Raw genomic sequence first — 61,027 nt, forward strand, 5'->3', positions numbered from 1 at the left:
GGTTCTGATTTAGTGTGTCTGGGCAGTGAACAGCACACTGAGCTGGGCAAGGCTCTGCAGCCGGGCGAGGAGCAGGACAGACAGGAACCTGGTGAGGCAGATCATTCTCAACAATAGTCTCTAATGCAGAATGAAGTGGCAGAAACAGTACATTATGGACATTATCATCATTATCTCTTGCTACCTCTAATAGGTTCTTATATCATTTTGCTCATTTTTATAGCTTGCTGGCTCAGAACCGACATTCTTTGTAATTCACTGGAAGAAATGCTTGATTTCAGCTCCTCTAGTTCTAACCATACACACAAAGGATGAAATAGGGATGTGTCTGCTGGAGTAGATCAACCCTTTCTTGAATAATTCTAGTTAAGAAATTTCTAAAGTGTGGTATTGTTTACATAAAAAAGGGATAAAGGAATATTCCTTTTACATTTCTTTTGGGCTAGCTTTTTTTTATTTTTTTCTGTTGATTAAAAAACAACAGACAGGAGAAAACTAAACAAAGCTTGGTCCTCATGAAGCTGCAAAGAGGGATTCAGCAGAAAAAAAATCTCAGAAGACTATGTAAAGTGGTTACACAAATTCCTGAACTACTATCTGTAGGATTTTCTCAGAAGATAACTGATGGTCTGCCTCTTTCAAACTGCCTTAGGACATGAAAGAAAATGATACCTCATTACAGAAATGTCATAAATTGTTCCAGCATTTTTATCATCTGAATATGAAAGCTCTTCTATGAGATGGCTAACAACAGGTTAGTCATCTGTGTTATGATAGAAATTCCTCTGGAAATGCAAAATAATTTAAAATCACCACTGTCCCACAGTGGTGCCAAGAGCCAGCATGGGGGCAGCTCTCGAGACCAGGTAATATGTGCTTCTTTCTACCTCCTTCTTCAGCAGTTTATTGCTTTTCCCATGTGTCTGCTGGCACAAGCAGTGCCCTGGGTTTCTGCAGGACCTGCGGGGGTTCACACCCCAAGGAGGAGGCTCAGGGACAGCAGGGAGATCCCAGCTTGGTGATGGAGGGAATGGAGGGAAAGGGGTGTTGTAGAGCATGGGTGAGGGGAAGCAGAAGCACTGGGGTTGCGGAGTGGGAGCCAGGCTGGAAGAAACATAAAAGAAACATAAAAGCAAAGAGGCATGGGTGTGGAGTCTGCAGGGAGGAAAGCCAAGTCTGGACACCTGGAGCACACATGGGAGCTCAGTGGGAAAACAGAATTCTGCATGAAGTGTCTGAGAGGTAGGAGGTTTGAGAAGAACGAAAAGGAATCTGCTATGCATACAGGAGAAAGCAGGGATACTGCCACCAGCAACATTCCAATATGCAAAATAAAACAAAATTTACCTAGTGAGTGTCATTACTGAAAAAGGCAGTTTCAGGTGTCACATCCACTCATGTCTCACACTGTTCAGTCTTTATTAACCTACCCACACTTATTTCTTTTTATACCCCAGTCATACTGGTATTTCTAAGCATTCTGTTGGGCCTGTCCTTATTCTACTCAATAAGTATTCTTCAAAAGTATTGTTTGCTCTGTTGTGGGAAAAGAAACTGAGAAATGGAGCTGAGTTTTCTGCCTTGTTTGCTCTGTATTCTTTTCTAGACTGCATCACTCTCTTATTTTCTTTTTTAAGTACAGCCAATTCTTTACAGTCTCCTACTCTTAGCAATTTTTCTTATGATGTTTATTGCTGACAGTGTTCTTTGCTATGTCACTCTAGTCCTATTTACAGCTGGGCTGGGCCAGTGTTGTTCCAACTGCTCTAGCTGAGGTCCTGGGTGACATGACAGACAGTCACACACCCCCTGAAATACCACGTACACATACATGTGTATGTGCTCAGTGTTTGGTTTTGGTTTTTGTATATATATATAGATAGTTTATATGTTATCTGTACATCTGACAATGCCTCTTAGACAAGAACCAAAACTTGCACTTGAGGAAGAAGACAGTAGGTTTGGGATTAACCTCATCTGCTGTGGGTGCTTGGTCTAATCTTAGACAAGAAACCTCTATTCTCAACACAGACAGCAGCACCTTTATCTGTAGGAAGTTCTGTTTCACTGGTGACACAGAAACCTTGTCCTTATCATGAAGCTTTTGTTAGCTGTGTGTAAACTGAACCCCAGCCATCAGAGGCCAGAAGCATGAGGTCCAAAGCCTTGAATTTTATTTGGACTTCTGCAGGTTGGTTTGGGGAAAAGATCTTATGTTTGTGTGGGTTCATGTTGTTTTCTGCAATGTGCTGGAATGGTCAGAGTGCCAACCCTCTCCACACTTCCTATATATTTATCAGAGATAACATCCTACTACACAGTGCTTCTTTTATTCTGGGGTTCCTGTATGCAGTGAAACAAACAGCAGCAAGGAAGCACAGATATATCTGCCAAATACTGTTTTCTTCTTCAGGTTCTGGAAAATTTTTATATTTGATGAACAAATATAGATGTGATTATTACTTTAAGACCTTTTTTTTCACTTGAGAGCTGGAAGTTTATCTAAGAATGTATTTAAGATCTGTAGCATACTCTTTTTTTCTGCATGTTTTGCAAAAAGAGGCAGTCAAAACTTCATTTTTTCCCTTTCAGTTCTCCCTATTAATGTGGATGTTGAGAATTTGATTTTATGTCTTGTTATTGACAACATATTAAGGCCACACACCAAGAGTTTGCTCTTGAATACCACATAACCAGTAGAAACACATTTTTAAACTGGTGACTTCTCATACCACTGGAATTTTCTTCCAACACTGGAACAAACTTCTGATGAAAGAGAGGCACTTATGCAGTTGATAGACAAGAGGTCACACCTGTACAAAGCAACGGACCTGTGTCCATAGATTTCTTCCAGATGCCATTAAATGCACCAGTCCATGTGTATTTTTCTTGGAGTTACTGATAAACTATTTTTCACAAATGAAAATATCTATGAATCCTGTCTGTAACTCAATCAGCTATAATTTTCAGCCTCAACAGCGGTACAATGTGATAGATAAAATCCCTTGTCAATCCAATTCCTTGATCACAGCTGACTGTCTTGGACAATGCTGTGAGGAGTAAGAAAACAAAGCATTCCTATTTCATAGTAATGCCCTGGTTCTCTAATGACAGTGAGGATTGTTGCTGAGAATCCTCTTTATAACACTGACTTCATACACTTCTATCTTAGGATATGTTTTTCAAGCGATCATTATCTAATAATGAATTCATTCAACAAGAACTTTGTCTTCACACAAAAAGATATGATGTTATACAGTTTTAAATAAAACATGGAACTGCAACCATCCATGTATTTAACTTTTGCTTGCAATGCCAGAATACACAGTTATGCTAGCTTTTCAGAGGAAGCACAAATTAAAAATGCATATTATGAAATGCATTTCATGTGAACAAATGTCAAAATGGTACATAGTTTCACCACTTGACTAAGCTATAGAATTAATTTAATATATTAAAATGAAACTACATAAATTACAACAGAGAAAACATTGGCAGAGTAGCAAATTCAGATTAATATTACCTGCTGTCCTACAGAGATTGCCTAAAAATGAAGGATTCTATATTCTTGTTTTTCTACTTCAACTTACCATCTACACCACTCACAGTTAGAGATCACATTTAGTTTAAGATATACTGGGGTGGCAGATGTAGCTCACACAAGCCTGTGGGTGAGCTGTAATGCAGAGTTGTTAAATCTTAGGAGCAACACTGCGCTTTACAACCTCTGCATCACACAGCCCAGCACCGACACTGCGGGGATGCTGCAGGGCCAGGGTGCACCAAGGTACAGCCCTCTTTAAAGGCCCTTCACTGCACTTCATTAATACAAATTACAGTGAGACAGAAAGGACAAGATAGCACAGATTACCCTGTGCCACATTAACAAAATTTCCTACAGCCGTGGATTTTTAAAGGGTAAGCAGAATCTGAAATCTGTCGTGCTTCTAAAAGATGAGAAAGGGCTGAAGCATCTGCACACATACAGCAGGTAGCTAATTTCAGTCCTTTTCCCTACATATATTCGGGAGAAACTAACATAATTATTGATAGCAGAATCCCCATTTTGAAAGCTTTTTCCAGCACAACAAAGTATGTAATAACACTATCTCATGGACATTAAATGCACATAGGACATGCAAAGAAGCTAGAGAAAACAGTTCAAGTGGGAAAGCACACTGAGTTTAGCAGCTGTTTTCCTCAGCCTGGATCCCATTCAATCCATTAAATAAGGGCATAAATAGTTAAATAATAGCACCTTCTGAAGGTGCTCAGCTTGCTCCAGGGTGACCCAGAACAGGCTATCTAGCCAATGGCCATTTACACCTCCCTCCTGATCCACTTACTGAAATGTTTTTCCCCACTGATAAAGGCTGTAAGCATGATTTTCCTTGCACCTGCTTTGGGGACTTGCCCAGCTCTGTAACCAGTTCAGCTACACAGGGGAAAGGCTATAAGAAACTTGGGTTTCATAGCCTAAATTTTTTAAGTATTCATTGGGATCAGGTAAGATCAGACCTCATTCTAAGAGAGAAAGAAAGTGAACAATGGTAAGACTGAGCAAGACATAAGTATTTTGGAAGAATAGACCTTGTCCTTACAAAGAGGAAATGATAGAGACAGAAACTGCTTTCTGCTGGAAAAAAAAACTGTACTGCATATGCAAAGCTGGAAGATGCCTAGGGGAAAAGACAAAGTTGATATCAGTGTGAGTGGCATCTTGGGGAAAACCCCAGCTGACAGAAGGAGGTTGCATAGAGGGAAGAGTGCTGGGAACTACTAGACGACTGACTGGCACATATGTGCTTTCTGGTGATTAAAATAAGCCATTTAAAAACAGACCTGCCTGAAAAGCAAAAAAGTAAATTACATTATACTGGATGGAACAGCTACCAGATGGTCCAGTTACCAGCAGCTACTAGATTTTGGTTTTGTTTTTTTAAATGCACACATGCACTCACACGAGCAAACGCTCATGGGCCAAACTGGACTGTAAAAGCCATCTGGCACTGCCTGTGTAAGTTTACTACACTGTGAAACCTCATTCTCTCTGACATTATTTGTGGTTAGAAGACTAATTCCAGTTTCAGCCAGGCAACTAGACTGCAATCTGGAGCATAAGAATCAGAGGGCAACAGAAACAAAGAGGGAGCCATAGGGTGAATTTTCAGCTGTGAAGAAGCAACTTCCAAAAGGAAAGTGAACTTTATTCTCTCAGTTCCTAAAATGAGTAATGGATAGTAACAAGAAAATTTCCTCCATTCTTTGCTAAATCAAATACTGTAAAACACACATGTACCCCTTTATACATGGCAGAGGTCCACAATCCTTTTCTAAATAGGATTTGTATTTTTTACAGTCACCTACTGCTTTAGTCACCTACTCTCCATTAGGACATCACAATATTAGATGAGTTTCTATTCTCTATTTACTCATCTATACTTCCAGTTCAATTCCATTTCCCTGCTTTGGCATATTAAGGGGTCTGTAATCAAATCCAGGTATATCCTAAAAATAAAGAAGTATCTGCCAGCATGCACAAATGCCATTTGATATGTCATCACAAGGCATTTATAAAATATGCTTATAGCACTCATCATATTAATCTCCTATGCACCCTTTTTCCTAACTTTTAAGGAAGATGTTTAACAATGAGTATTCCTAAAGAATTTCATTCTGGTAGTAACTAGGAATTATTTTATAAAACAGTCAAGGCAATAAGAAAAAGTAAAACATGTACCTATTGTTGCACTAGAGACAAAATCCTTGCCCTGAGATCTAATCTGGCAAATAACTCAATACAGTCAGAATTCAGCTTAGTTTCATTAAATACTCTTCTTGCCTATAATTTTTTGTTGTAAAGAAGGAAAAAGAAACAAAATGCAAACAACAAATTTCAGGTCTACAAATATGCACCAACAATCAGTATAGAGCTAGTTTTCTACCATATTAAAAGCTACCATATTAAAAGCTACCCATAACCCATGTGTTATGGGTACCTCCCCAGCTGAGGATGTAATACCAGTGCTGCAATACTGGTGCTAGACCAATGCCCAGAGCCCAAGCTGAGGTTCAACACACAGTACAAACACAGCCCAAAGTAAATGCTTGGCCCCTATTTACCTTCCATCTCCAAAATTCACTCACAAAGCTGTGAATTGTGTGAACATGAAATATCTCTGATCTTCAGCGCATCCTAACAAAGCTTAAAGCACTGCAACCAATGCACAAGGTACTAACACTGCCATGTGGCTCACCTGTGAGGGTGGAGAGGCTCAGCCTTGTTGAATTCATCTACATGGACTTGTCTTTGCTGTATTTCACAAAGAAAATTCTAATAGCCTAAATTGTGGCTGAGCACATTTACACAGGCACTGGATATAGCTCAGTTTGTTTCCAGTATTCTGACATGGCAGTTTAGAACTCTGAATAAGGAGTTTATAAAATTTATGAGTCTTCAATATAAGAAGAAAAATGCTTGTGAAGGAGGTAGTAGAAGCTTCAAGCTCCCCCCTGTAGGCCTACCAACTCTTTGCAACCAATTCAACCCAAAATGTTCCCAGGAGAGTAGCACGTCAGATAAAATGTAATAGGACGCCAATTATCACTATATAACTCATTCTTAAATTAATTCAGGTTACAGATAATGCTCTGGTCACAAAAGATGACACCTGCAGTGCTTCTTAGCCATTTTCTCCTCAGAAACACTCTAGAAAAGTAAAGCAAATAACGAATGTGAAAGCTAGGATAGCTCACTGGCATTTCCATAAACTCCTTTCCTCTCCTTCCCATCTTAAAAGCATTGTTTTCATGCTTGAAAACATCTGCTGAGGAGGCTGATCCACAGAGCTCCAACCCAATTCTCTCCAGAGGTCACGGTGGGCTCAGTCCCACATCTGATTATTGTCTATATTTTAGAACTGAGATATCAGCTATATATAATAGACTAACTTTACAAAGCAGAAATATCAATATTTTGATTACAGCAATTTGATTATAGTCAGGCTGTAGGTATTTCATTTTACAGCAGTGGAAGTACTAAGCTTTCATTATGATAATTCTGTGGAATTTAGAGAGAAAGATCCATTCCCCAAGGACCTGTGAATCTCTTCACCAAATGTTAGAGGCAGCCTCTGAATTCTAAAACTTGAAACCCACTAAATCTTCACATGCACTTATGATGCCTTTAATGGAATTTCACTGATGGAGGATAGCTCTTCAAAACTTCTTGTTGTAGGACCAGAAGATGACAAAGGTATTCTTTGCTTGAACTCTTGAGAAGCTGTGTACAAAAATGTTCATTGGGTCAGACTGGAATTTCTCAGCCCTCTCCCAGTCCCACCACTAACAAAAAGTGGGCTGGAGGTCTCACTTCCTCAACTTGTAATAATCCCTCTCATTTAAAAAATACAGTTTGCAGCAAATTTGGTGTAATTTAAGGATTTCTGGTTCATTTGTGCTCATTTTCTGATCACATAAACTAAGAGACATTCCTTTGGATTTTTAAGTTTTTGACAAAACTAATCCTTGGGGTGCACTGATATCTTTTAGGCAAGCCCCAAAAGATCAGACCTGAGCACACTTTCCCAAGGAGGACACAATCAGATGTGCCATAGCACAGAATGTTCTATTCCTGTGGTCCTGGAATCCCTGGTTACTCAATACACAACTTCCTATTTAAAAGCAAATGCTCCCACTAAAAGAAAATACTTTTATCCACAGCTGACCTACCCTTCTGCAGGCACCTGCCTCGTCTTTTCTACTTGCAGCTATATGCATTTTCTGGAGGGAAAAGAAAGAGTTAAAAGAAAAGCAGCCTAATCTCCACTCACACATTTGTCAACTTCCCCAAAATAGCTGCAGAATTTAAGCATAGTATGCCATTTTCCTCCCTGACAGGTTAATCCATTTATTATTCATCCATTTAATGAAAATACCATGTCTCCATGCTAAGAACAAAACAAAACCTCCAACAACACTGGTTCTCTTCAAATCATATTAATAATCTTGCACAATTTGATTTGTCTTTGAATTCAGCTTCATTTTTAACTCCAATTTAGAAGCAGGAAACCTATTTCTTCAGATTTCATATTGCTGCCTCTAGCCACATTTATGGAATGTTTTCTGCAAAATTATCAGCATTTCATTACCTGCTTCTGCAATAGCCATGTATCTACTGTGAAAAGGTCACCCAAAAGTTAATGAACCTCATGCTTATCCAAGCTGCTCTTCTCCGGTGGGACAGAAATTTTCATGAAACTCTGCAAGGCTCATCTTGCAAAGTTTCCTGAATTTACTCTAAAAAAAGAATATTAGTAAGTCACGGAGAAAATCTGTCTCCTTTTCACAGGCTCCATTAAGCTTTCTACAAAAACATGGGGCTTGAGTTCTCAAAGGCATTACTCCTAAAGGGAAGCTACAGCAGTGTTTTGAACCAGTCACAGAACTATTGTGACCATGTACTACACAGAACAATCATACTCCTTTTCAGGATTTAATTCTTTTGCAGGATTCCCTGTCTTACCTGGAAGCACCTTTAATACAAAAATGTGGGGTTTTTTACAGATTAATCCTATCAGAAAAGTGGATTCATGATCCATTCAGGTAGTGTGCCTAGATCTTTCTAGCCCAGCTCCGGCCAAGCAGCATGGTTCCCTATGTTTCATTAATGAAGGGAAGAAACAGGAATGGCCCCATGAACAATATTTGGTTATCTCTCTGGTATTTCTTTCTCCAGTACTGATGACTGTTGCCATGGTCTCTGCCTTCCAGTTCCTTCAGGTAGCCTCCACTCCAGCAGCTCTCACTTGAAGACCACACCAAAAGTTTGCTTTCATCAAGAGGTGACGTGAGAGAAGTGCAGCACAACCTATTATTTGTGAGCCTCTTTTATTATGCCTCACTAGCCTTTATTAGGTCCTAACACCAGAGAAAAACCTGTGGCCATTTACTGCCTGTTTAGTTGGAGCTCACAACACTCTGAAACATTTTTGTGGAGCCTGACACTGTCTCAAAAGTGAAACACTGCTGTGACTTAGATTTTTAATCCAATATAGTGCTTAGACAGAATATGTGTCTGAAAAAAATTGCTGGGAAAAAAAGATGATGAAAGGATGATGATGATGAGAATGATGATTATTAAATTTTTGGAAGACAATTTCTTGTACCGAGGATGACATTTAAAAGAAATTAAGAAGAAAAAACATAAAAGTCAAAGACAGTTGTTTTGGAATAGTTCTGCTTTGCATTACAGGCAAATTGCTCCAATAAGAAGAGGGATGTTTTGTCTTTTACTCTCAGAGGAAATGATTACAGCACTAAATGTCTGTAAGGAACTACAAATAGAACAAGACTTGTGTTTAAGGATTGTTAACTCAACTGAATGCAGATTCTGCTAGACTCTGTGGAGTCTGGATTTCATTCACTGATATCCAGAGTTTCCAGTTCAAGTGAACTGTGATTTCCACCTGCATTGGCCACTCAATGTCATTTGACATTGACAAGTTCAAACAATGTCATTTGCAAATGAAACTATGTTGTCTAATGCTTTCATCTCACAATTAGGAGTTGGTGTTTCCCAGCTAGATGAGGTTATGGAATTGAAAAATGTGTGTTCTAATAAAAAGCCAAATTAACAGCAAGGGAAAAATGTAATAGGGATAGATAGATAGATAGATAGATAGATAGATAGATAGATAGATAGATAGATAGATAGATAGATAGATAGATAGATAGATAGATATACATAGATAGATAGATATAGATAGATAGATAGATAGATATAGATAGATAGATAGATAGATAGATAGATAGATAGATAGATAGATAGATAGATAGATAATTTTTAAGGGGGGAGGATGGAGACAGCTGAGTAAGTTTGTAAAAACTATAAAAGCTTCTGGTAATGACTAGAAAAAGACTAGGCAAATCCAAAATATCTATCGGTCAAAAAATCCATGATGTTTCTCATTGGCCCAGAAATAGTAACCTTGTCTATTATATGTCCTGCCATTGCATCTCTCAGTTATTGGTTATTCTTAGATCTGAATAAAAGAAAAAAAAATCCTTTCTCTATCTTGTATTTGAAATGTCCATATTTCAGCCTAGTACAAAACAAGAAATTAATTTGGAGTGGAAAAATTGTTCCTTCTCCAGCTGCATTACCAAATCCCAGTCTCAGCCCTCATGGAGGTCTCCCTGGGGCTTCAGCCAGGGTCACCTATTTCATGGTTTTCCCGATAGTAATATGGGATAGCAGCTCCCAGAACAACTGAAGGGTAAGTGTTGTCTGAAGCACAACTTGGAAATGACAGGCACTCACAGACGTCTTAGGGCCAGGACACAGAGGCACAGCAGGGCTTGGCCAGGTTCAAGGTTTGAGGCACTGCAGAGGACCATGTGCATGATCACAACAACTCAGGCTGGAAGGGACCTCAGACCAACCTCCTTATCAAAGCTGGGTCAGCTGTGAGATCAGACCAGGGATTTAGTTACTTGGGTCTTGAAAACCTCTGAGGACAGGGACTGTAGAACCACTCTATCCAAAATGTTGGATATTTTAAACAACATGTTTAAAATACATGTTGTTCAAGTGGTGCCTCATAACAGCAGTTATGCCAGGGCTGAATATCCCACTGGTTTTAAGTCAACAACCCTTCCTGCTTATCTGTCTTGACAGGAGTTGTCACCATGGCATCCAAGCACCTGAAACAACTACCCAAGGAACAATACTGAAATTGCAAGGCAGCTCCCAGCACAGCTATGAGAACTCAAGGACAACACAATACCCAGTGCATTTGCAGGCTGCCAGGAGCTAACAGGATGCTCTTATTTCTCCCTAAACATGGGTGACCCTGCTCCTGCAGGAAACCTCCAGCTGCCTGCCTGTGGTGAAAGCCAGCAGTGCTTCCCAGGCTGCCAGCAGATGCTCATTACTCATCACAAGCAGCAGAAATGTAGGTGGAGCAATGAGACAGGTCATAAACAAAGCAGGTGAGGCTCTGAATAAAAGCAACTCTCTTTGAGAAGTTACACTAGAAAATGTAAGGAACTCCATTTTTCCTCATCTGCTGCTGTAACTACAAACTGCATAAAGCTCTCCCCTCAGTCTTTAACTGAACAAAAATAATGTTTTATATTCTGCTTTTGACCACCAGACAGAATGAATCCATGCAGGTTCATTTGTTCAAGTAGACTGCATGCCTTAAGCATAATTATTTAACTGTACCGTAACATAATTTCCTAATAATCTTCATCAAATTTCCTCAAGCTGCCAGAATACAGACTGTATTTAAGTAGCAAACTCTAGGTATTAATAGTCAAGAGTAATTGGCAGTGAAACAACGAAAAACCTATTTTTTCTTGATACTGCCAATAGACAAGTAATCACAGTATTTTAGCTTGCTTATGTATCTCAGGCAGAAAGGCTAAGATCAAAATACCTGTTGTGAGAAGACTTATACATATGTCTCTCCCACTTTCAAAGAGAAATTCAAATATTACACAAAGTTAAAGCAAAAAAAAATCAGTATTCAATAATTTTCATATTTTTCAACTATGACTGCTGTAACATTTTGGTATGCAAGAGAGGTCTCAGAATGGGGCAGGGAGAGGGAATGTCAGTACTGAAAGAACCTCAGAGCTGCTTTGCAACACTACACTTACACAGCAGAGAGCTCAAGGACTTGCTGACCTTGGGTACAGTTACTGGCCAATTGTTCCTCAAGGAAAGGACATTACATTGCTTGGACCTAATAAGTGAGGCAAACACTTATCAACAGGCATGGAAAATACCTGCTTCTTTTTTGCTCATTCCATTACCTGTTTACAAGATTAATTTGAAATATGAATAAGTAACATTAAGTCTGGATGTTTGAACATGAAGTTTATGAGGTCTGAGTACTGGCATATTAATTAATGTCTGTGGTTCATGATAAAAGACGATACACACAACTTGATTTATATGGCTGAGTTTTGAATTGTGGGAGTTTCTGTCTGTAATTGAGAGCTGGGAATGGGAAAGGAACAACTATGACTTACAAAGCAACAGGCTTTCTAAGTCTGCTTTTAGAAATACTTTGATGACTAAGTAAGCGCTCAGATGTTAAGAGAGATTTGGAATGAGATCTCGCCCCGCCGCCAGCCAGAGCCGAGGCAGCTCTGAACGGAGCTGGGGCTGGGGGGGCACAACGTCCCAAAGTTCGCACCGAAAGCAGAGATTGCCACCTCCTGGCCGAACCCAGGGACACGCACACACATCCAGGCTCGGTCGAAATTGTGTGTGGGGACCTTATAAATGCCTCAACCACAGAGGCAAGCTTCAAACCAGAGCTCTCAAATACCAAATATAATCATTGATGGATAATCCTGAGGAAATCAAGCTACATCAGAGCAGTGCCTCGCACTTTTACAGGGGACCAGGCAGCATTATGTTGTGCTAATTCCTTTCCATACTGTCAACAGAGAACAAATGCTCAAGGAAGTACTTGCTTTGTTTTCTTGCTGAAGCAAAACAGTCTATTCCAACAAGACATGCATTGTACACACTACTAGAAATATGTAAAATATAAACCCTAAAATATAAATGTTGGTATTCTGTTCCCTTTTTTATTTTCCCTTTCTCCCCCACCTCGATTTTGGATTTTTTCATTCAGGGTTGAATTGAAAGCAAAATGTCACATTTTTCCAACCTGAAAACACAGCCTGATGTGCTCAGGGGCAACTGCAAGAGGCCACTGGACACTGGATCTGGCTCATTTGGCTCTGAGAACAGAACCAAACCACAAAAGTTAAAGCACTGGAGAGAGATTACTTTCATATTGCCCCAAAGGACCTTGTGTGGACTAGCACCATGTCATCAGCACCCAAGCTCTGCGTTAAACCCCAGTGCAGGAACCATGGTGAACTCCAGCTGTCCTAAGGAGTCCCTCCCTTTCTCCCCTTGCTCAGGAGCAGCTGGAGAGCTGCCCTGCAGGAAGGGTCTGGGGGTGCTGCTGGCCAACAGCACCTCAGTGGGAGCCAGCAGTGGCCCTGGGGCAAACCCCACCCTGGGGTGCATCAAACACAGCACAACAGCCAGGAAAAACAGGTCACTGTCCTGCTGGGTGACACACAGGTCACTGTCCTGCTGGGTGACACACAGCTCACTGTCCTGCTGGGTGACACAACAGGTCACTGTCCTGCTGGGTGACACAGGTCACTGTCCTGCTGGGTGACACAGGTCACTGTCCTGCTGTGCTCAGCCCTGGGGTGGCCTCACCTGAGCACTGTGTGCTGTGCTGGGCCCCACAAGTCAAGAAGGATGTTCAGGTCTCTGAATGCATCCAGAGGAGGGTAACAAAGCTGGTGACAGGGCTGGAAGGAATGTCCTGAAGGAGTGGCTGAGGACTCGGGGCTTGTCTAGTTTGGAGAAAAGGAGGCTGAAGGGTGACCTCATTGCTCTCTGCAGCTTCCTGAGGAGGGGAGATGGAGGGGGAGATGCCAGTCTCTTCTCCCTGGTATCCAGTGATGTGTGGGAATGGCTCAAAGCTGGGCCAGGAGAGGTTCACACTGGACATTAGCCAGCATTTCTTTACCAAGAAGGTGACCAAACACTGGAACGAGCTTCCCAGTGTGGTGGTCAATGCCAAAAGCCTGTCAGGGTTTAAACAGCCTTTGGACAGTGCCCTAAACAACATGTTTAAAAACTTTTGTTCAGCCCTGAACTGGTAAGACAATTGGAGAAGAGGTTTTTTGTTGGTCCCTTCCAACTGCAGTATTCTATTCTAGTCTAGTCTATTTTATTCAAAACTGTGTGTTAAGCAAAACCAGGAGCTCCCAAATTGCCAGAAAATAATTTATTATTGTGAAAAAATGTTGCTGCAATAAGGCTCAAAGTGAAAAGAGCTTTTCTGTGCTGCAGGCACAAGCACATGTACTGAACCTGCTGGTCTCTCACTGCTAACTTGTATTCATGACTTCTAAGCAAGTTACTTGCTTTGTAAGAACATTATTTCTTACAGGTATGTATTGGCCATTCAGTCAACTACTCTCTTGCACCCTCCTTCCTAGCCAACAGATTATTTCCCACTAAAAAAGCTGTTGAAGTTTGTCTCAGAGCTGCCATTTTGCAGCAAGTGGCCCACAAATCCCAAACTGGCTATTACATGTGTTGTTGATGAAGGCAAAAGAATTGTGCCTGCTTCAGACTCCTGCCAAAATTTGTAAGTCACACACCAACACACAAACAAAGTGATTTGTTGTAAAGGTGAATTTACGGCTGAGGAAAGTTGGAGGAGCTCAGTGGATTACTGCCTATCTCTTCTTACAGAGAACATGGGAACATTTTCCTCAACAACAAATTTAAGTTTTCTGGATATTGGAGGGGATGTGCCCCTTTGTATAAATGTTGGAGAGCTTCTTTCACTGAAGACAAGGTTCAAACATATGTAGCTATTGAGTTACACAGGTGTACTCAATGGAAGACTTTGACAAAGCATCTTGGAGAAGACACAAGGAGAAAAAACTAAGAAAACTGTCATCCTTCAAAAAAAATGTGGAGACTATTGCTATTGATTGGAAGAAACGGAATTATATGGTCCTTGTTTGGGAAATAAAGACACTAGATTGAAAAAAAACATCAACAGAACTAAGCCTGTACATCAGCAGAAGAAATAAATATTGGCAATAAATAGACCTGCAAATACTTTTGTAGAGACAGTAGCATGCCTGAACTGTCTAAAGTTTGTTACTTTAAGTCAAAATGCAGGAACTGTGAAAAGAGGGTTAAATGAGAAAGCACAAGGAAATAAACAATTGGAAAGTTTTAATGAGTTTTGCAGTCCTTTAAAAAACATGAAAGACCGCTGAAGATTTACAAATGAACAAAGGCAAGATAGAAAAGGAAATCAGGTGCATGTTAGCGGAGATAAGAGCAGCATGCAGCCAAATAGCAAATACTTAAAGAAAATTTTCACCTCATTATGTTTAAACCTCCAAGAGAAACTTTGCTCTTTTACACTCTCACAATATGAAGGCTAAAAGTAAAATTATGCTTTGAGACTTTAAATAGATCATGACTCCCTAGCAATTTTAATTAGGATGCTTCTGTTTATACAAATGTGTCTTTGGGGAACTCATATGAAGAATAGAATAAGCCTAGATGAATAAATGGAATAATTTTGATATCCATAACTTAGGTTTCCTTTGTCTGCCCAGGAGCAAAAGGATACAAAAATGCATAAAATTAATCTTTTTAAATTAGCAAAATCCCTGTTCATTTAATACATTATTTGCATTTTCCTAGTTTGCTCATATGCTAGTGCAAATAGACATCTTAAAATAGCATTGCAAGTACACACAGAGCAGTATCTCAACAGAATGTAATTGTGAAAAGCAAATTCTACCTGCAGTTAAACAGGAGTTTAAAAAAAAATACAGGGTGTGGGAAGGAAGGAAGTGTCGGAAGGAAGTGTCAGAAGGAAGGAAGGAAGTGTCAGAAGGAAGGAAGTGTCAGAAGGAAGTGTCGGAAGGAAGGAAGGAAGGAAGGAAGGAAGGAAGGAAGGAAGGAAGGAAGGAAGGAAGGAAGGAAGGAAGGAAGGAAGGAAGGAAGGAAGGAAGGAAGGAAGGAAGGAAGGAAGGAAGGAAGGAAGGAAGGAAGGAAGGAAGGAAGGAAGGAAGTGTCAGAAGGAAGGAAGGAAGTGTCAGAAGGAAGGAAGTGTCGGAAGGAAGTGTCGGAAGGAAGTGTCGGAAGGAAGTGTCGGAAGGAAGTGTCGGAAGGAAGGAAGGAAGTGTCGGAAGGAAGGAAGTGTCGGAAGGAAGGAAGGAAGGAAGGAAGGAAGGAAGGAAGGAAGGAAGGAAGGAAGGAAGGAAGGAAGGAAGGAAGGAAGGAAGGAAGGAAGGAAGGAAGGAAGGAAGGAAGGAAGTGTCGGAAGGAAGGAAGTGTCGGAAGGAAGGAAGGAAGTGTCGGAAGGAAGGAAGTGTCGGAAGGAAGTGTCGGAAGGAAGTGTCGGAAGGAAGTGTCGGAAGGAAGTGTCGGAAGTGTCGGAAGTGTCGGAAGTGTCGGAAGGAAGGAAGGAAGGAAGGAAGGAAGGAAGGAAGGAAGGAAGGAAGGAAGGAAATTCGTAGACAGCAGGCTATCTTTGCTATTTTGTGACAGGATGAGAATCTTGAGATGAGCTTTATAGAGGAAACAGATATTGGAGCCCCTCCCTTCCCTATTCACTCTGCCTGGTTTAATAGCAGAGGGGTAATCTATAATATACAATCCCAGGAGAATCTAGAAACACTTTCACCTGTCCCAGAGTTTTGGATTACTTGTCTAATAAATTATTTTAATCCTTCCCTCAGGCAAAGTGAGAAATTTGGCATATGGCAAATCTGTCCTTCCTCCTCTGCTACATAAAGGTAAAATCCCACTCTGATTTACATGCAGTGCTCTACCACCACAACTAATGAAATTGTGTCAGGAAAAGTCAAGGCATAATCTAGTGATACAGATGTTTTTCAGGAATGGTAGATTTCACAAACTTTCACTGTTACCAATTTCTATTGAGTTCTGAAAATTCATGTATCTTTCTCCTGACTCCCTTTCTCTTTCAAGATACTTTATTGCAGGCTTGTAAAGTTCTGTTATGGTGCATAGGATTTTAGTATATGGGGAGTGATCATATTTTTTATAATCTTGTCTCTTCAGACTCTTCAACAAGAGGTAAATCACAATTTTGGCTAAAACAAGAATGTACAGAAAGACATTTTAATATAAAATAAAATAAAATAAAATAAAATAAAATAAAATAAAATAAAATAATAAAATAAAATAAAATAAAATAAAATAAAATAAAATAAAATAAAATAAAATAAAATAAAATAAAATAAAATAATAAAATCCAAATTTTGCCAGGAAGATTTTTGTATCAGTTCTTCTTAAATAAAACTGATATTACAATCACTCAGTAAACAAAGTTGAAAAAAATACCTTCCAAGCTCATACCAGGAGAGGCACAAAACCAGGATATAGAGAGTTGTTCTATTCATATGAATAGGCAAATTTTGAAACAATCTAACAGACTGATTTGGAGGCAGCAGTCCTAAGAAGCTCCTTTCCTCTTTAGCTTTCTCAATGGCTACACAGCTTCATGTTCTTGCTCCTTTTTACTTTAGAAATCAAGAAAGGAAGACTAAAGTATTCTTGTCTAATGTGGGCAATTACTCATTCTGTCTCTGTGGAGGAAGAGTTGGAAGCTAGTGCTTTTTTCATTAATGGACAGAAGTAAATGCAATCAAAACTCTGGAAAATTTCAGACTGTTTTCTCACAAGAGAAATCAAACAGTCCTGGGAAAGGAATTCGGACTTATGGAGAGTCAAAGAAACAAATTTTCATCTATTCTCAACACCCAGAATGAGAAAACTGTCACCAATTTAGATCATTTCCTTTGATGCCAGCTGCCCTGGCAGGACTAGAATATTTTTTTATCAGTGATAAACACTGCAAAACATCCCACTGTGTGTATCACCTGAGGGTAACAGAGCAGTCTGAGTTCCAGGGAGAGCTGTCCTCATTTCTCAGGTTGGACACCTTAGCTACCAGCCTCTGAACCTGGCACACGTTTTCAGCAAGCCAAAAACCACCTTGTCCCCCTGCAGCATGCAGAAGCATTCCTTTCCCTCCACCAAAGCACCTACATTTCTAACTCCAAAATAAATCTACTGAAGTGCAATGCTGCACTCCTAAGAATTCCTTTTACTAAACAAGCTCTATGACATTAACAAAGCCAGTCAGGTGATGATCACTAACACACAGCAATAAAGATGACAGGAAAAAATCTATAAAGGACCTGTTTGTGATATCCAAGGCACAGAAAAAGCTGCACACAGAGCACTCCTGCCTCTCCTCTCAGAAGAGGCTACAGCCAAGCCAGCTGGATCCCGCAGCTCTGTGACAGCAGAGCTGTTTCAGCCACCCATCTCCCTTCCAGCCAGCATATCCATAAAACAGGAAAAAAAGGCTCTTGCAAAGTTGTCTTCCTTTACAGCCTCACTAGCTCCTTTTTACTGAGCAAAAATGTATTTTTACTAATCCCATTGCTGAAGAAAACACGACACTTCTCCATTTCAGGAAGGTTTAAAACCTTGCTAAGAGCAAATAAAAGCTAAAATCCCAAGACATTCAGGAGAATAAATTTTTAAAATGCTCTCTTCCTACTGTACAATCAAAATTGGGATGTTGGGATGTGTGAATGTTGGGGCTTAGCACTGGTAATACTGTTAATACTTTTTCTTGACTTTCCATTCTCCTCTGGTTAAACAAATTAAATAGGAAACCTTGCATTTCTCACACTCCCCAGCGTGAGTCTGGGATTGTTTCCCCTTGTCTGACTCCTATATCAGTTCCTATTCAGAAAGCAGCTGGTCTCTGAATAGATTCAGAGCTGGTTATCTCCACACACAATATATCATAGTCGATCCAGGCTTCAATTATTTTTTTTCCCCAGGAAACAATTATTTCACTATTTGTCAGTCTTTCTCCAACCCCTGCCCCATAACTTTTGAAACGGTTGGCCAATTTTAATGAAACCTGGCAAAAAAGCACAAATCTTAAAGACATTAAATTCATATCATCTTTGTGCAAATCAATAGGTGAGGAGGAAAGATTTTGAGCAAGCATTATTATTTCTGCTGTTTCACTGAAGATTTTTTTTCCTCACGTTTTCCACATTCTTCAGAACAAGTCCCAAGAGCTGTCCTTGAAGTGCAATAGCTTGGGGGCACTCCTCTGGGAAGGCAGTAAATCTGAACTCCCATTCAGACACTCCACCTGGATTTACAGTGGTGTCAGCCGCAGGTGGGCAACACACTCCTTTCTCTCTGCCCCTGAGACAGAGAGACAAGCAAGGATGCCAGGCCTGTGCTGGGGTATCTGCAGCAGACTGGCAATGGGGGCACCCTGACTGCACCTGAGCCGCTGCCCCAAGTTGCAGCCAGAGCCAGCAGGGTGGGGTTTCACTACAGCACCTTCTCACTGGCCCCTTCCACACACCCACCTTCCCAGTGACCTCAGACAGCGTTCTCTTCGTGCTCAGCAGCACCAGGAACCGAGCATGGCAGGCAATCAACAGCAAAAAAATGACCCAGCTCCTTCCCTGCCTCCACCCCACCTCTCCTCAAGGAATGCTCTTGAAATGTGACTCAACATTCCTATTCCTCCAGACCTTTGGCACCTCCAACACAAGAGAACAAGACAAAAGCCCAAATTATTATTTTTTATTTTTGTTATTTTCCTAAATAACACTTTAAAAATTTTCCACAGAAAATACTATTTTTGCACTAGATACAATAACTCTCATTTTTGCTTGAGGATTACAACCAAGGTTGCAGAAATGATGGCATGAGCAATTTTGAGCACCCTATTATTTAGTAGAGTCCTGCTTTGATCCATCTCCCTGCTGACTTCAATGGAACTATACCAGGTATAAATTAAAGCAAAATTCAGTCCATCAGCTCTACTTTAAGCTTCATGCATTCCATTTAAGCAATGCTTCCACCTTGATTTCACCTTGCTGTAGTCAGCAAAGAATGCTGATATAAAATGTGTCATACTTTTGTGTATCCACTCACTCTGCTTTCATGTTTGAGCTGTACCATTTTACCTTACCATTAAAATTACATTCAGGCAAAAGTGAAAGAGTGTAGAAAGAATGTATAATCTCTTGTGCTCTCTGGAGAACAAGCTTCCATTAAATTTTCTCTGTCTCCCTATACACAAATAGCAAAAACATGTATTTTCCAGTCAAAAACAAACACCAAAGTAAAAACTCTATTAAAAGGAGAACAGTAACTCCTTCTAACATTTTTCTCCAGAATGGAGAAATAAAGTGGTATTTCTCCAGCATGCAGGAACCTACATTTCAAAAAAGGAAAAGAAAAGGCAAGGGAAAAAAAAGGAAAAAAAAAAAAAGATATGCTGAGATCATCAATCACATTAGCAGGAATTAGAAGTCTGACTCCCTAGATGCCAATAACAATCCAAACAATATTACATCCATTAGTCATTGTTTGCTTGTGAAGAGGTAAGAAAGCTGTAATGTGCCTGTCCCTTCTCTCATTGCCATGAAAGTGAACAACACAACCTTGTATCACCAGTCACAGCCACGGCCACACAGATGGGCTTTCCTCTCACAGGCAGGTCAAGGTTCCATCTGCCCCTGAAGATTCCTTTCTTGGTTACAACAACAACAACAAAAACACCCACAAAAAATCATGTAACACTGTGTATTAAAGTTATTTGTGACAGTAATATTTTTTTGCTCTCAAATGTCACCCTCTAAACAGGCTCTATTCATCTCACAAAACTTGGGCATCCAGAAACTCAATTTCTTGGCATTGACAGAGACATAAAATAAGAAAAATTGAGAAGAGGCATAGCTGTACCTTCAAAATAATGTACTTTAAAAAACATTATGTGTGAGTTTGGTGTCACACTGAAGTTCTGAAATTGGAAAAAATAATCCTAACTTTTCAGATAAAGTTATATGCAGATCTGTAACTTTAAATGCTTCTACCATGTTAAGCTGCATAAAATAAAATGAGTTAATGTCTCTGTATATCAATAAAAAGTATTAAAAAATGCAGGTTGATAAAATGTGAGTTAGAAGACTTCTCAACTTTTTCTCAAATTATAACCAGGCAATCTTCCCAGCAACCAGTTATATTAGCTACTGAACATGAAACTTCAGTATTTTTACAAAGCACTTCAGTCTATCTATTTAACTTGCCAATTTGACAAGCCACCAAATGTCCATCTCTGCTGAGCTTAAGCATCACTGACAACAATTATCCTGCTCTCCCTGCTGGGAGAACCAGGATCTCATGGTAGTTTTAGTTTTGCTCAAGGAACCTCTTTAGAAGTGACCAAAAAGTTTTAGAAGTGTCAGTGCAACGTCATGGCAGCCTATTCCAAATAAAAGATTTCCTTTCATCACTTTAAAATGTGTTGTCTAGTCACTGTTTTCATTTCTGCACTTGCCAAAGGCTTGCCTGTGGAAAACACTTAGGACAGGCAGCCTTCCATTGAAGTAAAATACATTTGCTGCTCTACAGATAATTCACTTAAGCCACAAGCTTCACTTATGCCACAAGCTTCACATTTTACACAGGGCCTACTAGCCAGCCAAATAAAAGATATATATACCTGTTTCAACAAATAAAAACACGACTGACACCTGGAAGGAAACATGGTTACAAAGCCAGAAAGAGCACTTCAGGCATGCACCATTAAACAACAGTTTATCTAAATGCTTTTATTTACATACCAAAAAAAAGGATGGCAGAATCATGTCCTCCATTTCTGGCAGTCCAATAACATTTTATCTACTGCAGCTATTCCCATGTAAGGATATGGACATCACTGCAGTCACATCCCAGCTGAAGGTACAGTCCGTGCCTTGGCTACATTTCGGTCTTGCAACTACAGCATTTCATGCTGCAGCTCAGCTGAGCCACATATGCTGTTATTGATGAAGCATAAAACCTCAGCAAGGCTGGCACCATTTCTCTGCTGCTCCAAAACACAGTGCACTAGATTGTGATTACTAGCGCTGCTCCTAGGCATAATTTTGCCTTTTTTTTAGAAAAATTCCATAACAGTAAGCACCAGAAAATCTGAGGCTTTCTCTAACTAGAGACAATCATAAAAGTATACTGTTTATGCACAGGGAGAAACAAAAATGAAATATGCATCAGGCAATGCACATTCATACAACAAATGAATTCAGCATCCACAGTTCTGGGGTTTATCGTGCCATAATAAACAACATACCAATAAGCTACACACTAAAAGATAATAAACCTCAGAGATGGATGGTAACACAGATGGTGCAAGGCACAGACATGTTACCACATATGTAGAAGAAGAAGTGAGCAATTCATCCAGGACAGATCTCTTGTTGCTGTCGGGCAGCTTAGAGCTTTTACTATCCAAGAATCTGCTCAGGCATTTCAGTTATTCCTGTTGAAAAGTCATGATTTTTACTACAGAACTCAAAATGTTACTAAAGAGCTCCCCTTTCTGCATAGCCTTGTCTGTAAAAGGTGACAGTGGTTAAAGAGGAACATCACCTTTGTAGGCTCAGTACTGACAGCAGTACTTTATCTTTGGAGACCACAGAATTTTGCAATAGAGTTCATCATAGAGGAAGGGCATCTCCTATCACTACCAAATTTGTTCAGATTAATCCTTGACTCCCATGCAAAGTGAAGGACTTTTACCTTCTTTTTTTACTTTCTTAATCCAGCTGTCAACTGGATTTCAGTTACTTCATAAATTTAGATTCATTATCAGCATACTCATCATGAACGAAGTTTTGAGGAAAAAAACACACAAAGTGTTTCACTGAAAAACAGAAACCAGAAAACATCAACTAACCTGTCAAGTTCAGTTACCACTTTTATCAATTATGGTATAAACTGACCTCAAGAGAGTTTAAATCTATGAACACTCTGAATCAGCTGGGCACTTTGGCCACTCTGAATTTGACACTTGTAGTAGGCATCCACAGAATAACATTTCTGCAACATTGTCTTAAAAATAGTGAGCTATTGTCAGTGCTTTATTTTTATTTAAGCTACTACAAGCAACAGTATTTCCAAATTCACCATAGTATTTTATTCCTATTTCTGCTTCAGGTGAAAATCATGCCATTTGTGCCCCTAGTTAGACAAAAATGAGACAAAACATGAGACAAAAATATGTTAATCTGAAATCACAAGTTGCATGGCTTGCTGATGTGACAGCAATGGCTGAAATGGCTCTGCCCAGCCCTGGAGAAGTTCTCATATTCAGGGACAAAAAGCAAGCGTAGAGCCAGAAAGAAAAAAATATCTTCCCAGTCCCCTACAGAGCAGGGATTCTGAGCCACAAGCACCTTCCCTGAATTTTGTGAATTGTTCTTTCAAATACTTGTCCAGCCTGAAGTCATGTAACAATTTGTTCCCACAATATCATATACATTTCATTTCTGTTTGCCTCATATCTAAGTATTTTCTCAGCAATTTAAATATTGCTTGAAGTTTAGGAACTGCATCTGGAACTACACTTTACTTAGAAGACATGATGAAACTTACTGAGACTTTATATATTAAATATATGCCAAAATATTTAAAAGTTAGACTGTCCTAAAAGAGAATGCAAAAGCAACTTTAGTTATGACCAGTTGGTAGACACATATAGCAGGGGCTACAGGTTAAATTGTATCACACAGCACCAGGTCCAGATGCCTCAAACAATTCCAGGGACGGCGGCTCCACCACCTTGCTGGGCAACCCATGGCAACGCCTGACCACCCAAAATATGAAAAATATGAAAAGTGAAAAATGTTTTCTAATATCTAGTATTAGATATTAGAAAACATATCTAATATCTAATAACTTATCTAATATTCCTTGCCTCAGCACATTGGACAGTTGTCACCGTAACACTGTCACATGAAAAACAACTGCTAAGAAGGTAACCAGGAAACAAGAAATGGGTTGAAACCATTTTTTTCACAAGAGCACGTCAGAATACACTGATGTGTAAAGGTGGCGAGTTTCAATTCAAGTATTTTAAGCATCATCTTCCAGCCGCCTTCTCCAGGGGTGCGGCGACAGCGGCTCCTGAGGCCGGACGGGGCGGGAGCGGAGGCAGCGCCTGCTACACTCCCAGTGCCCCGGAACAGCCCGCAGTCGTCCCAAGCAGCACCCGGACCCGGACCCGGACCCGGACCCGGTCCCGATGATCCCGATGGTCCCGCCCCGCCGCCGGTGACCCCGCGCGGCCCCGCCCCGCCCCGCGCCGGCCCCGCCCCGCCCCTGAGGGAGGAAGCGCGCGGCGCCGCCCGCACGGTGATGGCGGCGGGCGCAGGAAGGGGCGGGCCGCAGGGCGGGGCCGGGGCTCGCCGCCGGGAGTGCGGCAGCGGCGAGGGGCGGCCGGGGAGAGCCGCGCGCCCGCGGTGCCCGCAGCGCCCAGCGGCGGCCGCGCCACGCGGGGGGCCGTGGGCGCGGGGGGAGGAGGCCGAGCGGCGCCGCGGCCGCTCCTCTCCCCCCTCAGCCCGGCGGGTCGGGGTCGCACCGGCCCGGGGGCCGCGAGCGGCTCCGCCTCCTCCGCCCCTGGGCAGGGCCCGCGGCGGCTGCGCGCGGCCCCGCCAGTGCTCGTCCCGCGCCGATGGCGCCGCTCTCGGCGGCGGCGCCCCCGCCTCCCCCCGCGCCGCTTCCTCCCGCCGTCCCCTTCCGCTTCCGGGGTCACCGCCGCCGCTGCTCGCTGAGCAGCCCCGTCCCGGGGCCCGGCCGGCACCGCCGGCAGCAGCCGCCGCCCCGCCGCCCCCATGGCCACCAACCCCCAGCCCCCGCCGCCCCCGCCGCCGCCCCCTCAGCAGCCGCCGCCGCTGCCGGGGGCCGGGGCCGGCGCGGGGGGCGGCGCGGCCGAGCCCGAGCTGGTCTCCATGATCGTTAACCACCTCAAGAGCCAGGGGCTCTTCGACCAGTTCCGCCGCGACTGCTTGGCCGACGTGGACACCAAGGTGCGGGCGGGCGGGACCGGAGGCTCGGGGGGGTCCCAGCGCCCCGGGCTGTGGACGGTCGGGGACGGGCCCGGTCCGGGACAGCGCGCTCGGCGGGGCGGAGCGGCCGCTGGGCCCGCGTGGGGCTCCGGCTCCGCTCGCGGCCGGGGGAGAGCCGGAGCCCCGTGTTGCGCGGGGAGCGCGGCTGGCCGGCCGGGCACGCACGGTCACACACAGCCGGTTCGCGCGGGCTCCGGCCGGGCAGCGTTTAACGCGCTGAATCCGCAGGGCAGCGGCTGCGCCCGCACAGCACCGGGGGTCCGACCGGGGCTCCCGCTGTACCAGCCTGGCCTCCGGGAGGATAACCAGCCGCTTTCATGATGCTACCTGTCCAACATCTCTGCTGTTGCTTTCTAGCCTGCCTACCAGAATTTGAGACAGCGCGTTGACAACTTTGTTTCCAACCACTTGGCAACTCATACCTGGAGCCCTCATCTCAACAAGAACCAGCTGAGAAATAACATTAGACAGCAGGTTCTCAAGTAAGTTACAGCTCTGGGATTTCTCTGAACATGCCCGTGTGCTGTGATAGGTGACAGATGGTCTGGGTCAATGTAAAGTGGGTTGCTTTCTTCAGAGACGCTTCTGAAGAAGTTGGGTTGTTTTCCACTCTCAGTGTTTAAAAAGTTACTACTGGGGTTAGTAACTCTCCATCAGTATTAGTCAGAATGAGACTGCAGATGTTCTCTGATCTGATCCAAGCTTATGCAGGGAGGGGACCTCAATTTTGACTTGAGATGTAACTCTAGCTAAAGGCTACCTTTACTTTTTCTTTTAAGGGCGATGTTAATAAAATTGCAGTTATCATTTTTAGAGCTAAGGAGAAACATTCCACAGACTAAACTCTGCAAAGTATAAAGCTAAGGTCATGACATCGAAAAATGGATTTAAATCTGACTGGACATAGAAGAGGTTTTAAGAACTGGTGTTATGTTTAAAGTATGTCAGACAGTTTAACCTGTATTACATTATTTCACAAAGGTTCCTGCAGTCTTTCTTCTCAAATTTTACACTCACAAGAGACATTAAGAAATTTTTTCCAGGTACCATGAGTTTGGCCATTAAATTGGGTCAAACCCTGGATTTGGGGACAAACCTAATCACTTGTGCTGTGGTGGTACCATTGGTAACTTGTACTGAGGCCTGTTTGGTTTGTAGGGAGGAGAGCAACTGTTCTTTGTTGTTAAAGAAGAAATGACAACAAGAGATAGCATGTGTCCAACAGAAGACTACAAGGGGTATAAAGAGATAAGCTTTATAGCTGTGGGTTTTCTTTTCTGTTTTATTTTACTGAAGATTAAATGTGTTCTATACAGCTGCAGAACTTGCCGCCTTATACTGGGCAGAGAGTAACTTAGGGTAGTGACCAGTAGTTTAGTAGTTATTTATGCCTCATGCCGTCTATAGTTAATCTCTTTTTTGCTATGGTAATTGGTGATACAAGGCTTCTTCTAAATTTTTTCCAAAATATGTTTTTTGCAGTTAGATAACACTTTTAAGTGTGACCACTAATCATATAGCAACAGGCTGCTTGTTGGATTAGTTCCGTGTGCTTGCATTGTTTTTTTTCTCTAGCACGTTTTTTCTTACGAGTAAGGCACAGGCTAAATACATAGCTGTGAGAATGCTCAGAAAACATTAGTGCTTCATTGGAGCACATCTAAATGATCATATTTCATTAATATATTATTTAAAACTAATTTTTCATACTAATTTATGTAACTTTGTTCCAGGTCTGGAATGTTGGAATCGGGAATTGACAGAATTATTTCTCAGGTTGTGGACCCAAAGATCAACCACACATTCAGACCTCAGGTGGAAAAAGCTGTCCATGAATTTTTAGCCACATTGAATCACAAAGAGGAGGCAGGCCCCAGTACGTCTCCAAGTGAGGAGAAAGCAGATGCTTCTGTTACAGTACAAGGTATTCTGCTATTTCTGAGTAGTCTGTTAACAAAAGAATGGGGTTTGGGAGTGCAGAATCGTTGACTAGGTTTTCTGTTGCCATAACATTGTTAGTATCAGTATTAGCAAGCTAAGCTCCAGGCAGCATGCCAGAACACTTGTCTCTTACTCTATGTGTAAAGGTAGAAAGCACAAAAGATGTCACACTGTTATGACCATGTCACTCTTTCACTTCTGCTTGAGATTGTGGGATCAGTTTATTGTGGGGAGAAGAGTTGGTCTCAGTATTAGAGAATCAGATAAGACCTAGACTGTAACAGAAGAATGATGCAACTTTTTTGTCTGTCAGTAGAGAGAATTCTTTAAGAGGTAGTTAACAGCAGTTGCTGTTGTCATAAAATTTGGATGGCTAAGGTCCTCATATTACCTGTATTAATTTCTGAACACTCCTGCAGATAATTGTCTATTCTTTCCTGTTCTGAGAGGCTCTGCAGCCATGCATCTATTTGTAACCTTTATTTAAATCCACGCCTTTTTCCTGTGAAGCCCCCTTCCTTTAAAATGGGTTAACAAGTCAACTGCAGTAGGTAGTACTAGTCTAGTTGTCCAAGTTCAGAGCTGGTTCTAAAATGATAGAAGAGTGCTAAGGTATTTCTGATAATCCTGTTGTTATATAGTCCATATGCTGAGTCAATTTTCCATTACATTTATGGAGATATTAGAGGTGTGAGCTACTGCCTTTCTCTTGCAGTGTATATACATGTATATTCATAGAATATATATTATATACGTAGTATTTTAGCCACAGTCATCATCCTACTTGGGATGTTGGTGAAGTTGAACAAGGGCTGTGCTCAGATGTCCCTCCCATTGACAATCCTCACTTTCTCTAGGCAGAGCTCAGGAACTGTGGTGTGTCACAGAGCAAAATGGGTCTCTAGTAATTGTACGGTGTTTGCTGCAGGAATGCAACATCTTGGAGATTTTTGTTCAGTTCTTTTTTTTTAGCCAAAATCTCTCAAGGCAGAATTAGTCAAATATTTTAGTTAGGTATATGTATTTTGTAGAGAGTGCTTATTCTGTTTCTTTTCACGTGTTTAACCCTCTATCAGAACAGAATTACGGAAACAACGGTGAAGTAAAATTCGTTTCTTTCTTACTATTCAAGGTGTCTCTGCTACAACTTCAAGTGCTAATGTAGCTAGTGATGCAATGTCCATTTTGGAAACAATAACTTCTCTTAATCAAGAAGCAAGTGCTGCCAGGGCTTCCACAGAGACCTCCAATCCCAAGAACAATGACAAAGTTGCAAAAAAACTCTCATCTCAGCAGAGTGTGGATGGTAGTACTGATAAAGAGAGAAATGCAGAGGACTTGCCAGACAAAGCAATTTGTGACCTTTCTGGAGAAGGGGCTGAAACACTTGCAAAGTGTGAAGATTTAAATGAGCTTCCCTGCCAAAGTGAAGAAACAAAAAATTCAGCAAAGGATGCTAATACATTTACAAGTAAAGATATTCCACAGGAAAGTGAAGATGTGAAGAGTAAATTATTGGATAAATCTGACAGGAAATCAGAGAGCAGTGAAAAAAGTGAAAGAAGAAAAGAAAAGAAGGAAAAGCTAGACAAGAAATCTGATCATTCAAAGAAAAGTGATGATACTACAAAGTCAAAAGAAGAAAAGCAAGCAAAAGAGTCGGAACCAGTGAAACACTTAGTTCCAGAAAAAAATAGCAATAAACACAAAACAACTGAAAGCACTAAAGAAGGTATGGTATGGGCAATGCTCTTCCTCAAAATAGGGATGAGGAGTGAGGTTTTTCAGTTAAATCAGGAGTTGAATCACTATATTTGGAATGTAAGTTTTCTGCTAGTTCTGGCAAAGTGGTCTGCTAATGACAATTGGATTTGATCCCTCTCTTAACTGAGGTAGCCGAATTAGGAGTCAGATGACCTTTGATTTCTCAGCTATGTGATTGGTCATCTTAATTTGGCAAGTTCTCTCAACAATTTCAGTCCTCATTTAAAGTTTATAGTTCTGCCTCAGTGATTTTTGTTTTGAATAAACTAGAGTTAGCCTGGTTATGTCGTTTCAGTGTTATAATTTTGTTTTCTTATTTCTAATTCTTAGCATAGTTTTGTTTTCAGTGACAGAATTGATGTTTTGGTAGGAAAAGTTTAACAGACTCAGTGTGCTGCCTTACAGCCCTTTGTTTTTACTTTTTCCTTTGCAAGAAAACATGTTAATCGATTCAGATGTGGATGTACTCAGTGACATCACGGTCAGCTCTGTCCACACCAGTGACCTTTCTTCCTTTGAAGAGGAGAGCGAAGAGGAGCCTGTAATTTCTGACAGTACTGAAGAGGGGGAGATCACATCAGGTGGTAATACAATTACATTGTTAACTGGCAATAAGTATGTAATGGTTTTGTTGAGTGCACCATGTTGTAAATGTGAGGGTTTGCGATATTGTACCTACCTATGGGAGAGGCTTTGAATGTGAACTGGATGATATTTGTGCAGTTGCAAAAGATGAGTAGTGGGTTTACTTTTTTTAATATTTTTATTCATATAATATAGTATATTGTAAACATTGTAAATCTTTTTTATGCTACAGTATTACATAGGTGACAAAAGCACTTAATAGTGAATGTCACTGTTCTGTGGGCTTTCTTCCTGTCCCATCTGCCATGAACTTGGAGTAACACCTGGAGTGCTTTGTGGTTGTAGCTGACTTTGTAGCTGACATATTGGGTTTAGAGCTTTAGGGTTCAGGAGCTTTGCCACAGTAGAAAGAACAGGAATGGATCTAGTTCTAAAAGTTCAGAAACACCAAGTCATTTCACTGATTGCGTTGCCTTTTTGTGTTCTCCCTGTGTAGTACAGACTTTTTCATTTCTGTAGTTAATAAAACTTTCCACCTTATAATGCAGAATGCCTTAGTCCCTGAATGAGTTCTCTCAAGTATGCTCACAGCTTACCTTTTCTGCTTCTAGCTTATATTCTAAAAATCTAATTTAGAAGCACTGAATCACTTGTGTATTCTCTGGCTTTGGTCTTACTTTGAAACATGACAGATTGTGTTAGTTATGACTAAATATTTATGAAATGAAGGCAAGCCTTAAGTACATTTGATGAATACAAATAATTTGTACAGTATTGCACTATATCTAGTAATACTGATAAAACTGGAATATATTTATTTATTTTTATTTGATTAATACTTAGATGTGTGTAACCAACAGTGTGGTTTTTGTATGTATTTCAGTAGGCCAGCTAGTTTTTATGTGCTGAAATACTGTACTGGTATTTTTGGTGTGGGGAGAGCTAGAATTTAATACACAGCAGAAATTATATTGACTTCTCATGCATAGCTAGCTACTAAATACTATGTGCAAAGGGGCAGTGGGATTAGAGGCAAGAGGGGTAAGCCCAGTTGTTGTGTCCTGGTTTATTAATGGGCTTGTGTTGTGCAATTTTTTGGCTGAATGATATACACAAACACATCAATGCACTTTGTTTTTTTCATAATCTGGTGATATTTTGATACTAAAAGAATTTAATTTGACTGTTCATGGTTTTAGAGTAAATAACGGTTGATAAGTTTTGAGTAGTTTTGCCTTCTCAAAAGTTATGCTGAAAGCACTGGCCTAATTTATCAATATACTCTACCCTGACCAACCTTTGTTTAGATGAAGAGGAGAAAAACAACCAAAGTAAGACGAAGCCGCAGGAGCTGAGCGATGGGAGAGCCAAGCCCATGCGCCACGCGTACGTGCGCAAGCCGTTCCTCTACTCCAAGTACTTCAGTGACTCTGACGATGAGCGAACCGTGGAGCAGCGCCGGCAGTCCATTGTGAGTGCCCCTGTGCTACTGCTCACATCCCTGCCCCAAAACTTTTTAGAGCAGAAATTCCACTGCTGGTTTGGTGATGGTTTGTGCAAGGGGGAATCTTCAGTTTCTTCTCCCTTCAGGGATTTTTCTTTTAATCCTTATACTACAGCTGCCCTTTATTCAGGTTTCTGTCAATATGGCACAATCTGGTTATAGTTAGAAGGCTTCTGGCAGTGAAAACAATGATAGTTTTCTATCTCCTTCCCCTCCACACAAAATACTGCAACAATATGGATGAAAAAAGTAGCATATCTACCTGCAGCCTGCCTTCATCACGGTTTTTTGGTAGATCAGGCTTGTGGTAGAGTACTGCAGGCTACTTCATTACCCCAGCACTTAACAAATGTAGTCCTTGCTGACCGTGAAATCAGTAGTTTGTAGCAAGTCTGCAGTCGCTGAGAATGGAAACAGATTTAAGCATGTGCACTCTGTTCTGTGGCAGAAGGGCCAGCAGACAGAAGAAGGAGCAGCAGTTCTTTTAGATTTCTCTGTTGGCCAGATGCATATATTTATACCTATAATAAATATGTATATATTGTATGTACATACAGAGAAAAAATACATTCTTTGAGAAGGTTGCATAGCTTCAGTCTGCAGTGTTGAGCAGCAAGGAAATTCTGGAACTCAGCTAATTTACCGTCACAAAAATATTAGAGGATTCCATTAACTTTTATATGATTTCTAAGGTGTATTTATGTTTTACTTTTCCGTAAGCTACAGTGTTCTGTTTTCTGGGGGGTTTGGACTTCTATTTGTAGTCAAAGAATGATCTTTAACCTAATGATAAATCATTTACCTTGGTTCTGTATCTCTAGGCCAAAGAAAAAGAGGAGAGACTCCTCAGAAGACGAATTAACAGAGAGAGACTTGAAGAAAAACGTAAACAGAAGGCTGCAGAAAAGACAAAATCCCTAAAACCTGGAAATCAGAATGTTAAAGGTATGAGAGGAAAAGCTGTGAGTGGCCCACACCACCCTGCTCTCGCTTACCCTCCGTAGAATAAAACATTCAGCTTTGAATAGTGGTCATATAGGGCTATTGTCATTTCCTTCCCTTAATAACCCAACATCTCAACAGTGATGTAACAGAAAAAATTATAATTCAAAGAATTAATACAGAATTTCTTCTTCACTTTTTCATATATCCGTTGCACTACTTAGGCTTAATTAACACCTAACTGCTATTCTCTGCTATGCCTTAGTACTCTCTGTACTGCTTTCTGTCATGTTTATAGCTGAAACTCTAATATAATGATGTGTATGTGTTTCACCATTTGTGTATTATTTTAGGAAAAAGTGGCTTGCAATTAGAAGAACCTTCATCAAAAAGTCTAGAGTCAAAAACAGCTGGTACCAGCATTAAGGATGTGCTTAAAGAACAGAAATTTTTGGAAAAAAAAGTGGCCCTGAGCAGAAAAAGAAAAAGACATTCAAGGTATTTACATATTTGCTCAAAAGGACTTAATGTTTTGAACATTAATTTTTGCAGATTGGAAAGGTTCTTTTCTACTTTCTACTTAGCCTTATCCATTTAAACAGTTTTTTCTTTAAATATCTGCATAATATTGTTGCTAATAAGCATGAAATTCTAGCAGAAAAATTACAACTTATTAAATATGTTGCAGCTCAGTAGCTGTCTTTGTGGTTTTTCACAGAATGGTAATAAAGACATGAGAATGGAGAGCTCTTACATGTTTGTGAGTCTAATAGGCAAGTCAAGTTGGCTTCATCTTTAGATAGATGTTTCATGTAGATACGTACCTTTGTACATAACTGTCTACATATACGTAGATAGGGGGCAAGGAGGACTTTTACCCATATTAGGACAACAACAGTACTAATGTCATCCTAATACTGCTTAAAAGCACTGGTATTCAGGGTATTTTTGAAGCTGATATGTATAATTTTATAAGAGAAAAAAGCCTGGGTGCATTAGTCAGAAGTTTAATGATCATGCTCTGTTTCTGTATTTTTAGTGGCATTTCTCTTGCATTCAGCTTTGAATGCAGAAAGTTTGCAAAGCAGTGTTAGGCTGGTACCGATTGTTCTTTGTTAAATTGTCCAAATACCTGTTTCAGGCATGCTGAAGATAGCTGCAGAAAGAAAAATGAGCCATCTGAAGAAGATTCTAAAGAAATACAAAAGACAAATGAGGTATGTGTCTCCTAGGTATAAATCTTCCAGTCTTCCCTTTAATTCTGATGGTACTCTTTCATATGTCCACATCAAACTGCATATAGTTGCATTCGCTCTCACTCATAAGTTTTTCCCTGCCTGTTCCTTCAGTTGTATTAGTGATCTGACATCACTGTAGTAATGTTTTCTGAATTGCAATAGCCACTGAAATGTGGTCTGTGTACTCAGTGCTGATGCATGTTGTAGTAGAATCTGAGATGCAGTTTGAGCCCTAATCTGTGAAGCATGCTGGGTTTTTAAAAAGAGCAGTGTCTCTTATATGCAAAGACTTGAGCTTGGTCTGTTTTAACTTCTCACTGGAAAGTGAAAGGAAAACTGACTGTGCTCCACCACAAAAGGAAAGAAAATTTTTATGGTGAGAATTTTATGAATAAAATTGTTTAAACTAAAAAAGGTGGTGTGGAAGTTCAAGTAGAAGCCTACATGTATCTTTAAGTTTTGATGTGTTGTTCAGTTTCAGATTTTTAGCTACAGTTTTGTTTTACCAGACTGCATAATAGCTATTTAAGGTAGCCTACAGAGTACTTGAAATTGTGATTGTCTATTCAAAAACCTTTTAAAGTCATTTTAGAAAAATTACCTTATGAAGAAAAAATAATAAAGTTCAGACAGCTTAAGGATAACTTCTGCTTTCAATTTTTCCGCTATAGCAGATAGCCGAAAGAAAAACGGCAATTTTCATTTCCTGGCTATAATGAATTTTTATTACAATATTAAGTGTATTCCCTAGTGTATTAAGGTTTTTTTCAAAAATTTGTGCTTGTCAGTTCTGTTCAGGCACATTAGTGAGGGAACTGTGTAATGTGTACTTATATATACTCTTTAAAAATCTCTTTTGTAGACCTTTGAAAAAAATTCTTCCAAAGAATTGAAGCACAATCATGGAAAAAATGAAGTCTGTAAACAACTTAGAAGACTTTCGGAATGGGGGCATTTGGCTGAGGAAAGCAAAAGTGATTCTAAAGCAGAAAAAGAACATAAAAGAAAAACTTCCACTTCTCTTCATGCTGATGGAGCTCAGCAGGACAGCGAAACAAGGGATCCAAAAAAACAACTGGATAAAGCAGAAGTCAATACTGAAGAACCGCAGAAGCAGAAATCCATATCTAAGAATGAAAAACATCCCAAAAAAGATACTGACACAGAAATTCAACATATGAGAAATTCTGCCAAAAAAGAAGCCAAGTCTTACAGAGATAAAAATGAAAAGGAAAGAACTGCTTTAGAAGATAAACTTCCTTTAAAGCACAAATATAAAGGAGATGGTATTCACAAGTCAGGTGAAGATGTTGAACTTCATTCATTTGAGCGAAGTTTGAAAGGAGAGGATGGTGGCCAGAAACATAATCAACAAGTAAAGGTTTCCTCAGATGACAAAAGTGAAAGAAAAAGCAAACACCGAAGTGAACGGAAAGTGTCAGTAACAGGGAAAGATGGAAAAAACCCTTCTGAATCAACCTTAAAAGCTGAAGAATTGCTGCGGAAGGAAAACAAAAAAGACAGACATCTCTCAACAGACAAACCAAGAGCAGAATGCAAGACCAAAAGGTCCTTGAGTGATTCTAAGCCACAGAAGGATTCCCTAAGTGCCTCAAAACAACCTGGTTCAGCATCACACAGAAGGAGTGAAAGCTACTCAGAGGATAAACGTGAAATAGAATCAACTAACTCTGATAGTAATGTAAAACTTGAAGATGGTGTTCATAAAGATAGACGAAGATCTAAGAGCCTTGCAGAAGACAAGATTTTGTTAAAGTCCAAGTCAAAGAGTCATAGTAAACAGTTCAAAGCATCTGAAACAGAATTACAAGAATTAACAAAACAAGACACTGGACAGAAGCTAGACAAAGATAAGAGCATGGAAGACAATGATTCAGATAAACAGCAGAAATCCAGGAATGAAGATAAAGGTTTGGAGGAGAGTGGTGCTGAGTTTCAGCTTGCAAGTGGCCCACAGTCAACTCAGGGATCACAAAAAGACTTTAGTCACAGAGTTAAGTTACATTCTGGAGAAAAAGGGGCTGTAAAAGAGAAATACAGAAGTGATAAAGACTTAAGTAATTCCAAACTAGAAAGAAGGTTCTCTGCTGAAGGTCATAAAAGCAGAAACTTAAAGCACAGCAACAAGGAAATAAAGAAGAAAGAAGAGAGCATCAAATTGGAAGATAAAGATACTAAAGAAATGGATAGTGGGCATGAAAGATTATCTAATGTCACAATGGCAGTGGATAAAAAACAAAGCAAGAAAGTCTCCTGTGAAAATAGGAAAGGCAGTATATCAAACCAAGATTTACTTAAGGAGGGAAAGCAGTCAGCTAGCACAACTGAAAGCAGCCAGGTTCCAGCCCCTCAAAAGGCAACTATGAATAATGATGACTTGCATGCTGGTCATGAGGAAGAGCTTGTTGAACTTGATTTGAAAAAAACAAAAGCACAGGAAGCATCTAATATTGATGGAAAAAACATTCAAAACTCTCTCCATGCTACAGATGCCAAGTGTGCAGTAAAACAAAAAGTATCTCGTTCTATTTCAAATAAGGAGTTAAAACACAGTTTGGCAGATCCTGTAGCTTGTGAATCACAGTTTCTGCCTGCAGCTGAAAAAACTGTTGAACAAGATACTTCTAATAAACAAGTTGGTGCCTTAGACTCTTTGTCCAAAAAAGCTTCCATGGCTCAAGGTCCCAGTAAACAAGGGGCTTACAAAACAAGTACTGTGTATGAAACAAGTGGTAGAATCTTAAAGAATGCATCCAGTAAGGATCAGGCTTCAAAAGATAGCAGAAGACCAAAGAATTTAAAAACTGTGATAAATTCTAATTCAGATGATGTTCCTTTAGCAATTAATTCTTCAAGAGAAGATGCTGCTGATGCAAAATCCATAGATATGGATATGTCAGATTCTACAGATTCTTTAGGTACCGTGTCTAAAGAATGCCACAATTCAGAGGGGACTTCCTTATTGGAAGATGCTTTCCTTATGAAGAATGATACAGCACAGGTTGTATACATGGAGCAAGATCGTGCAGTGCCAAGCTCTGTCATGAAAGATGGTGATAATACCATCGTGGCAAACAGTACGGGAAAAGTGAATGAGGTGTCCCGGCCTGATGAGCAGGCAAGGGAAGACAGTACAGCTGGGGTGTGTAGGCAAGAAGATTACAATGAAGCAGCAAAGTCAGATGGCTCTCAAAAAAGGAAGTTAAAAAGAAAAGAGGGAAACTTGATGTCTGGCAAAACTGAAGATCATGGAGGTGTAGCAACAAAAGAACTTACAAGAAGAAAAGGAAGAGAGTGCTTGAATATAGATCCTTCCACAAAGGGAGAAAGAAGCACAATGATGGATAGTGTGGAAAAGAATAAGGTGCATGACACTGATAATATGATCCAGTCTTCCTCCGTTTTAATGCCTGAAGGAGTTCCTGAGGAAAGTTTCAAAGGCTCTGTTATAGCCAATGGGCAAGAAGGGACTATTGTGGTTGGCATGGACAAAAATGAAAGCAATGCTGTAGGTACCAGTGCAGGAAGTAGTAAGCATAATTTGTTGTATAGCAGCCTACAAAAAACTCCTGCCAGTGCAATAGGAACTAGCACAGAAAAGATCACTGAGAGCACTGCAATGGCAACCAGTACAGGAGGAGAAGGAGCTGAGGGTACATCACATTCTGGAAAGGACAGTGATGCTACAACCACTTGCTCAGAAGAAGGTGAGGTGACAGTAATCTGCACAAGCATAGAAGCTGATGAAGGTTTCACAACAGGGATATGGGTAAAACGTAGTGAGGACTGCAGTTCTGTCACAGGAGCGGATATTGGTGACTGTACTGTTGCAGCAGCCGAAGAAGGTGGTGGCAGTGTTGTCACTGAAGGATTAGCAGAAAGTGAAAGCTTCCTAACAAGTACAGAAGGAGAAGCAAATGGTGACTGTACCATGGTTGATGCAGAAGAAGGTGGTAAGGATTTAGTGAACCCAAGTGGAGTGGAAATCGAAGACAGTGTAAATAGTGCTGGGACAGAAGAAAAAGATGATGCTGTGACTAGTGCAGGCTCTGAAGAAAAGCCAAAGACTTCAACTTGTGTAGATACAGGCAAATTGGAAAGCTCTGTGTCCTGCTTAGGTGAAATGGAGAGCGATGGAGCTGTAACTAGTGCAGGGACAGAAACAGGTGAAGGGTCAACCAGTGGTGATAATTCAGGTGAATTTAGGGGCAATGTTACAGCTGGCCAAGTAAAAGAACATGAAAGTACTGTGACTTGCACGGGTGCAGAAGAAAGAGGTCATAACTTCATTGTGTGCTCTGTGACTGGTACAGATACCCAAGGAGAAAGTACCGTAACTGGTGCATGTGTTGCAGTGGTCACAGACAACAGTGCCACAGCTGGAACTAGCGGTGACAAATCTGAGGATATTGTAAATGGTGAAAGTGCAGTGACCAGCACAGGCATAACCCCAGAAGATGATGCTGAAATTTCAGCCGTCTGCACAGGGATAGAAGACAGCAATGAGGGATTTGTAGTTTGTTTAGAAACTGAAAAATGTGAAAGTCTAATGGACAGTACAAGGGCAAAGGAAGAAACCAGTATCACTACAGTCAGTGTAGGTCTGTGTGATGATGAAGGTTTTGTGACTAGTACAGGCTCAAAAGAAGAGGATGAAGAAGGTGAGGACATCGTGAGCAGTACAGGAAGAGGAAATGAAGAAAATGAACATGCTTCTACTTGTACAGGAGTGGAAAGTGAAAGTGCACTGATTTGTATCAGTGCAGAAGAAGGTGAAAGTTCCATTATCTGCATAGTTGCTGAACAAATGGAAGCTGAGTCAGGAGTGGCTGGCACAGATACAAACAAGCTTACTGTCGACAGCATGACAAGTGCAGAGAAAGAAGCTAATTGTGGCGCAGACGGCAGAAGTGATAAAGGCATTGTTGAAAGCAGTGTGACCAGTGCAAGTGCTGCAGATGAGGGTGCCTTAGCTGCACAGACAGGAAAGCATGAAGGTACTTTGCTTCCCTCAGATGCTGGGGAATGTGAGGGTCCCATGACTAGTGCTATGGCCATGCAAGATAAGACACAGTTTGGTGCTGAAGATAAACATGAGAATGCCATGACTTCCTTTGACAGCAGAGGACTTGATGCCTCTATAAGTAGTGCAGTTCCAAAGGATGAGGCTTCTCTTACTCCTGCTGACAGAGAAGTAAAGGTAAAAGGTGATGTAATCTCTACCAGCACAGTGGAAGATGCTCCTTTACATTCAGCCACAGATGCTGAAGAGGGTCCACTTGCTGTTGCAAGAGTAAATGAAAGTGGGGAAAACTCTATGATCTTAATAGACTCTGAAGACACAGTGCCTATGCCCAGCACAGCTGCAGAGTTTAAAGAGTGTGTGAATACTTCCAGCAGTAAGCAGGAGAAAGATGAGTGTGCTATGATTTCCACCAGTATTGTGGAGGAATTTGAGGCTCCTATGTCAAGTGCAGCTATTGAATATGATTGTCAGATCCCCTCAATGAAAACAGAAGAAATAAATGAGAATACCATGGTTTCCGTAGATATGGAGGTGTATGAGGTTCCCATGCCTAGTGAATCCAGCACAGGAGGAGATGATAATGGTGATGATGGAAGTCACCCAACTGCTAGTGGGAAGGAAGAAAAGGATGAGTGTGCCATGATCTCCACAAGTGTTGTGGAAGAACAAGTAATCCTAATGTCAAGTGAAGTCACAGAAGAGGTGATTCAACATATCTCAGACACAGAGTCAAAGAATGAAACATTAATGATCTCTACAAGTTCAGCAGAATGTTTTGAAGCTCCTATGTCTAGTGTAGCTGTGCGAGATGAAAATAAACTCACTGCTTCAGAAACAGAAGGAAGATATGAAGCTGCTATGATCACTACAAGCATGACAGAAGAATGTGAGATAGTCTTGATCAGTGCGGCACCACAAGCTGAAAGTCAGCTCATCGTAGCAGGAGATGAAGGTGCCATTCTCTCTCCAAATGCATCAGAGGAATGTAGGGTAGTGGAGACCACTGCAACTGTAGATGAACAGTTTGGACTAACTGCTTTCAATGCAGATGGGAAAAACAAAGGTTCTGTGATAATTGTGGGAGAATGTGGAGCTCCTGTGCTAAGAGTTGCAACTGACGGTGAAGATCAACACACTGCTTCAAATGTAGAAGGTAAGGAGGAGGGGGCAGTGATCACTCTGAGCACAATGGAAGAATGTGATAGTCTCTTCACTTTCACAGTCATTGAAGAAAATCAACTTCCTGCTGAGAGCACAGAAGTGAAAGACAAAAGTGAAGAAATTTTTGATACTGCTAACCAGATTGAATGCATGCTTTCAACTACAGGCCCAGAAAAAAGCGAGAATTCTTTGCTTGTTATTGGGAGAGAGAACGAGACACATGAGAGTGGGGTGAGGACAGAATCAGCAGCATCTCAGGCCACAGTAGACAGTGAAATCACAGAAGCAGATGAAAATGCAGTGAACCTTATAAGTGTAGATGAGGCCCTTTGTGTGGAGATTAGTACAGAGACTGCTGAGAGCCCTTCCCCAGAGGCAGGTGGGGATGATGAGCAAGCAGAAGATGTTTTGCACGAGGACGACACATTGGAACTCTCCAGTACGATTTCAGAAGCAGTGAAAGAGAGTGAAGCTGTAAAGAATGTAAACTATCAATTAAATTCAAACGTACTTCTAGAAAGTGACTCACCTGACGTAAGGACTTCCCTGCCTAAGACACAGGCTCTTTCCTTAGTTTCTGCAAATGAAGTGACTGTGAGCACCAACCATGGTGAAGTAACAACAGAAGCAAAACTAGGGAAGAAAAGGGACCTCACTTCGTTGCCTGTAGAAAAGCTATGTGACAGTGATGACAAAACCACCTTGGTCAAAACAGGTGATACTGGCACTGAAGTTGCTGTTCAGAAAAGTAATGCAACCTTTAATTCAGGTGAGCATTTATTTTTGTTTTTAATTCTTCAGTTCATAAGTTGTCATAAATGAATGAACATTATAGTTAGGAATAACTTATACTGTTCAAATATACCTCACTTCTTTGTTAATACACTTAAGCTGTTAATACACTTAAGAATTGGTGACAAATAAATAAGCATGTGATTCTGAGCAAACAAGGCTAACTGAGCACAATTACCTGAGCTGTGTTGGAGAACAAATATTAGAGTGCAAGAAATTACTAAAATACATTGACTTAAAGTTGTCAGCCAATATATAAAGTTATTTGCAAGGGGTAATTATTATGAAGGTACACATGGGTTTTGTTATTAATGTGTTATGAAATTCAAAAAGTTTTTTAGGAAAGAGGATGCATGTCATTTTGACATATGTTCATCATTTTAGAAAGGTAACTTCATAATAATTTTGAAGATTGAGATTGGCCACCCTTAGTCATAACTGCAGATTTTCTCTGGGTTATTATTTAGAGATCATGTTCAGATTCACTATATTACACTTAATTTTGTCTTATGAATGTACTTGAAATGGTTCTGCTTTGTGTTACAAAGGAATCAGCCAGTTATCCTAAATAAGTATTTTAATTTAGCAATAGATGTCTATTTTAAATAGAAAATTATATGAGTATATGGCATGAAGGATATCATACTCTGTATCCAGATCTATTTTTCTACACTAGCATTTGAAGTGAATCTGCATGATTGCTGGTTCCTAAAATACAGTGTAATGAACATCCTACTATTTTTAACCTTGCATGTATTTAACCCTCTGAAGTAGCTGAAGCACCAATTTTTTTGAACAATGATGAGGTACATAGATGCTGTAATGAAGTCAAAGTTGTGACTTCATTATAAATTTTAAACTGTAGAAAAATCTGTTTATGCCACAGAAAGTGGAATGATGCTGGTCAAGTACTATTTTTTAAATCTTTTCCTTCTCGTGTCTGTCTTTGCTATAATTTAAAAAAATATAATGTGGATTTAGGTCCAGTTTATTAAAGGCTGGCTTTATTCTCCAGTCTTATTGACATTTGGGTTAAGAGAGCAGTCTCTGCAGATTTTGGGATTTTAGGAATTTTTCTAGGAAAGATGCTGGTGTAGTAAGCTTGAAAAATGTTGCTATTTATGCAAGAGTCAAATGAGCCATGAAAGTGTAAAATATTACACAGTAAAGTATTCCTATCTCAGTGCTTGCCTCAATCCTTGTTGTCCATTGATGTAGCTTTTATAAATGGTAATGGTACTTATTCTGTGGATTGCAACCATAATTTAATCATTTTGCATGCATCATTGGTGAATTATCATGTTGTAACTATTTCTCTTTGTTTAAAAGAGCTGTCCAAACAGGGTTCTGAAATAGGTTTTAAAGAAATGTTGTGAAACTCATGTGACTGCTGTTGCCATGGCCTGTTTTTAAGGTGTTACAAGCATACAGTTGATCCCCTGGGGAATGAAATGGGAAAGGGTTTATGATTTTCTGAAACTGTGTTGATGCTAACCGGAGCTACTGAGTTTTCAGTCTCTGTAGAAATTGAACATTTTCAGTGGTTGTGGTTGTAGAGCTGACAGATTTAGACCTAATTGTCACTTAAAACAAAATATGTCATTAGTGTTAACTCTTAGCTGTGCATTTATTAATACAGAGGTAGTTTGCTGTTTGGAATTTGATCTAAAAAATCTGTTGTTGGCTTCTTTTTGAAGGAAAAGCAAAAAGTAAAAACCAAAGTTAGAATTCATAAATAAGCAAGAAAAAAAAGCCAAAGTCAGAATTCATAAGTAAGCTGTGGTAAATCCTGATACCTGGTATTTTCCAAGCCTTTTGTATTTAAGGAGAACATAGCAGTACTTGTGTTCTTGCAGATGCCAGATTTGGGTTTTATTGAGCTGGTTTGCTGTAAACAGACTGGCTATTGTTTCTCTTGTCCACAGGAAGGGTTTAAATTTATGTGCCATATTCATGAGGTAGTACTCAGAAATATCATTCTACTGTAGCATGAGATAAATGCATAATGTATTCTGATCAATTTAACATATTTCTATTTCATTAGGCAATAATGCAGCCTTACCAAAGTCAACAGAAGAACTAGAAAGTACCTTGAGAACTGACAAGGTATTTGTTATTTTGAAAATTTTTACTGCACTGTTTCTTGCTTATTCGTACATCTTGCAAGGGTTTCTTCCTGTACCTTTTGATTTTTGTGCAGCAAAAATGGAGATTTAAAAATTTAAACTGAAGAACTTTCAAAAAGTAATTTTTCAGATTATTCGGCTGTAGTTTTCTAAGCAGCTGGCTTTTAAATTGTGGGCTGTCCATGTTATTCTGTGTTAGGAATAATTCCCTCCTTCAGCCATACTCCTTCTGTGATTGAGACATTGAAGCTTATTTTTTTAAAATTGGTCATACTGTGTGCATGTTGCTTGATAGGGCCTGCAAAATAGTCACCCACACCCCAGCTCTTAGGGCTGGCAAGTTATTCCTTTGAACCAGTAAACAAACCTACACTGCTGTGCATTGTGTTGCAGCACTTCCTGGCCAGTCCTCAGAGTCACACATCTGTGTGTGTGAGCAGCACTTGCTGCTGCTGTGTTCTGATAACCACAGCCCCTTATCTGCTCTCCCAGAAGGGTGGGGCACCCTGCATCATCCAGGGTGTTTGGGCTCATGGTCACCTATAGCCTGTGTAAAACCAAAGCTGGCTCTGTGTGTCTGGGCTGTGTTCCATAGCAGGCTGGATTCCACATGGTTTAATTCTTCATTCAGAGGCAGGAGTGCATTCATGTATCCTGCCGTGCTGTGAGAATAAGTTTTTGAGGGATAACACGGTTCAGAGATTCAAGCATCTATGAAAGGGTGGACTTCAGGAGAGTGGAAGTCAGCTTCAGTCTGGTGGGAGTTAATTCCACCTGCAAACAGCTGCACTGTTGATAATTCCACCTGCAAACAGCTGCACTGTTTACCAGCATAACATGGTTCTGGAGTCAGTATAGCCATAATGTAGTGCTGTAGCTGGGTTTACAATGTTCAGATCAGACTTAATACACTTAGCTCCATGTAGCATTATTTCTGCTATGGTAACTTTGAGCTGATCTGCAACTTCTTTTTTTTTTTTTTTTTTTTTTAAAGCAAACATAAAAAAATCTGCCTGAAACACAACTTGAAGGGAGATCATTGTACCTTGTTATACATAGCAGATCCTTTTTTTCCATGTACAGATGAACATTTCTAGGCTATTGCTTTTATTTGGAACTCTGAGTAGGTGTTGCCCGTTGAATTCCTGAAATCTGCCTTTTTAAGCTAATCTCTGATGCTAATGTTAACTCTAAGGTCAAATCTAAATACTGTACTGTTGAACTTAGCTCTTACTGTTCCTTCTTAATATATGTGCTGATGTCTTTAAAAGAAAGCTTTTGAAGACTTTTATAATTCATGACAAGACAATGTTCATTGTGACACGCAGGAGCAGAGTGAGACATACTTGTTCTGAATATCTGCAATATTTGTTTCTTTTCATTTTGTGCTTAGTCACAACAGCCTGAAAGTGCAAGAAGTGAAGAAGGATCTGTGGATCTTCAGACTAAAGAATTGCAAAAAGGTGATTTTTATGCTTGATAGCAACTTAGTTTCATGCTGAAGGGACTAATACTTATGATGGGAGGATTACAGATTTGTTATATATGGCATATAAAGGAATTGAAGGAAGCCTTCATAAGTCTTTATCTCTATCTAGAAGTTCAGGGGGCCTTCAGTTATAAGTAGGTAATCATCTAGTTAGAAACCTCAGTTAGTCACCTTGGATCTGTGCTCAGTGATTACTTTTCCATGTATTTAAACTAATCTTCAGAAGGACCAAAACTGAAAAAGAATCCATTCCTCCCAAACCCAATTTATGCATTGCAGTTGTTTGGCTTTCCTGTTAAAGCAGAAACAAACGCCTGCTTTGTGCCCATCTTGATGGATTTTGTGCTCCAGATGTGTTACAAAGATGTTCACAGCACTGCCAGATGAGAGCTAATCCTCAGTTATTGGAATAGCAAGCAGAACTAAAATGAGTCCCAAGAGGTACCAGTGTGACTGCTGCTTATATTGTCCAGGGAGGTTAAAGATGCATTTCCTCTGACAGAAAGTTGCAGCTGAAGGCCTACATGCTATGAAGGGACACACTGTTAAGCTCACTGCTAAACTTTTAGACATGGAAAGCAAAAACAGCAATAAGGTGAGATATGAGCATTGGTATAAAACTTTTGAATTCTTTTTTTATTCTCACAGTAGGTCAGATGCATATACCTGGTTATAGGGTGGTCAGATGCATATACCTGGTTATAGGGTGGTGTATATGCATCTGAGTGATAAGAGACATGCTCTGCTCACAAGAAAGCAAATGTAAACCCTGAGAATTGGTTAGAAGAATGTAGACATCAGAATGACAGATCTAAAATTTTAACAGATTTTTCTGTACTGTGAGGTTTCTTTGAAGTGCCTTTAAAACTCTGCCACTTCCCATCACTCAGTCACCCAGCCAGACAGTACTTAAAATTTTAAATGTGCAGATTGAGCTAGCTGAGATAATCTTGTTTCTTGTAAAATGTTTAACAAAAGTCCATTTGTTGTGTAAATCATGTTGGATGTGACATACTGAAGACTAATGCTTTGTAGATCTTGGTAGAGAGGTTTTTTCTCCCCCACAATAATCTCTCTTATATGTATATATGCATGCATATATACATACAGCTCAACATACGTAAAAGGAAGTTGTTTAAAAGACAAATGTGTGTCCTGTCATGAGTATGAACAGCAGACACAGTAGTTTAGTAGTCCAAGATTCTTTGGAATGTAAACAAATCATTGCTGTTTGAGTGGGTAGGAACTAGCTCTTAATTTGACACTGCTTTAAAAATTGAAAGATGTGCAGCTCAGCAGTATAGCTATGGAAGAATTGTTGCTAAAACATGGAGATATAAGAAACAAGCTACAAAATATATAAAACTTTATATTAAAAAAATGTGGTTTTATTTGATTTTAGGTTTATATTTTTAAGGAAAAGTTGCTTGGAATGTTTCAGCAGCTTTTTTTAATCAAGGTATTAATTTGGTGCTTTTATGAATCAGATTTTAAGAACACTTGATAGAGCAGCTTCTTTATAATTCTCTTTGTGTATTGAAAGTTATGGAATTCTTTCAAAACTCCAGATCACTCATCAACTGTCATAATTATTTTCCCTATTTTTGTGATATGGAAGGCTGAGGCTGTACTTCATCAGAGTATAGTGGAGTTTAGCAACTGGACAATTTCATTATGTGCATTCTGTCAGCTACAGGTATTACTAGTACAATTAAGCAAACTTTAGTTCTCTGAAATTATAATGTAGCTTAATCACGTTCTACTTCATCCCATGATCCAGAGTCTAGGATTGTGATGGATGAAATTCTGATTAAGATGGTGGAATTATATTTGAAATTTCAGTCACCATAAATTTGAAATATGACAGCCCCTTAATTACCTGTATTTCAACCATAAGGTGATTCTCAGTTATCCTGTGTTGAGGAATTCATATTCTTGTTTTGTTTTGTGGGTATATTGTTAAAGAGAAGATTGGATGTCTTTTACTTCTGACATAGAAAGTTTTATGTAGTTTCAGATTCTCTGGAATCCTTTCAGGGAGGTGAAGTAGAGGATACTGTGATACTTTGCATTTGCTCAGCTTTTCTAATTGTGATAAATTATTTTTAGTAGATATCCCGCAGAGGAATATTCCTTTGGAAAGAGAAACTTCTCATGTAAGTACTTTTTTTTTAAATTTATTTTATAAATCTGTACTGTATTTCTCTTACTTGAATTTACTTTTATTTATATTAAGTATTCTCTAAAGGAAAATATTATTTTTGTATATGCAGAGATTATGTTTATTGAGACTCTGCAGCTGCATAGGTTGATGTCTAATTATTCTTTCAAATCTGCCAGTAAATAAATCTTGCATTGTTATTCTGTAGTCTGTGACTATTTCGAGGCTGTTAACTGGCAGAAAAGAGAAGCTTGACTGATCTCCATGAGACTAGAGAAAAAAAAATAGGGATTATTCTTGGAGGTTTATATCACAATTAGAAACCTATTTTAATGCAGTCTGCTGTCTTTCACAAGATTTTATAAGAGGCATAACTCTTGCATTGCAAATGTAAAGTGTATATTTTGGAGCAAAACTAAGGCATTTAATACAGATAGCAGGCTGAAATTGTGTTTGTGGTTAATTAAACTCAGGTAGTAAATATATTTATTACTATATTGAAATGCTGGTTGGCCACATTTCTGATGCTAATGAGATAATTCTATTGTTCCTGTGGTAGGAGAATGTTCTTTAAACCCAGAAATATTCTTTGTGATTTACTGTGATGAAGTACTTTTAAAACATGTACTAGGGTGCTTAATTCTGATCTTGATAGAGACTTTTTTCAATAAAAATATCAGTCAAAAATTTTGAAAATACAGCAGGTTTGAAGTTTTTTGATCATTTTGTTCTATAGTAGGAATGTTACTTGAGTCCTTTGTAACAGCTGCTTTCTGTTTTAATGTATGTTGTGCTTGGAAGTAGCCAGTAGGGAAAAGTTTCTCCCTTCTGTGTTTATAAATTTCACTGAGAAAAAAAGAAGTTATCCTTCTTTGTGTTTTGTGTGTAGGTGGAAAACTCGGCTACCCAGATAACAGAAGAGCATAGATCTGGAGGAATTCAACTTAAATCTCCAGAAAAAATGGATGAAAAAAAGTGTAAGTGATACAGAAGTACAGGAATTTCTGCAAAGCTTTTCTGTGAGAAAACCTTGTTCTACTGTGTCTAGGCCATAAAATGGTATTTTTGAGAAAATAGTAGAGATGGGTAAATTCCAAACTCCAAAGCAATTTATACTCCCAAAATAATTTCTAATATTTCAGTTATTTGATAAAAATATTGCAACAAATGTAATTACTGCACAGAAGAGCATTATAGTCATTTTCTCAATCATAGGTGAAGAAACATTTTTTGTTCAGTCTATAAAATAATTACTAATTTTATCGTTCTAAAATAAAAGATAAGGAAGCTGATCATTAGGAAAATCTAAACTTTGTGGGAATGGATGCTTCCTTTTCTTAGGTGGAAAGAAATAAATTTTAGTGTAGCCTTTTATTTGTCTGCAAGCAAAAAGTGAGAAGGAGTGTAGTCCATTGAATGGCATAAACATTTCTAAATTTCATTTAGATGCAGCTAGCATCAAAATAAGTTAGGCATTTTGTTGATACAGTATTTACAAGACTGACAATGTAATACCTCTTCAAGCTCTGGATTCAACTTCTTATGTCTTTTCAGCATCAGAAAAATTTAGAAAAAAGTTAGTATCATTAATAATAGCATTTTTTCATAAGAGCTTTTATTCCTCTTCTAAGAATTGTGATCTGATGAAGTGAGTGATTAAAAGTCATGTATTCATTAGTGTCCCACATAGCATTAACTGCTTTCCCTGTCTCTGGGTGAGTTGAAGTTGAGGTTGGTGTTGTATTTCTTGATGTGTTACTTACCACATTTCAATTTTGAGCTTATCTTTAAAAACAAACAAGCAAACAAAACAATCCACACCTGTAATATATAAGAAACATGTAATTCTCTTCTGTTATTGTGTTGTCTTCCCATTTCAAAGAGTGATTAGAGTAACTTTCTGTTCATATTTTTGGTAGTAAGAGACTATTTTTCAGACTTTTGAATTTCAGTAATAGTGAGCTGGTATGTAGGTGACACAAAAACATGACAAATGCAGAAGACACTTTTTTAACACTTCAATTGTTACTTGTTTTTGCAGGCAACAAGCAGATTTCTCAGGATGTGCTAAAAGATGATGAACAAAGTCAGTGTTCCAAAATGAAACCTGGTAACATTAAGGTATTTTCAAGAACTCTTATGTTCTGCAATTGTAAATAAGATGAAAATCTTAACCATAATTTCTTCAGCAGTTTATTTTTGGAGATGTTTCCATAATTAAGCTACTTTTGCATTGTATTGAGTACAAAAGAACTGATTAGCAAATGAAACTTTTCAGTAAGGGAGACAATTAAAAAACAAAAAAGGCAAGTGTCTGTGTGGACTCTTTGAGGTGTGGAAGTGTGAGAGGACTGGGTTGCACAGAGGTTGGGAGCTGGGGATCTCATGGAGCATTGTTGGATGCCAGTGCTCCAGTCAGTTCAGTGTCTGCATGGGTGTACTGATCTGAGCTCTTCAAGAGAGGGTGCATTGCACTTTTCCTGAGTTCTGCTAAATCAAAACAGGAATTAGGACAAGATAGATGCTCTTTTTAGGAGTATATGCAGTATATTTGGGACTGCCTCACCCACTGATTTGTGATGAAGCTTCTCAACATTAAAGCTTTTAAGAGACAGTACAAAACCTTGATGAGTAAAATAACTGCTCATGTATTGGTGTGGGGTGTTTCTTTTAGTGTAACTGGCCATGATTTTTAATGTGTAGTAAAGCATCTTTCCTCTCTTGTTTCAAAATAATGTAGGACGTTATTTCAGGTGATGCAGCAGAAGTGTCCAAAGAAATTGATGTAACACAAACACCTCCTAGAAGTACTGTGGAAGGAAAAGGTAATTAAACTGCCCATTATGGAAGATTTTCTGAACCCATATTGAATGCTTATTTCTTTTCATTTGAATGATTTTTGAGAGAAAGTGGGAACTTGATCCCAGCAAATATACTTGCATATATTCTCCGGTTGATTTCTGCTCTATTACTGCTAGCAAATAATGCATTAATTTTAGTTTCTTTAATGATGAGAAAAGTTTTGATGCTTTTGCTGTTTACCACCCACTGGCTCCATTATTGCTTCAGTATGTATCTTGGGTAGGAAAGCCAATGGGAAATAAACAGGTAGGTAGGAAAATAGAACAACCAGCATTATGTGATAAGAACATCTACCTCTGACTACAAGCAAGGGCTGTCCTACGTAAAAATCCATGACATAACCATCAGATCAGTTTTGTTTGTTTCTGTAGAGTAAACAACCAGAGAAGAGTGCAAGTTGCACTGTTGTAATTGACTAAATTGCACTAAAATAAATAATAAAATGTGGTGTGTCCACATAATTAATGTGGCTTTGTTACTTCGGTCTGTTTTTGTGGGAGCACTCTGAGAATGTTCCCTGATGTTAGTTTGGCCTATTAATAGTTTTGTTTCTCATTGAGCAAGTTGACGAGTCTGAATCTGTTCTGCAATGTGCTTTTGTATCCTCAGCTTCCTGTTTCATGGAACATGTGAGAAAAGGGAATAAGGGCTTGTATTTGTCCTACCATTTTATAGAATGTCACAAGTGTGAGCTTTTGTTCTTACCTTAAAATAGAAGACCTCCCTAACTCATCTGGCATTAGTGGGAAGCATTTTGGCAGATCAATACACTGTTGCTACAAGGCAAGCAGTGTTGATTTCTGATGGGTGTTTTTAGGAAATTTTAGGCTAAAGAATGAAATAACATTTTCAGTGTTGAGGTTGTGGCTTTTATTAGTTCTTTTGCCTAATGAAACAAAGGTATACAATTTCTTTCTTTTTTTTCTTATGTGTGAAGATGAACCTAACTTTGAACGGGAAATGTCTGAAAAGAAAAAGCACAGTCCAGAATCAAATGAAAATTCTCCAGAGGTGAGTGATCTTATTCATGTTAACTCACTGAGATAGTGCAGGTTCCCAGTACTCTTTGTGGTACAAAACTATTTTGTTGACAGCCATATTAAAATTGTCTTCAAAAAGTACTAAGGACTTATGTAGCTCTGTCACAAAGTACAAACTCACAGACCATAAAACATCAATGTCTCAATATGGAAATAGGACTAACTCCCTTCCTAGGCTTAATAGTGCTTACAAAATGTCTAGAAAGCAATTATATAGAGTTGTATTGTATTGAAATCATATTTTTTGAAAACTTGGTAATTGATGTGGACAGTTTAGTCATAAGCAAATAAAACTTGCCTTTTAAAATACTATCAACAGTTTTTAAAGTCTTTATCTCCTAGGCATGTACTTGAGATAATCTGCAGTATGGGTTATAAACAAATGTCTGATCCCTCGAGATTAAAATTGATGTTGGCCCCTAGAAATAGACACTGATCTCAGAAAGGTGTTGGCTTTCATCATTTGGGGATTTTTTGCCTCAAATTTGGAAGAAGAAGAAAATTTAAAGAATATGTTTTTATATTTGTTCACTCAAGGCTTGAGTCTCTAAGAACCATTCTGGGGGAGATATTGCTAAACCTCAGTAAATACTGAATGGGGCATTTAAACTTTCCTTGTGTATAAGAGAAAGTCCTATTGGGGATTTTGCATCTGACTTTGTTACTTAAAAGTTCTCTTTCAAAGCTTAAAACTTCAAAGGAAGGGGCCCTTTTTTGCTAAAGATCCTGTTTATACAAAGAATTCAGCAATCTGTGTATTGGGATAATTAGAATATTAATTGTTTGAAGCACTTGCTCAACATACAGGATGCAGCCTGTGCTATATGGCACTGGGAAAAGGGGCTCATGGGATGTAAAGTCTGGAGTTCTTGTATGGGGTAAGCCAACAGCATTTGTGACACTAAGAGATTTTGGGGCTAGGGGAACAGAAGGTACTGCATTCTCAGACATGCTTTGTGCCTCAGTCAAACCACTGAGAATTTTGTATAACTGGGAGTTGTCTTGTTTCTTTTCACATATATTAGTGGATTTCTTAACAGCAGTGTCTCTTGCTATTAAACTTGCCTCATCTGTTTTTTTAATTGAAAAATACTACTTCTGCCACTGTCACATTATGAATTCAGTTAGCAGTCTTTGTATTGTATTGTATTCAGTTACAGGAAGCAAAATATTTTTGTCCTTTACTTTTAATAGGAAAATCAGCCTGTAGTAGTGAAACGCAAAAGGGGCCGGCCTCGTAAATACCCTCTTGAAGCAGTACAGCCTGGTGGTAAGTAGCTCATAGTACCTGCGTGGGAAAACAAGGATAATAGTGATATTCAAGTTCTGAACTCATATTTCTTCCCTCAGGTGGGGAGTCAAAAGCTGATATGAGCACTGGGAATGTAAGTGCCTTTATTTTGTTTGGGTGCATTTAAACACAGTATTTCAAGAGCCATTTATCTGTTTAACAGTTAACAGCATTTCAGAAACATCATATGGAAAACTTGATATTTGAGTTCAGTCTAAGCAAACAAAACTTATTAATAGTATCTCTTAATGTAGATGACCTTTGTAAGCAAAATATAGTGTTAATTCAGAATGTAGCAAATTACCTACCAGCTTCACACTTAGTTCACTTAATACAAGTGTTATTCTAGCTAGCAATATATACCTGAGTGCAGGGTGAGTTTTTGGTGGTGTGCATATGTGACTTTTAGTTCGTGCTGGGAGTAATTTTGGCCTGAAGAGCAAGGGTGACTTTATTTCAAAAATGAGAGTTTTTTCCCTCTACTGAATATATCATAATAATAGCACATAGAATCTTTTCATAGCTGTAAAATAAAATATTATGTAAAGCAGTTGTATTACACATCATGTGAGAGATGGAGACATAGTGATGAGTAACCTAGGGGCTCATGAAACATGTCTGTTTTCTAAAGTTCAGTGGTAGTTTTATTTCCTAAGCCCTGTGAAGGATATTCACAGCTAGGAAGGTGGTCTGTTGGTATTGTTTCTGCAATCCAGTTGGATTACAGCACAGGACAGTGGTGGGTCAGGCATGTTTGTGGAGTGCAGCCAGTTAGATTTATTCTGGTTAAAGGCTTCTGTCTAGGAAATGCCTCTATTTCAGAATCAATGGTATTGCATAGAAAAAGGTGGATTTTAAAAATGGAGTTGTGTTGAAACAGGTTTTCCTACTGCTTGCCTGGTGAGGCAGCAGCTGGCATGGCTGTTGGAAATCTTGAGAATTTACCTAGTTTATGGATAAAAGGAATTATTGTCTCTGCTTGTTCTGTCCTCATATTTCAGGCAGTCCTTTGAGTCCTGTCCCTTCTTACAGGTTGACTGGAATTCTGTTTCAGAATTCCTAGTCTTTCCTGGTTGATTTTTTTTTTTTCAATGTTAATTCAATGAAATGTAATTTGAAGTGGTGTGGATTTTGATATTTGGTTTTTCTGTTTTGGTGTTGTGGATTTGTTTTTGTTTGGTTGATTTTTTAGGGTGTTTTTTTGTCCAAATAATGATTAAATTTAATTTTTAAGTCACCCCCAGAAATGAGTGTACCTTGGCACCCTCAGTACTGGAACAGAATCATCTTGTTCTGGTTCAAGTGTTCAGAGGTCTGGTATTTCCTAGTGATGAGTGAGGGGTTGGTGTGAGCTGCAGGCTGGCTCAGGGAGGAGTGTCTCACCTGAGACAGGAGGGCAGGACAGTTTCCCCAGGGCTGCTTTGGGGGCACGTTGCTACTTTAGGGGAACCATAGGCATCCTGGTGTGGTCATTCAGTGGGGAAAGCACTGAAGTTTTTGGGCAGTCATAGGATATTGTGTAATTATATATAGCTTTTCCTGCATACTGAGTAAATAAACAATTTCTGGTGACTTATAGTTCTAAAGTGACTGTACTAACTTCTTTGTTGATAATTAAATACTTGGAAATGTGTTTGACTGAAACTGCTTTTATCTTTTGTGTCCTTTATTGCAATGACTTTAGTGTCAGGTTACTAAAAGTGCTGTGATTTGTTTATGGGCTGATTTGTTTCAGCTATTTATCAAAATGAAAAAATGCCTCCTACTCTTAAACTACAGTACAAACTTTGTGTGCTCATTAGTGTTCATGTTTTCTAGATTTACAGATCCATTCTACATTGAATGTGAGCAACTTTCTGTGATAATGTAATGCAATGCTGAATTTTCCTGATTTTTTTTTTATTAAAAAACCCATTTTTTTAATTTCAGCCGCAGTCTCCTACCTCTGCAAGTAGAGGGAAAACACCTCAAACAGGTAAGCAAATTATACCTGCTTCAACTTGTAAAATGAAAGGTGGAAGAAATGGAAGAGGATTTTTACAAAAATCACATGAGTCCTTCATCCTGACATCATCTCTGGCAGTCAGTGTGTTATTCGTGAATGAAAGCCTCTGAAGAAAGAGATGAAATGAAGACTTATCCCTAATTGCTACCAAGTGTTTAGCTCCAAAAAAGAGCAGCTTGATAAGAACTTATCTCAAAGATGTAGCAGCACTGCTCAGTGCTGAATAATGCATTGCAGAATATACCAAATGATTGAGTAGGCTAAGTAGATGGCAGAGCTTCAGAGGAAGGTAGGTGCCCCATCAGACTGGCTCTTAGTGATTGTTTTCCATTTCTGCATGTTACCTTTCATACACTGACTGTCAATCACACTTCCTACAATACCTTTCAAATTTTATTCTGCTAATTGTTGATCTGTGGATATGTATCTAAAGATCTTAGGGGTATCTTGAGAGGATATTTCTTTCCCTTTTCACAATTGCTGTAAGATCTTTGGAACATGGTTGCTTAGCTTAACTCAAAAATGTATTTTAAGTGCTTCAAACTAAAATACGATTAAGTGAAATACCTTTCTATTTCTCTTTTCTAATTTTTCTTGTGTATAGAGTCTGAACTGCACTGGTTGTTTAAATGTGTCTTTTTAATTATGGCCATTCATAAAAAAAACTTTTTAAAGCCATTTTAGGAAGCAGGTGAACTGAAAAGTAGATTAAAATGGTTTGTAAGCAAATGCAAACAGGCAGAAAATCTGAGAAACCAAACCTTCAAAACAAACCTTCTGGAATTTCCAAAAGCTTAGGTTTCTACAGATATACTAATCTGGCTGCACTGAGCATATGGGCTGTTTCCTATTTTCTCCACATTTGTTAAAATGTCAGCTTTAATCCATATGCTTCAGAATTGTCTCTGGAGGGTTAGCTCATTGTGTGGTACTTGACTTCCATGAACTGCCAAGAGAACAGACAAGAATGTGAGAATGAAATGAAAGTGCATTCTGCTTTGCTTTTTATTCAAAAGCACAGACACCTAACTGTGTACTTGAAGTTTGAGTGCGTTATGCAACATGTCTATTTTCCAGGTAACAGGCTGTTGCTATTACAGCAATGTTCAGAGGAATATAAAGGGGAATGCACTGTTAAAATTTTCATCCTGTATTAGCATTCATGGGCATTAAGGGGTTGAGAACACCTGGTGATGAAAAGGAAACCAAGTTGAATCCCCCTGTGCAGTTCACCTACTCTGGTATTTTCTGGGTGTTCTGCATAAGGATTTGCAGTAGGGACAGACCCACATGTGGAGTGGAATGCAGAGTTTTATTTTTGGTCACTACAGCACATGCAATTAAGAGACACATGTTTTCTGAAGGTATCATCCTCCCATAACACTAACACTGAACTTGAAACTAATTACTTAACACTAATTAACAGTTGCTGCTCTAAAATTAGTATGATTTTAGATACTGTGTCTTAATATTTTTATACTTATCTTTAGGCGAAATGCTACATTTTGGTATCTTACAGAGGGTAATCTGTTAAAGGCATGTCATGGACCTAGATGGGATTATTCTTCAGTCAAAAACCCCTTTGCTACAGATTTGCCCAAGTGAACCAGAATTATGAAGTATCTCTTTTGAACACAATAGAACTAATACTGATAATGCTGATTGTATTATGCATGTGCTTATGTTGTGTGTAGACCTTAATACAGTGGACAGTCCAATATTCTATTTCGGTTATGTTTTGAACACTTAACTATATTTCTGTTTTACTTCATTTGCATTTGTATAAAAGTTTTCCCCATAACCTTACAAAGGAGTGCCAAAAAGCTTGTGAGTTTCAGAATATGTTTCTGCTCTTTGAGATCTATTTTAGGTCCTTTGCATTGTCATTCTTTTGTTTTCTCACTCTAATTGGTGAGGGGTTTAGAGTTTGTGTCCTCTCTTATTTAGCTTTCAGAAATTAGACAGCAATTTTATGGCAGGGGAAAAATACATAAAAACTTGCTTTTATTTAGGTTTCTCCTTTTTACTGCTAAGGATTTTTATCCTTGCAGTGTTGGAGATAATTCCATTTGACAGAGTTTAAAAGCTTTGTAAAATAATCTCTCTCATCACAGAGTTAGGATAGAAATAGTAACCATAGAGAGAAGCCAAGTTGAGACATGGGATGTAAAGTTAAAAATCTGTTTTAACATGTATAGGTTAGCCTGTAAAAATTACTGAGTTTGAAGTAAGAAGTGTTTCAGCAGAGAAAGTCATGTAATTCCCATGAAAAAAAGTTCTTAAATAGTATCTTTTTGAGCTTCATCTTAGTCATCTTGGTATGAGAATAGTTAAGCACTAGAACAGGTCACCTGAAGGAACCATGTTCTTGGAGACTTTAAAAGTTGGACTGAACAAGATCTTGTGCAAGATTTGATCAGTTAATTCTTTGAACAGGAGATTGGACTAGGTGACCTCTAGAGGCCCCTTCTAAGCCAAATTTTTCTATGATTCTGTGATTGGTTGACAGTAGTTAAAGGGGGTAAGTATCTTCTGCTTTTCCATTAAAACAAAACAGCATATGCAACAAAGCAATAAATACTGTCAGTCATATAAAGCCTTAGTACTTAACAATTTAATCATTGTCCCAGTCTCTGTATGTAACAAAGTACAAGAAAGCTATTTTCTAAATTAGAAAGAGACTTGAAATATTTTTAGGGCAACAGTGATGTTTACACAAAGTTGAGAGAGTATGAAAGAACTCCTTTTAAATTGATTGGTAAAAGATTTGAAGTTCAGGATCAAGTTTTATTCTTTCCTTTCTTTTTAGGTGCAGACATATCTAATAAGAAAGAAACAAAAAATGTAAGTGTGATTTGTAAATTTACAAGCAGTATATAATGAAAAATGTCTGTCTTCTGTGTAAAGTAAATAGTTCTTGACTTCCATGGTTCCATTTTGTCTCTTCAGGAAGATGAAGCTGAGAAGGCAGAACTGGTTGTGCGTAAAAGGGGAAGAAAGCCCAGGCGCTCTCTGGTTCAATCTGAGGAAACGGGTAAAAGCATGAGAGGCTGTGCCACTCCTAACAGAATCAGAAAATACTGCTGTGCCTTTCTGTTTACTAATAGCAACAAGATAAGCTTTATTCAATTTTCCTTTCTTGAGGAAAAATCATTGAGTTACAGCTAGTGTAAATATTATGTAAATATGTGTAAATTGCTGTAATCTCATGTCAGAATTGCTACATCCCAGATGCTTCTATAAAACCTCATGAATTTTCTATGAATTCTGGCTATGAGCTGTGTAAGTAAACTGTGGTGAATGTGTTAGCAAGATTAAGTCAAACAAGTGTGAATTAAAAATGTTGAAATATGAAGGAAATGGAAAATTACTTACTGAAAATGGGACTTGTGACTAGAATACCTTTTCTAAATTAAGTGTTCATATCCTTTTGGAGGCCTTTTGGAAAATTATAGCATATGTGTAAAATTTTAAATGGACAGAAACACTGGAGCCAGAGAAGAAACGTCGGAAATTGACTTCTTCTGAAGATGAGCTAAAAGAGCAAGAGGAAGGTGAGGAAGAGGATGGTGAGGAAGATGATGATGCGCATTCTGGGGCCACAACTAGATCAGCCACAAGATTAGAGGCTCAAAGGTAACTGTGTAGACACTCCAATAACAAGCTTTTTTTCTACCTTATTTTTAGGTGGTGTGGGGTTTGTTGCAGGGAAGACTTGTGACTTCCTCTTTTTGCCTTTTTCTGATTATTTGTTTTAAATGGATAAGAGCTTCCCAAATATTTTTCATTCTAATTCTAGTACCACTCTTCAAGGAACGAAGGGACAAAAGGTGAGGTTAAGGGAAATTGTCAGGGTCTCAAAAGGCATACTTGAGTATGTAGCAAGGTAAGAATTGATCCTATTGGCATTCTTCATCCTAGTGATGCCTCAGAATTTAAGTCTAAGGACACTTGGTTCTGATGGGTAAAGTGGGACATCAGAGTTGACTGTGCACTTCACCATTTGGTGTTGGAACAAGTTGAAAATAAAATTATCCCTGTTGGTTTCTTTAAGTACGCTGTCCAAGTTAAATACATCAATCTGCAGTACTGGACGACTTCATTTCTAGTATGGTGATCTGCAAGCTTGGAAAGCAATCTTGCTGTGAATGACAAGTGTGGGTAGCAAGAGTTCTGTTTTCAGGAAGCCATTCCTCATCTGCCTTAGCACTGGTCTGCCTTTTGAAGGCATACTGAATTCTAGCAGAGCTCATCCTCTTGATCTTATTGTGGAAACAATGAAACAGCAGCTCTGGGAAGTTTTGATGTGTGTTGCTGTCTTTCAGAAGAGAATTGAAGTGCAGGCATTTTTTTTTATGTTGGTGGTGGGATTACTTTCAATTGACTGTATCTACTTCCCTCTTAAGGATATTATGTTTTATTGTATATATTATATGTTAGCCACAGTGCTCTTAAACTGATAATTTCAGAACTGAATCTGAAATTAGTTACATGATTCTTCATTTACATAAAAACTGTGAAGGTTTACCACTACTGCTTAGTAAACAACAGTTTTGTTTTGGTAAAGCCACAGGGACTTCCTTTAGTGTCACATAATTGTTAACTCTAAAATTGTAATAAAGGATTAGGTATTTGTGGGTTTATTCTGCTTGCTTGTGGAAACATCTGCTTTTTTTATAAATTCGGGGTTGTGTCTCAGATTTCCAATGCTACCTTTCTGACACTGATTGCAACAAAGCATTTCTGCCTTAAGGTGCTGTGTACAGTATGCATTTTATAAATAGCATCTGGGAATAAGTCTGTGGAAGAGGATGCTTCTTCATATTCAGCATTGCTGGATTTCTCTGACTTAAGTCACCTGTTTTCTTAACTATTAAATTAATCACCAATAACCAGATTTTCAGGTTTCTGAACTTGTGGATACCAAGACTTACATGAGTGAATTCAGACTATAGTATGTTCTTTTAAACATAGACACTTATGTACAAAAATTATTGCAAGATTTGGTATGGATTGGTTTGGTTTTGGTTTTCTTTGTAAATACCAAATACTGACAGTAAAGCAATCTTTTGATTCTACATTTGATACCAAAATACCCAGCCTGGCTTCACAGTGTGTCTTGAAGCAGGCAAATATGGTTTTCTCACTGTTTCTTTTGGCAACTTTGATTTACTTGTTGCAAATACTGTGCAGTCTTGATTATCTGCACTTGGAATGCAAGAAGAAATTGACTTGGTAAAAGTATTTGGTTATATATAAATTCATCATGCTTTTGTGTTACAGAAAAAAGGCCAGCAAGCCAACCACACGTGCAGCTTCTAAAGGCAGCAGTCCAAGTTCAGTTTCTCCTAGAAAACGACAGAAACTAGCAGCTAAAAAAAGATCTCCAAGTGATACAAAAATTAATAAATCTCCTCCATTGACACAGTAAGTATTAAAGTTGAATTCACTTTGAGGATTTGTTCTGGAAGCCAGTACAGTGATCCTTTCCTTATATGTAACATACTGCTTCAAAATCTGAACAGCAGACTAGTTTTGTTCTGTTCTCATGTGAATTATAAAAGCTTTTAAAGGATTTTCTTCTGTTTACATTTTTTCTTTTTCTTCCTTTATTTGACATTTGGAAGACTAGATTTTTTTCTTATATCCTTGGAAACCTCTTGGGAGAATCTGAAAATGCTGTTTATGTAGTATTTTAACTTCAGCTGTGATTCTTTCCTGGATGGGGAGTAAGAGCATCGGTGGTTCAGATTAAAGCTAAATATGATGACTTGATTCTAATGCTTTAAAGATCTAAGATCAGCTGATAAAAAGAGGAGAAACTGAGAGCCCTTATAACCAAGTTTTGAATATATTTCCCTTTCCCTCCTTTCCTGTTATACTTTTTAATTTGCAAAGCTGAGATCATAGTGCAGAATCCCAAGGGAGTAAGTAACAGACGTGGTGCACAGTTGCTCTGCATCTTGTAGTTTACCTGTAAAATGTGTTGTATGCCAAACAAGTGTAGCTGTCATCCTTTCTGAAATGTGTCAGTGTCTTCAGGCTGAGCCTGGAGAACTTGTGCATTGTGCACTGATGACTGTCACAGTACACCTCAGCTCCATTATTTTGTGTGGTTATGAATGGCCAAGAGTTTAAACCCATTTACAGTTAGTTACAGCTGAAATATGGTGACTATATAGATGAGTGTGAATGCACGGGGTATGTGAAGTCTGCCCCTTACTCCCTCTTGTGTATGCTGGGCTTGAGACACTGTTGCTGCTCTTCTTTGTGAGACAGGGGACAGGATATTGAAGTCCATTATGTTCTGTTATAAATCCACAAATCTTTCCAGAGAAAGAGAAGGAAGAATAAAATCCTAGCCCCAAATTGTACATGTGGAGCACTCTCCAACATACAGAATCAGTACTCCATTTCTTACTAAGAAGTGGGTTTTAGTAGTAAGCTTTTATATAATATATTAGAGATGGACAGTTTAGTTCAGCTCTGAATAGAATTGTGCCTGACCACTCTTCATTGTGGAAATAATTATTATGTTTTTCAGGTTAAAGGTGCAGTCTGCCAAGCGTAAAAGGGAGGACAGCCCAACAGTGGTACGGAGAAAAGGCCAGCAGAAGGCAGAGGAGGCACCACTAAAGAAAGCAAAGCGATAATCTTTACCAGCCAGTACTGTTCTTGGAAGAGTCAAAAGGAAAACAAACATCTGTGCTTCTATTTTTTTTAAAGCAAAGGGATTTGCACGTGCTTGTTTCAGAGCTCTAAGTTAAACAATGCAGTACTTTTAAGTTACATTTTAAACAGCTTTATAAACTATTGTTTATACAAAATATTATGTACATTTATTTCAGATGAAAAATAAGTTTACTTTGTATCTGAATGAAAAACAAAGTAGTTATATATTTTATCACTGACTTGGAAAGTTGGAGTTTCCCAATGTGACATGCTAATGCAGATGCTTCCAGCCCATAAGGCACCCATGTGCCTACTAATACTTTGTACATAAACTTGTAAAAATAGGTTGTATTTTACTCTGTGTATGAATCTGATCAATGATGGACATTTTATTTATTATATGGAAAGCATTGGTCTGTAAACTTTAGTATATATCTTAGGGTTTTTTAATTATATATTTTACATTCTATGCAGATGTCAGTAGGAAACTTCCCCTCCGCTCCCCCAGGGCTGTCTAAAATCTGAAGTTCTCTAAAATATGCTCAGACAGTTGGTAAAATATTTTTCTCGCATGCATTAAAGTAGTTTAGCATAGTGAAAGGGACTTGGCTCCTTTCTGTTCACATTTGTGGCAAAGTACAGCATTTAAAATGTAATCTTACTAGATTATATTTTCACTTGGAAATTTACTACCAACTTCGAGAAATAAATAGTACTAGGTTAGATTTATTCACAGTCAACCAATACCACCCTAAAATGAAAGTTTTATTTTGCAACTAAACACGTGTTCTTTCAGTATTTATCTTTCAACAAAGAGGGACCCATTGAAATCAAATGTCACTTCTCCTAACTATAGAGCTTCAGCATTTTATGTTACATTTTATACACAGGTATTAAAAATAGAAGCTGGTATTATTGCCAGAATCTTTTTTTAATGTATATTAACTCTGGTAAGAGCAAATGTTCAAGTGAAGTTGTATATAAAGTTAAACTTTTCTTATGATCAAATGTGTCTCTTGTTATGATGTGATGAATTGCCAAACAATCTGAGATTATTTTAAGTGTTTTGTTGATATTCTGGTTTATAATTAAAAAATATTTTGGGGGTTGGAATTTTACTTTTTTTTTTCTTTATTTCTCTTTTTTTTGTGAGGTTTTTTTTTTTCGAACTTGTAAGGCAAATGTTTTGGTCAGATATTCTGCTAGGTTTCTTACTGAGATTTTTGTATAAAATATAAAATGTTTGCCAAAAATCTGAGTTGCCATATTTTATTTTCCTTTAATTGTTTTACTGGGGAACAGCTTGTCTTTACACATGTGTCTGGTTGGAGTCATGTCTATAAACTTTACCTGGTTAGTGTCTTTAAAAAATGTTCACAGGTGCTTACATGTTAGATATGTAAACATACGTAAACTGTTTGCCTGCCTTAGGACACTATAAGAGTGCTCACATAATACTTTTTAGGTAAATTAGTCTGAAAGAGGAAAATACCTTGGCTCTGAAAATTAATTCCTTTTACTTTCTACCTTAACTCTGCTGCCATACATGCCTTGCTAGCATACTGATTGATATAGTCCTTTATGTTACTAACACTGATGCGTATGCACAGCTGTAGGATAAGTTGAATCTTTCCTTTTTTCCATTTTTTCCCCTTTGCCCCCTGCAGCATGCATGGACTGAAATTGTATATTTTGTCTCAGCCTTTGTTCTGTAAGACTGAGCTGCTGGTTTTTCCATGGGTGCTTTCCAGTCTTTAGGTGGGATTTGGAGTCCTTGCCTGCACCTTTCCATTTGTTTCCTTACACCTGGATTCAGTAGTGAGGTTGCTCAGGGGGT

The 61,027-nt window shown here is 39.0% G+C and overlaps 1 protein-coding gene across 3 annotated transcripts; it reads left to right on the top strand.

The window, feature by feature from the left end:
* Positions 1 to 24,315: 24,315 nt before the first annotated feature.
* Positions 24,316 to 60,443, top strand: BOD1L1 (biorientation of chromosomes in cell division 1 like 1). 3 transcript variants are annotated; one of them, XM_059469756.1, is made up of 25 exons: positions 24,316 to 24,531; positions 24,928 to 25,052; positions 26,304 to 26,494; positions 27,644 to 28,243; positions 28,710 to 28,856; positions 30,168 to 30,331; positions 31,186 to 31,309; positions 31,660 to 31,804; positions 32,448 to 32,523; positions 33,407 to 39,521; positions 41,589 to 41,650; positions 43,064 to 43,133; positions 45,269 to 45,315; positions 46,210 to 46,297; positions 47,362 to 47,441; positions 48,061 to 48,145; positions 49,120 to 49,193; positions 50,417 to 50,492; positions 50,573 to 50,607; positions 52,443 to 52,488; positions 55,328 to 55,362; positions 55,468 to 55,552; positions 56,001 to 56,154; positions 57,802 to 57,945; positions 59,063 to 60,443. In XM_059469756.1, the coding sequence occupies exons 1-25, from the start codon at positions 24,337 to 24,339 to the stop codon at positions 59,169 to 59,171; spliced, it is 9,072 nt and encodes a 3,023-aa protein (XP_059325739.1). In that variant the 5' UTR covers positions 24,316 to 24,336; the 3' UTR covers positions 59,172 to 60,443. The 3 variants fall into 3 exon arrangements, 2 of the variants coding, with proteins under 2 accessions (XP_059325739.1, XP_059325740.1); XM_059469757.1 differs by having other exon boundaries at positions 45,272 to 45,315; XR_009418264.1 differs by lacking the exons at positions 52,443 to 52,488; positions 55,328 to 55,362; positions 55,468 to 55,552; ... (1 more) ...; positions 57,802 to 57,945; positions 59,063 to 60,443 and having other exon boundaries at positions 47,362 to 47,406.
* Positions 60,444 to 61,027: the final 584 nt, after the last annotated feature.

This window comes from Ammospiza nelsoni, chromosome 4, assembly GCF_027579445.1.
Source record: "Ammospiza nelsoni isolate bAmmNel1 chromosome 4, bAmmNel1.pri, whole genome shotgun sequence".
In the NCBI taxonomy this organism is placed as follows: domain Eukaryota; kingdom Metazoa; phylum Chordata; class Aves; order Passeriformes; family Passerellidae; genus Ammospiza; species Ammospiza nelsoni.

Coding starts and splice junctions, on each gene's coding strand:
- BOD1L1 (XM_059469756.1), top strand. CDS start 24,337: ATGGCCACCAACCCCCAGCCCCCGCCGCCCCCGCCGCCGCCCCCTCAG. Junction 47,442..48,060: donor TGAAACCTGGTAACATTAAG/GTATTTTCAAGA, acceptor AAAATAATGTAG/GACGTTATTTCAGGTGATGC. Junction 52,489..55,327: donor AGGGAAAACACCTCAAACAG/GTAAGCAAATTA, acceptor CTTTCTTTTTAG/GTGCAGACATATCTAATAAG.